Source organism: Elgaria multicarinata, chromosome 1, assembly GCF_023053635.1.
Source record: "Elgaria multicarinata webbii isolate HBS135686 ecotype San Diego chromosome 1, rElgMul1.1.pri, whole genome shotgun sequence".
In the NCBI taxonomy this organism is placed as follows: Eukaryota; Metazoa; Chordata; class Lepidosauria; order Squamata; family Anguidae; genus Elgaria; species Elgaria multicarinata.
The window spans coordinates 84,383,801-84,455,737 of record NC_086171.1 but is presented as its reverse complement, the minus strand read 5'-3'; the positions used below and the strand labels follow the sequence as shown (position 1 = coordinate 84,455,737).

Sequence of the window (71,937 nt, the reverse complement as noted above, 5' to 3'; positions counted from 1 at the left end):
AGATCCCCAAGGCTTACCAGGTCAGAATCTCAAGAGCTAATGGCCACCATAACAACCACTGAGCTACGTCAAAGAATTAATTACCTAGGGCACAATCCCATGCACATTTAGATAGAAAAGCATCCTATAACACCCAGCATTTCCCAACCAGAATAGGTTTGCACCCTTCATCACTTTCTGGCAACACCTGCAGCTCACACGAGCCTGTCAATGGTGAGGACGGGAGAACGTTGCTATTCCTCTGCCTAGATTCAGGGGCACTTGGTGGAGTTGGCACCCCATTTTACAACCTGTTGCATCCTCCCAGTCAACTTGCACATAACATCCGCGTTTGTGACTCCCGCCCTGTGTGAACCGCTGAGAAAACAGAAACCTGATATACTGTTATCAGTGATTTCAGCAAAGACTAATAGAGAGAAGGGGACAAAATCAAGAGGGTTTTTCTTTTTTTAAGAGACTGAAGCAGCATGGGGGCACATGACCCGACATCACTGGGCTTTTTCTGGGATACCAGGCAGAAAAATCTGTCCGGAGATCATTTTTTTAAAAAGGTAATTGATTTCAATGGAAAGCACTAATCATGGCTGATCTTACCATCTCAGCCAGATGGCCATGGGAAACTCACAAGTAGGACGTGAGTGCCACAACACCCTCCTGCCTATGATCCCCAGCAACTGGTGTACACAGACGTACTATCACTGATACTGGGGTAGAATATAGATTAGGGGTGTGCTCTTCTCCGTTACGGATCCCCGGATCCGAAGCGGAGCGGGCCGATCCAGATCTCCTAAGCCCGGTTCCGGACTGGGGGAGGTCCGGATTGGCCCGAAGCGGTTTGGAACAGTAATGAAGCGATACAGACCGTTCCAAAGCTTCAGAGCCAGGTAAGTGGGGAGGGGAGCTTACCTGGCTCCCCCGTCCGCCACCGCCATGGTCCGTGCGGCGACGGCAGCAGAGCCAGGTAAGTGGGGAAGGAGGGAGGGGGGCTTACCTGGCTCCGTCGTCCACTGCGGTCCGTGCGGCAGCTTCAACTGCCGCCCAGGCTTAAGGCTGGAAATAGGCCGCAGCCTATTTCCCGCTTTAGGCATGGGCGGCAGTTGAAGCTGCCACACGGACCGTGGCAGACAACGGACAATGGAGCCAGGTAAGGGGGGAGGGGGCTTACCTGGCTCTGCCCCCACCGCATTCTGTGTGGCGACGGCAGCAAAGCCAGGTATGTGGGGAAGGGGTACAGATCGGGATCCGAAGCAGTTTGGGGAGGGTGTGCACAGCCCTAATATAGATGTCAGGATTAGTTGTCATTGACAGCCTCCTCCTCCAAGAATTTGTCCAATCCCCTTTTAAAGCCATCCTAATTTGTGGCCATTGCTACACCTTGTGGAAGTGAATTCCATAATTTAACTATGTGCTCTATGAAGTACTTACTTTTATTTGTTGAAAATCTCCCACCAATCAGCTTCATGGGATGACCCCGGGTTCTAGTATTTTGAGAGAAGGAGAAAAAATTCTCCTTATCCACATTCTCCACACCATGAATAATTTTGTACACCTCTATCATGTCTCCCCTTAGCCTCCTTTTTTCCAAGCTAAACAATCCCAGTTGATGTAACCTTCCCTCATAAGGGGAGATGCTCCATCCCCTTAGTCATTTTAGTTGCTCTTTTCTACACTTTTTCCAGCTCTATATTATCTTCTTTTAGGTGTGGTGGACAGAACTGTACACAGTACTCTAAGTGTGGTCGCACCATAGATTTGTATAAAGGCAGTATGATACTGGCAGTTTTATTCTCAATTCCTTTTCATATCATGGAGCTTGCCTTCTTTACAGCAGCTGCACACTGAATTGACATTTTCATCGATCTGTCCACCACAACTCCCAGATCTCTTTCTTGTTTGGTCACAACTAGCTCAGATCCCATCAGGTTATACTTGAAGTTGGGGTGGGGTGGGGTTGCCCCAACGTGCATCACCTTACACTTGCTTACATCGAACCGCATCTGCCATTTGGATGCCCACTCTCCCAGCTTGGAGAGATCCCTTTGGAGCTCTTCACAATCCCTTTGTGTTTTAACAACCTTACCTAATTTGAGGTCATGGGCAAACTTGGCCACTTCACTGCTCACTCCAAATTCCAAATCATTTATGAAGAAGTTGAAAAGAATTGGTTCCAATACCGATCCCTGTGGGACCCCACTATTTACTTCCCTCCATCGGGAGAATTGACGATTTATTCTTACTCTCTGCTTTCTGTTTTTAAACAGTTACTGATCCATAAGAGGACCTCTCCTCTTATTCCATGACTGCTAAATTTCTTCAGGAGTCTTTGGTGTTGGACTTTATCAAAAGCCTTTTGGAACTCCAAGTAAACAATGTCTACCGGATCTTCCCTGCCTACAAGTTTGTTGACAATCTCAAAGAATTCTAGAAGATTAGTGAAACTGGACTTGCCTTTGCGGAAGCTGTATTGATTCTTCTTCAGCAGGACATGTCCTTCCATATGCTTACTAATTTTCTTTAATCATGCTTTCACAACCAATATGCCTGGAATGGATGTCAAACTAACCGGCCTGTAATTTTCCGGATACCCCTGGATCCCCTTTTTAAGATTGGTGTTCCAGTCTTCCAGTCCTCTGGTACAGAGGATGAGCTTAGGGACATATTGCATATTTTTGTTAGAAGGTCCGAAATTTCATTTTTTAGTTCTTTGAGAACTCTAGGATGGATACCACCCAGGCCTTGTGATTTGTTTGTTTTCAATTTGTCAATAAGGCTGAGAACTTCATCTTCTGTCACCACTATTTGCCTCAGTTCCTCAAACTCCCTTCCTGAAAACTTCAGTTCAGTTACAGGCATCTGTCCTGTCTTCAGCAGTGAACGCTGATGCATAGAATTCATTCAGCTTCTCTGCAATCTCCCTGGCCTCCTTTAGTACTCCCTTAACTCCATTGTCATCCAATGGTCCAACATTTCCCTTGCTGGTTTCCTGCTTCTGAGATGTTTAAATAATTCTTTATTGTTGGCCTTGATATTATTAGCGATGTGCTCTTCAAAATGCTTTTTTGCATCTCTTATTGTTTGCTTGCATCGCTTTTGTGCAAGCTTGTGCTCCCTTTTATTTTCCTCACTTGGGCAAGACTTCCATTTTCGGAAGGAAGCCCTCTTTTCTACAATAGCTTCCTTAACACTGCCTGTTAACCATGCTGGTGACCTCTTGGACTAGGTGCTACCTTTCCTAACCTACAGAATACATTTTAGTTGAGCTTTTATTATTGTGCTTTTTGAGTAAGCGCCTTGCATTTTACAAGGATTTAACCCCCTTGATTCCTCCTTTCAACTCTCTTTTCACTAGTTCCCTCATTTTAGAGAAGTTTCCTCTTTTGAAGTCAAATGTGACTGTGTTGGACTTCCTGGGCAGTTTCCCACTTAAGTATATATTGAAAATGTTAGTGCTGTGGTCGCTGTTACCGATTGGTTCAACAATATTTACATCTTGTATTAAGTTATGGGCAACAATACTTAGGATTAAGTCCAGGGTCACCTTCCCTCTGGTTGGTCCCATGACTAACTGTTCTAGGGCAGTCATTTAGGACATCAAGAAATTTAACCTCTTTGTCATGACTGGAATACACATTTATCCAGTCAATGCGAGGATAATTGAAGTCTCCCATTATTACAACACTTCTTCATTTGGAGGCCTCCCTGATTTCGTTTTCCATCTCAAGGTCACCCTGAGATTTTGGTCCGGGGGACGATAACACGTTCCAAGCACTAAATTAGCTTTGGGGCCCTGTATTATCACCCACAGCACTTCTGTGGAAGAGTCTGCCCCAATTAGGTGCTCTCGTCTACCTGACACAATGCCCTCTTTGATATACAGAGCAACACCGCCCCCAGTATGCCCTTCCCTGTCCTTCCTGTAGAGTTTATATCCAGGGATGACCGTATCCAACCTTGTAAGGTAGTTTCATAATAGTACCTCTGCCAGAATGATATAAATACAGCAAAAACAAACAAAAGCAATATGGTTGCCCCACTTTTTAAAAGCGAGAGAGAGAAAGTTTCAACAAGAACAGGTCTTTAAACCTAGCAAGCAAGCTGAGAAGGTTGAACCCGCCACCCTTCTCTAGTCCCTCCCTCACATACACCAAGGAGTCTTTAGACCAGCCAGGTGCTTTAAAATAGGGTGACCATATGACTGGATTTGCCCGGATTTGTCCGGGGTTTTGATGGCAAATCTGGGAGGGGGAGGGGAAATCTGGATGTTTTTTCAAAGAGCAGCTCTAATGGGAATTAACAAAAATGCTTATAACTCCATCATTTTTTAAGATAAAGACATGAAACTTGGCACAATGGTAGCTCTTAGGAAGGGCTTTAGTCGTACCAAGTTTGAAACAGATCCATTCATCCATTGATTTTTTTAGGAATTTTTTTAAAAAATGAGGTTTTAAAATTGTTATTTTTAAAATCATCATTTTTAAAGTTAAAGAGATGAAACTTTGTACCATGATAGGATTTAGGTAGAGCTTTAGCCACACCAAATTTGAAACAGATCCATTCATCCATTGATTTTTTAGGATTTTTTTAAAAAATGAGGTTTTAAAATTGTTATTTTTCAAACTGTCATTTTTAAAGATAAAGAGCTGAAAGTTGGCACCATGATAGCTTTTAGGTAGAGCTTTAGCCATACCAAATTTGAAACAGATCTGGGGCCAGTAGCAAACCCTGTTAACAACAACAACAGCTTGCAATTAGTGAAGATACAGTCAGAAAAGATATTTGAGGGAAGGGGAGAATGTAACACACAGAGTATAGCAAAAGCTTCAAAGTACAGCAAAACCTACAAAAGTAGGAGTGAGTGAAGTTAATTTCAGATACATTGAATCTCTCACTTGTTCTTTATTTCAGTGATTTTAACATTAAGATGTTATGTAGAACAGATTTGTCTTAAATGTGTGCTGTAAAATCAGACATGTGAGCAAGGCTATGTTCGGGTGGGCACGCCCCCTTGGTGCTGGACACGCCCCCTTGGGGGCCGGCCATGTTGTCCTCCTTTTTGGTTTCCAAAATATGGTCACCCTATTTAAAAAAAAAAGGTTAAGGGTGCAATCCTACGCATTTTTAGACAGAAATAAGTCCTACAACTCCCAGTAGGTTGGCTGGGTAATGCTGGGAGTTGTAGGATTTATTTTTGTTTGAACATGCATAGGACCACACACCCTAAAGGCCTTTTAAAAAAAAAGCATGTCCCAGGCCTTGCTCAACTGTTTTAACACACTTTGCAATCCATTTCAATTTACCGTATTTCTTTGATTGTAAGACGCCATCGATTGTAAGACGCACACTAATTTCAGTACCACCAACAGAAAAAAAAACCTAAGACACACCCGCGATTCTAAGACGCACCCCGTTTTTAGAGATGTTTATATGGGGAAAAAAGTGCGTCTTAAAATCGAAGAAATAGGGTAACCAAAAATACTCCATTCTTACCCATGTATTTTTAAAACATTTTCAAACCCAATATTCCAATTCAACGCAGGGGTTGTGGGCTGGGGCAAGAGAAGAGCAACACGAGTAAATAGCCAGTAACGTAACACACCCCAGTAGATACAAACAAGTACAGCACTCACTGTTGACTGGCTCTTGAGCAGCAAGGCTTAGCAACCAGCAGCCATCAGGAAGCAAGCAAAGGAGGTCATTGAGAAGCAGCAGACTGGATTCACACAACCTCTGTTCGGCACAGAAACGTAGCAGCCAGGACGGGCAGCCAGAGCAAGTGCACCAGTACTTCCCCTTTCTCTTTCGGCTTGCTCTAAGACTGTTCTGAGGGCATGCACCATTTCTTAAAGTTTGAGATGGAAAACCTGCAATGTCAGATCAGGCGCAGTTTGGGGTTGAGTAAATAAATCAGCACTGAATCATGGAGGAATACGTGATTGTTTGGCGTGACGCCAAGAAACATACAGCTTTGCGATGAAAGCCTGAGCTTTGAACTTTTTTTTGAAGTTTCAAAATTTGAAAATGTTTTAAAACAATAAAAATTAAAGTAAAAAACAACTCAAGTTTCTTCCAGTCAATTAATTTCATCGCTTCATGTCAACTTTTCTTCTTTCTGATGTCTCGTCTACCTGTTTTTGTCTCTTGTTTCTCTCTCTTCTCTGTCTGGTGTCCTTTCGAGTCTTTCTCTTCAGCTTCTCTTCCTCCTCTTCTAACACCAACTGATTTTCTCCAGTCCCTTTCCCAACACTCTGTGTCTGTTTTTCCATTGGCCCATCATTCTAAGAGCTCATAGGAGTAAGCATTATGACACGTGCAGACACACACTGAGTCACATGTTACATTACATGCACAGTGTGGGGCAACTTTTCCTAGTGGGGGATCTACACTACTGCTTTAAAGCACTTTATAACAGTTTTGACAACTGTTGGGGCCCAGGGCACACTGCTTATATAGTTTTCAAAACGTTTTCAAAGTGCTTTAAAGCGCTTTAGATCCCCCCCTGGTAGTCTGCAAGTGCGAAGGATTGATCCTTTGATCATGCTAAACTGTGCATTTCCAACTTTATAAAACAGAGATTTATAAAGAGATTGAGATTGAGGGGAGACATGATAGCACTCTTCAAATACTTAAAAGGTTGTCACACAGAGGAGGGCCAGGATCTCTTCCCGATCCTCCCAGAGTGCAGGACACGGAATAACGGGCTCAAGTTAAAGGAAGCCAAATTCCAGCTGGACATCAGGAAAAACTTCCTGACTCTTAGAGCAGTACGACAATGGAATCAGTTACCTAGGGAAGTTGTGGGCGACCCCACACTAGAGGCCTTCAAGAGGCAGCTGGACAACCCTCTGACAGGGATGCTTTAGGGTGGATTCCTGCATTGAGCAGGGGGTTGGACTCGATGGCCTTGTAGGCCCCTTCCAACTCTGCTATTCTATGATTCTATGATCTGCTGTTCCCTTACTCAAAAATAAATCCCATTGATTCCAACTGCATTTACATCCAATTCATACTAAATTCCCATGCATGCTTACCTTTGAGTAAATCCCATTTTAGTAAGTCTGTCTCTGTTAAATGGGGTTTACTCAAAGGTAAGCCTGCAAGGGATTTTAGTATGAATTGGATGTAAATGCAGTTGAAATCAATGGGATTTACACAACCCTGCAATCCTCTCCAGTTCATGCTCCAAAGCCGCCAGGCATGGTAAGGGGAACGGGCATAACCTAGACATTAGGGAATAACCACAAAAGTAGGTAGGAGAGAGTTTTCCCGAAGTGAGTTCAGTAACAAGAGAAGCTATTTCCTAGGAAAAAGCAGTGCAAGACCAGCCGTGCTCCATGTCGATTACTAGGGAGGGCGAGGTGTCTTGAGGGAACAACAGTGATAGCTGGTGCGCAGGAGAGGTGTAAAGATGAACAAAATGTAAAAGCGCAAAGGTGTAAGTGCTCAGACTTTCATACACTATGGAAACAAAGGCGGATAATTAGAGGGCCAACCAGGGCAAATGTGTAGGTGTGATGGAGAGTCTTGCACCATTTGCACTCTAGTCAGTGCTCAGGCTGGGAACAATGTTTTAATTGCTTGAAATGCTTTCTTGTCTGCACTTATCATGAATTTTCAACCCTAATCTGCCTTGAATTCTGTATCGTGAGTTCCATGAAATAACCCCCCCAAATCACAATCCAATCACAAAGCCCAACGACCTTCACAGATCCTCAGGGATCCTCATGAATATGAGACAAATACACTGAAATACTATCACACCACAGATCATATCTACTTCCATGGACTGAACCACAAAAATCATGGATCCACCATTCATGGGTGTGACTACAACACAAAAACATGGATCTGAATCTTATATTAGATCCACATGAAGACATAATAAAATCACAGATCACACTGTTCAGTGTCAACCAAATTACTGATCCCATTCCACTGCAGTACAAAACCATTGATTTGAGGGACATATCCTCAGAGCTGAACCTTAAAAAGCTGAACATGTAGTAACTTTTTTTAAAAAACACACACACCTGAGTCAGCATGCTACTGCACACTGCCTAATCTCTCCTGCTCTGATTGAGAGCAGCTAAATAATCCAGACATGTTTTGTCCTTGTGGTGTTTGTCCTGATATGCAGACAAGGAAATCTGTTTTGATCAGAAGCAGGGTCCTCTTGATTCTTTGCTCACAAGACCCAGCATGCAGTCTCCCATAATACTAGAACCCAGGGTTGTCCCATGAAGCTGATGGGTGGGAGATTCAGAACAGATAAAAGGAAGTACTTCTTCACACAGTGCATAGTTGTGTGAGTTCCAACTATGGAACTCACATAGGCCACAGCTAGACCTAAGGTTTTTCCTGGGATCATCCAAGGTTCGCCCCTGCCTGAGCACTGGATCCCCTGTGTGTCACTTAGAAGAACAGGTTTGACCCCTGGACGATCCAGGGATAAACCTTAGGTCTAGCTATGGCCATGGTCCCTTGTCGAAAGCTGATTGGCCACTGTGTAAACAGTGCTTGTCTAAATCGACCCTTGGCCTGATCCAGCAGGGCTGTTCTTATGATGTGCCCTGTGATGTAACAGTGCATTTGTGGGTAGGGTGACCATATGAAAAAGAGGACAGGGCTCCTGTATCTTTAACAGTTGCATAGAAAAAGGAATTTCAGCAGGTGTCATTTGTATATATGGAAAACCTGGTGAAATCCCCTCTTCATCACAACAGTTAAAGGTGCAGGAGCTATACTAGAGTGACCAGATACAAAAGAGGGCAGGGCACCTGCAGCTTTAACTGTTGTGATGAAGAGGAATTTCCCCAGGTTCTCCATATATACAAATGACACCTGCTGAAATTCCTTTTTCAATACAACTGTTAAAGATACAGGTGCCCTGTCCTCCTTTTCATATGGTCACCCTATTTGTGGGGACACTATCCAGTGAACCTATAAAGAACTGCATCTTCAATCCTTCCCCCCACCCCCATCCTGACTTTGAAAAGAATAGGATCCATGCTACTGACATGGATGTGCTTATATGATTCAGCTTTGATTTTGGATGCACTACATGTAAAATCCAGATGATCCATAAGCATCCATGCCTTGCATAAATGGATCACACTATTTGAGTTGAAGAAGCAGATATGGGATTCTTAATGTGCATAGTTGGACAAAGATGAGTTCTGTGCTTTGATGGGGTTTTATACTACGACCCAATGCAAAAATTCTCAGGATCCACACTGAATTGTGCCTCACATCCATGATTTTATACTACGACAGTGCCATAAAGCTGCAAATCTTTTTTTTTCTCTTTTTCTTTTTCGTACTTCATTCCTTGGGCATGGATGTGTTCTGTGATTGGATTGTGGTTTGGTGTGCTTTCCATGAAAAAAAGTCATGAGGCTCCCTATCTGTTAGCAATGTTTTTGCACTGTGGCCATGCCCACGAGTAGTGGATCCCTGATTTCTGTGGTTCATTCTGCGGCGGCAGATGTGCTCTGTGATTGAATTGTGGTTTGGGGTATTTTCAGTGTAAAAGTCATGAGGATCCCTGCCTCAGTTCCATGTTTTTGCACCCTGCCCGTGAATGTGGAATCCTGATTTTCTGTTTAAGTCTGTGGAAGTAGATGAGCTCTGCGATTAGATTGTGGTTTGGAGCATTCTCCATGTAGAAATCATGGGGATCCCTGTCTGTTATCCATGTTTTTGTGCCATGGCTCCATCCACAAGTGGTGGATCCCTTATTTTTCTGGTTAGTCTGTAGAGGCAGATGTGCTCTGTGATTGGATGTCCTCTTTGTGGGTGTCCTCTTTAAGAATCATATGAAATCATGAGAAACATACATTCTATAAGAAAAGGCATTAGATAATTATAATTTTTAGCATTTGAATTATATAATACAAATTTGAAGAAATATTAATCTACTCCAAGCCCATTAGAGGTAAGATGGTTGCAGGTGACTAACGCAGAGTGATTTGGGCAAGATTTATTAATTTCTTGGTGATCTTTATAACTAAATTGAGGACTTACATGGATACTTGTTTTACCCAGACCCTGAAATAGACTCACTAGTATCCATTAAACTACAGTAGTGAAGAGATTGGTTCAAAACAGCAAAGACCAGATGTTTCGGGGGGCGGGGCAGCGGACAGCCAGCATGGCACAGGGGTAGGGAGGAGAGCTCCAAACCCAATCAGACACTCTGAGGGACTCAAACTTTGCTGAGAGGGAGGAGATAACCCGAAGTAGAGAATCCCTGGTCGTATCCAATTATTTATTTATTTATTATTTATTTAGAATATTTATATACCGCTCCCCATTGAAAAATTTCGGAGCGGTGTACAAGATAAAATGAAAATAAAAAAACAGAATAAAACGCTTAAAACAAATTTTAAAAGAAGCAAATACAGAGACTCAAGGCTGCATATTAATTTATATTATGGTTTTATACTGTTGTTTTATACTTTGAATGTTTTTAATTTTTGTGAACCGCCCAGAGAGCTCCGGCTATTGGGCAGTATAGAAATGTAATAAATAAATAAATAAATAAATAAATAAAATTAAGGAAAGGCTTCCTGGAATAAAGATGTTTTCAGGAGGCGCCGAAAGGAGTACAAGGTTGGCGCCAGCCTGACCTCCAGAGGCAGGGAATTCCACAGGAGGGGGGCCACCACGCTGAAGGCTCTTCCCCTGGTGGACTCCAATCGGAGGATGGATCTAGGTGGGACCACCAGGAGCAGGCCCTCGGATGACCTCAGTGACCGAGTGGGTTGGTAGGGGAGAAGGCGCTCTCTCAGGTATCCTGGTCCCAAGTTGTTTAGGGCTTTTTACACAAGCACCAGAACCTTCAACCTGGCCTGGTAGCGAATAGGCAGCCAGTGCAGTTCCCTCAGCAGAGGAGTTACATGCTGGAAAGGGGCAGCTCCAGACAACAGCCGAGCTGCAGTATTCTGCAATAGCTCCAGCTTCCAGAGCTGCTTCAAGGGCAGCTCCACATAGAGCTCATTGCAGTAATCTAATCTTGAGGTTACCAATGCCTGTACCACCACGGCCAAGCTCAGGGCCGGTGCTACCATAGAGGCCACTCAGGCGGCCGCCTAGAGCGCCAAGCTAAGAGGGGCGCCGGGCACGGCGCAGCACTCACATGCGTTGGCTATGAGCCGGCCCAGCCCGAGGATTCAGCTGGGCCTGGGCAGGCGAGATGGCGCCCCGCACCTGCCCAGCCAAAGCGAAGCCAGGGATGCTGGGGTGGGGGTGGGGCAGCTCCACGTTCGGACTTCCGGAACCCGCCCGGAAGAGAGAGAGAGAGAATGTATAGGTGAATAGGGTCTTTGAGTGAATGCATGTGTTCATGCGTGTGTTTGTTTGGAGTGAGTGATGCTGAGTGTGTGTGTGTGTGTGCGCGTGCGCGTGTGAGTTGGGGAGGCGGATGATTTGGAGGTGATATTCCTATTAAACAATGCATTTTAGACCCATAGACTTTCCTTTCCAATTTGTTTGCTATAATTGGCATGATGTATTTCTTGCACTTTAAAATAAATTTAGCAGTTTCAAGTTTTGTGCTTATTTTTTCCAGGAAACATATGTTCTTAAAAATCAAAGTTGGCATTTTTTTAGGTGTGTCTGTGTGAAAGTAGTAGTATTTTTGCCTAAGGCACAAAATAGTCGGCAGCAGTTGGCGAACCAACCGAAGCCGGTAAAAGGCACTCTGAGTTGCCGTGGCCACTTGAGCCTCCGGCGACAGAAATGGATCTAAGAGTACCCCCAAATTATGAACCTGTTCTTTCAGAGGCAGTGCAACTCCATCCAGAATGGGCAATGAGCCTGTCTCCCGGACTCACGAACCACTCACCCATGCGGCTTCCATCTTGCCAGGATTCAGCTTCAGTTTATTGGCCCTCATCCAGCCCATTACTGAGCCTAGGCACTGGTCCAGGACCTGCACAGCCTCACCTGATTCAGTTGTCACAGGGAGACAGAGCTGTGTGTCATCAGCGTATAGGGTGACCATATGAAAAGGAGGACAGGGCTCCTGTCTCTTTAACAGTTGTATTGAAAGGGGAATTTCAGCAGGTGTCATTTGTATATGTGGAGAACCTGGTGAAATGCCCTCTTCATCACAACAGTTAAAGCTGCAGGTGCCCTGCCCTCTTTTAAATCTGGTCACAGTATAGCTGCAGTATAGCTCCTGCAGCTTTAATTGTTGAGATGAAGAGGAAATTTCACCAGGTGCGACATGCATACAAACGACACCTGCTGAAATTCCCTTTTCTATGCAACGGTTAAAGATACAGGAGCCCTGTCCTCCTTTTCATAGGGTCACCCTATATTATAGCTCCTTAGCTCACTCAATAGGACTTGATACCATAAAAATTCAACACGTGCCTAGAACGTTTCAAATCTGAGCGGGGTGGGGGGGGGAGAAGAAGCTCTGCTGTACCACACCGCCACCTACAGGCCGGGAGGGTCTGAAGCGGGCGATTGGGCGGCCTTTTCTCTCCGTCTGACTCAAACCGCCCCGCCCTGCTTGGTGACATCACTGGAGGGGGCGTGACCCTGCGGCTGTTGTGGTGGCGATGCCGCCACGGCCGCCGCCATTTTGTCTGGTGTGCGTTTGCGCGGGCGGCCTGCTGCTGGCTCAGCGAGGTGGAGAAGAAGAAGAAGCCGGCCGTGGGGGGAACGAGGAACGCCATGTCGGCTTTCTCCGAGTCGGCGCTGGAGCGGAAGCTGTCGGAGCTGAGCAATTCTCAGCAGAGCGTCCAGACGCTGAGCCTGTGGCTCATCCACCACCGAAAGCACTCGCCGCTCATCGTCACCGTCTGGGAGCGCGAACTGCGCAAAGGTGAGGGAGGAGGGAGGGTCAGGTAGGCGGGCAGGCAGGCAGGTAGGCCAGCCGACCCAGGTTGTCTACCTCAGGGGTGCCGCTGCCGGGCCTCAGGGGGAACGAAAGCACGAAGCGCTGCCGGTGTGGTGAATGGGTCTCCTCGAGTGTAGCCCGTCGCGGCCTAGGAGGCAACGCAGAGCGCGCGCCTCACGTGGGAGCTGAGGAGGAGGAGGTGGATGGATGGATGGATGGATGGATCGACACCAACCCGCCTGCACCCTTCGGCCTCCCGAGATCCCAGGGTGTGGGGCAGGGAACACGCGGCTGCGAGGAGAGCGAGGAGGGAACGTGGGCACGGCTGCTTCGGAACATGGGGCGGGAGCGTCTTTTTAACAGCCCGGTTGCTTAACGGGCTTACGCTTCCCTCCCCTCCGGTGCCACAGCCCTGATGGAGAAGCCCATGTGAGTGTGTTGCAGCAGAGCAATAGAGAGAGCATCGTGTGGCACTTTATAGACGCTGCCCGGGGTGATGGCAGCTCTAGTCCCAACAGGGCACCAGGCTGGGCTAGAATCTACTTCATCAGCCCAGTGGACTCAGGTGTAGGGTGACCCTATGAAAAGGAGGACAGGGCTCCTGTGTCTTTAACAGTTCTATTGAAAAGGGAATTTCAGCAGGTGTCATTTGTATATATGGAGAACCTGGTGAAATTCCTTCTTCATCACAACAGTTAAAGCTGCAGGAGCCCTGCCCTCTTTTAAATCTGGTCACAGTATAGCTCCTGCAGTTTTAACTGTTGTGATGAAGAGGGGATTTCCCCAGGTTCCCCATATATACAAATGACCCCTGCTGAAATTCCCTTTTCTATGCAACTGTTAAAGATACAGGAGCCCTGTCCTCCTTTTCATATGGCCACCCTACTCAGGTGAACTTGAGCAAACATCGTCTAGGATCTGGCAGTACATGCTGCTTCGGAACAAACACATCTAGGATTTGGGTGGAGAAGTCTGCCCTATTATTATTGTTGTTGTTGTTGTTTATTTATATACTGTATTTCTTTGATTGTAAGACGCCATCAATTGTAAGACGCACACTAATTTCAGTACCACCAATAGAAGAAAAAAAATCCCTAAGACATACCCGCGATTCTAAGACGCACCCCATTTTTAGAGATGTTTATATGGGGGGAAAAGTGCATCTTAGAATCAAAGAAATAGGGTAGCACCATCAGTGTACATGGTGCTGTACAGAGTAAAACAATAAAATAGCGAAAATATTCATCAGGAAATAATGCGTGACTGATTTTAATAGGACTTACTGTGAAGTAACTGTGTATAGGATTGCAGCTTTAATGCCCAGAAGTAGACTTGGAGGCTTCACCCGAGGGAAGGGGCTGTGGGATTGTGATGGGAGGATTGCCTAGCAACTGTTGATGGAAGATGTAAATAGCTTCAGTCAAAGGTGGTTGTGTGTTTTTTGCTGGAGTGGGGGGTGGGTAATTTGTTGGTAGGTCCTGGATAAAATTGAATCCATTGATGTTAGTCTTAACTGACATATCTGAGTTAAGAACATAAGTGCCATGCTGGATCAGGCCAAGGGTCCATCTAGTCCAACACTCTGTTCGCACAGTGGCCAACCAGCCATTGGCCAAGGATGAACAAGCAGGACATGGTGCAACAGCACCCTCCCTCCCATGTTCCCCAGCAACTGGTGCACACAGGCTTACTTCCTCGAATACTGGAGATAGCACACAACCATCAGGGCTAGTAGCCAGGAATGTATCCAAACCTTTTTTTAAGCCATCCAAATTTTTGCCATCACTACATCTTGTGGTAGTGAATTCCATAACTTAACTATGCGCTGTGTGAAGAAGTACTTCCTTTTATTTGTCCTGAATCTCCCACCAATCAGTTTCATGGGATGACCCCGGGTTCTAGTATTTTGAGAGAGGGAGAAAAATGTCATACCGGGTATCTTCCTCTGTCATTTTAATCCCATTTTAACATGGGAAGAATGTAGTGCGATTCAATAGAATTGCGGTGTAGGAAGTTGAAATACTGAAGTGATGACTTCTTTTACTATGTAATTTGGGTCCCTTGATTCAACTGTGGTGCTACACGTATTCTGAGGAAAATCAACAGGACTAAGACTTAAGTTGTACCTTCTGTAAGTACTCAAAGTAATTTACTTCATGCTACCTCAAGCATTATTATGACAATCTTATAAGGCAGGGGTGGGCAACTTGTGACCTTCAGATGTTTGGCTACAACCCCCATCAGCCCTAGTCAGCATACCCAATGGCAAAGAATAATGGGAGTTGTAGGTCAAAACATCTGGAGAGCCCCAAGTTGCCCACCACTGTTACAAGGCAAAGCAGTATTATCTTCATTTTACAGGTGGAGATGCTGAGATTGAGAATAATAGCTTGCCAAAAGAAACCCAATGAAATGAGTCCACAAATTTTGGGTAGCCCTGATAACCAAGACAACATTTTCCAGAACCCTGCCCACTCCTGTTCACCTCAGTCCTAGGGTTTTCTCAGAAGTAAGTTCTACTGCATTTAATGCAGTTTGCTCCCAGATAAGTATGCATAGGTTTGCAGCCTTAGTCGCTGACCTTATGCTGCACCTCTGGGAGGTCAGGAATAGTTCTATGCTTCTTCGTCTTCACATTTTGGGAGCTAGGGGAGCGAGGCTGATTTAGGCAGAGGGCAGCTACTGAGCTCTGAACACTTTGGCCATTTGAATGGCCAGTCCAGTGCTCCCCTTTGGAACTTGAGAGAAGCTGAGCTCATTTGGGTAGCAGGCTGCTGAAGTGTTCCAATTGCTTTGGCTATATAAACAGCCAGCTCCAATTTTTCTCTCTAGCTTGCAGGTGGGGATGTTTCCAGTCACTGCACTGAGTCCTTTGATGCTCAGAGCAATTGGGGTGATAATCCCCACCCCAGCTCAAAGCTTGAGAGGAATGTTGGGGTTCGTTTGTTGTGGTGAGTAGAAATATGAACCTTTTTCCAGTGGTTTCCTGGGTGAGGTGACATTTGAGCTAGGCATTCCTGGCTCATGGGCTGCAGTCTGCAAAAGCTTATGTCATAATCTATTTGTTAGTCTTTTAAGATGCCACAAGATTCTCTCTTGTTTGTACCATAATATGTGACACAACCACATCTGCTTATTATACTTGTTTCCCAAGTGGCTGATAAACCAAACTACCCAGCTAGTTCATGGATAGTGAAAGTACTAGGAATCCCTGAAGAGTTTCTGTTGCCGCTGGTTCATTGTGATGCTCAGAATTAGAAGTATTACTGGACCTTCAGGCCATATATGATGGATTTAATTCAAGCCATCCATTTGTGAAATATGCTTTCTATAGTTGTACAAACTTCATTGTCTGCATAGCTAACCAGCAGTGAAGTGTATTTTTACATTGTTGCAATTTTGCTTCCCCACCCCAGTCACAATGGAAAATGTGAGCTATTAAGGCAAGGTTTTGTTCTGATAGAAGAAACGTAATATATCTGTGCTGAAATTCCTTCAAAAATCTATTGATCTTTAAAAAAAAAAAGATCATGGCTTTAAACATGTTTATTATATGATGTAGGATCAGAACTATCGAACTGTTCATGTGTAATGGAGTTGATAATGAGTTATGTACTAAAGGTAGTAGCATCAAGCACCAGCCCTACAGAGTTTCTTACGTATACAACTAATTAGATAGCTATAACTGACTTTTGCCTAGGTGTTTGTTTTTTGTTTGTTTTTTGGCATTTTCCCATTGTCTCAGTGGGTGCTCCTACTCCCCTGGGAGACTATGGCTAACATAAGTTAGTACAAACAAAATGGTAAGGAAAGGGTGGGGCAGTTTGAAGTTCTTGTGGAAAAACATACAGTCTTATCATTAGAAAGGGATGGGAATTTCTCCGCTGACCTTGGATTTTCTCTCCTTAGCAGAAACTGTTAATGCATATTTCTTTAAAGCCATCAAGAGCAGTAGGCATAATATAAAAGAAAGCCAACATTTTAAATTAATTTTGCATTAAAATTATTAAGCCTAAGTGTTGTCAAAACACCATGGTAAGCAAACAATTCTGAGATCGATAAAATATTTAAATTAAAATTTATCATTATACTTCTGCTGGTTATGGGTAAGCAGGGTGCTAGAAATTATGTTTAGCACTATCATCATCATCCCTTTTCCACTCCCTCTAAATTACATTAATTGAAGAATAACTGTTAAGCTTGCCCTGGTATACTTTAAGGTAGAGTAGCCTTCCCTAACCTGGTGGCTTTCATGCTTTGAACTACAACTCCCTGAATTCTTGACAATTGGCCATGCTGCCTTGGACTAATAGATGTTGTAGTTTAGAGCAACTGGAGGACACCAGGTTGTGTACCCTAGCTTCAGGGGCTAAAAGGTAGATATATTCCTATGTCAAATAACTGAGATATCCAGGATGCTGAATTCAGTACCCCTCTGGTATTGAAAATGTACTTCAATGAGGGGAGAGGAGGAGGATCATATATGTTGCCTTGGGCTCTTAGGGGGAAAGACTGTACATATATGTAACAAATAAACTGCTTGTAGTTTGTCACTATCTAAAACACTACACAAAAAGTTATACCTGTCGTAGAATGGATGTCTGTTGTGCTCTTATCTTGCAAACAATATGCAGTGTAGTCCATATATTTACAACTTCAAAAGATTCAAAGATACAGTTTTTTGGGATATTACATTTGGCTTTCTTATACTCCCAAACCTGTAATTTGCCATAAACTATGGATGTAGGTGCCATAGTTGATGAGATAGGTGCTGCAGAACAATGGGTAGTTGCCATTTTGGAAAATGGCTTCCATAGAGTGATGCCTAACCAATTTGTTTTCATACAAAAATATGTCTTCAGTGTCATCCAATTGGAAATTTCTGTCAGTAATTGCTTTAATAGAGACATCTGTTACAGGGACACGACTACACAGCATTGGGAAATTAGCAAACTAGGATGGCCATGCAAATATATTCCTAAACGTTGTCTTTTTTCTTTGCTTGGTGCTATCTTGGCTCAGAATTTTGGTTTTCTTGCTACATAGCATATTTAACTTGATATATTAGGCAAAATTAATATGTAACTAGTTTTTTTAAAATAAAAATAACAGGAGCATGATTTTTTAAAATCTGCTTTAGTAGAGTTGTTTCTTTGACTTAGAATGAATTTAATTGTGGGAATTCTCTTAGTGGGGCGTAGTACAATTTCAGGGAGATACAAGCATGGAACCAGGATAAGTGGAAGACTGATGGGACTGGGAAAGAGATGCAGAAAACATCTATTGGTAATAAGGGAACCAGAGTAGTTCTAAATAAAATGTCTGCAATTAAATTGCCCCTGTAACTGAGGATTCCTGAAGCCTGAATTAGTTTTTGTACATTGTAACCAGTTTCTGATGTGCCTTAACAAAAATAATCTACACATCCAATCCTAAGGTAGGGAGACTCCAGAGCTTTTGATAATGAGTCTTTTTCTCACTGTAATGGGCCTGTTCAGACAATATGCTAAGCCATAGTTAGGCTGCTAACACTTTTGCAGCAAATGGTTAGCGAGTATGTTTAAATCATGTTTATGTAGCCACCATGGTTAGGAATGGTTCACACAACATGCTAAACCATAATGTTTAGCTCAGAATGCTTAACCACTGTGGCTTAGCGTATTGTTTAAACAGGGTCAGTGTGCATAGTATTGTACCCTTAACCACATGAAAAGCTTAGAATGAAAAGTTCTTAGCAGCATGCCTGAAGATTAAATAAGAGAAAACTAACTGCACCTCTCTTTTCCATTATGGCACCACAGTCTGGGTGCCATAATGGAAAAGGCCCTGTTTTGTGTCCCAGTCAACTCTACACCTCTGAAAGTAGGGCAAAGAGCAGGGCCTCTGATGTTGAACACAGTGGGAGGAGGTGGTCCTTCGGATATCGAGGTCCCCAAACTATTTAGTGCTTTGCAGGGGAGAATCATCACTTTGAATTTTGCCTGGAAATGAACTGGAAGCCAGTGCAAATCAAACACATTTGGAAGAATATCAATAAGGCAGCTTCCAGAAACCAATCTGCACCAGATGAAGTTTTTGAACTTCAGTTTCAGCCCAACATAGAGTGCATTACAATAGTCTAGTCTGGATGTGTTCCGTTACTGCAATCAGACATTGGCTTAAAAATGCACTGCTTCCTCAGCATCAGATGAACAGAAGGGATAGAGTTTGGTATCGCCTGCATACCAATGACATTCAACCCCACATGACCTTTTCCAGTGTATTCATGTAGATATTGAATAGGATAGGGGACATAATAAGACCATGAGGGACCTATAGGCCAAATGGTCAAATAGGAATTCTCCAGCATCACTTGCTGGGCTCTGTTGATCAGATGGGACCAGAACTTCTGCAACGCTGTGCCCTCAGTTTCCATCCTGGACCTATGCCCAAGCAGAATACCATGGTGGTTATTGAATGCTAATGAGGTCAGCAGAACCAATGTCAGGAGAATGCACTGCCCCAGTCAAGCTCCCAGCAAAAGAACCAAAGCAGTCTTGATCGCAAACCAGGACTGAATCCAGGTTAGAAAAGTTCCAACCAGTCATTCAAGAAAGCATGTGCTTCCTCATCTCAGATTGGGGAAGAGGGAACCTTCTGTGCATTAAACTGTTGTCAGAGGTGAGGTTGGCTGGGGTATGTGCGATTGCATTCTCTAGCATCATCCAGGCTGCAGAACTCCATGTCCTGAGACATCCACTTGGCTCCCTCTTCAATGGCATTTAGATACTGTCGGAAGACTGCTTTTCCAGCAGATCCTTGGCCTTGCTGGCTGACGATATATTTTTATTTTAGATACTTTTACATAGAGTTCTTTTGTTTTATAAGTCCTTTATACCCATGATTTACACTAACACGGGTGTTTTAGAAGTAAAGCAGAAAGCTGGGATATAAGTATCATAATAAAATAAACTTATATTACGAAATTACAGGCTTTTTGTGAGGCTAGCTTGTTTCAGACTGCAAACAGCTTGAGCAAATATTTTTTTAATGTACTGCCCATGTGTATATATGAGTTTGTTAAGGTGCTGCCTATATGTATGTAAGAGAACAAAATCTAGAAAGAGGAATGTCTGTGCTGTGTGATGCACCTGGCCAGCATATTGGATTTGGATTCATATTGGGGAATCTGGGCTTAGATAAGTTGTTTAAGTATAAAACTCACAAAGTTGCCTTGCAGAAATTGCTATCGCATAGGGTAATAGTAATTCAGATAAATAGTAATGTGGGGAGAACACAAATTGCCAATTGCTTTAGATTGTTTTAGATTGTTATAACACTTTTCCTTCTCCCCCCCCCCTCTTTTTTTTTTTTTTTTTTTTTTTTTTAGCAAAACCAAATAGGAAGCTGACATTTTTGTATCTGGCCAATGATGTTATTCAAAACAGCAAAAGAAAAGGACCAGAATTTACAAAAGACTTTGCACCTGTCATAGTAGAAGCATTTAAGCATGTTTCCAGGTACAGTAGATATTTTTTCAGTGTATTTTCAGAAGAGGTTGAATTGGAAAGTTTTTCACTGCCCTTTATTGATAGAAGTCTGAAATGAAAATATCTCATTTAGTTGTACATGTTGTATCAAATATTTGATTCTCTCCACCACCAGCCCTATAAATAAAAGTAGTTGAGTTGAAATATTTGATGGGGATGGCGTTGGTTAAAATAAACTTTGGTTTAAATGTTATATTCCACCCAATTGAAAGTTTTACTTGGCTATTACTTTTATTGGGATACTTGCAAATATTTTAAGACTGGAAGGCAATAAAAACTAACTGATTTAGTCTGTCTGAAATGCTACATGCATAAATATATGTGCTTTCTAGGGATAATAACCTGGAAAACAGTTAGTTAATTTTAGACTTCACTAGTATCATATCCACTTGTGTTGTATGAATCCATTATGCTACTAATTAATTTTATGACACAGTGCATATGATAGAAAACTTTACATTTTGTAAATGTTTTTATCTCACACCATGGATGTCTGCTCGCAATATCTTATTCGATTATTGAGGAAGGGATTTAGATTAAGGTATGTGGCTCACAAATGAGGCCTGGTAGGGTGATAGGAAGCAGGTAATTCAGGAATTTGCTCAGTACTGTATATAGTGCAGGTATGATGTTTTCAGTTTCTTGTGAAATATTGCTAAGTGGGGACGACGACTTTGAAGTGTCCTGAGAAGTGCCTCCCTCCCCCAAGAAACATTGGCCTGTTATGCTTTAAAACAGTCTTTCCCACTTGGTGCCCTCCAAATGTTTTGGACCAACTCCCATGAGCTCCAGCAAGCATGGCCAAAAACACCTCCTAGAACCAGTTTCACAAGTTTTAATAATGCAGTGAAGGTTTTCAGTGATTAAAGCAGGACTGTTGCTTCTGAGTTAACTGGGAGAAGTCATATCCTCCCCTGTTATCTAGCTGAAAATACAGGTGATAATCTATCGGTGCATGGGAAATAATTTCACACGTGTTTTTGGTTTTGAGTTATAAGTTCTGTTAACTCTGGTTTACTAGCTTTTGTATTAGTGGTGAACTTGTTTTTCTTCCCACCACAGTGAAACTGATGAGAGTTGTAAGAAGCACCTTGGCCGAGTGCTCTCTATTTGGGAAGAAAGGTCTGTTTACGAAAACGATGTATTGGAACAGCTTAGGCAGGCTTTATGTAAGTAGATTTCATCTCATGCAATTTTTATAATGCACAAACTTTCCCAACTGATTTTTAGATCCTTAATCTTCTCTTTAATGTTTAGATGGTGAGAAAAACCCAAGAAAACGCACATACGAGCAGATTAAGGTTGAAGATAACTGTTCAACACAAAGTTCTCCATGTGATCCTCCACAGGTAGAAATCGTTTGTAAAAGTACTTACTGAGCTGAAGTCTTGCCTCCAAATATTCGTTGATACTTAGTATTACACTGTCTATGCATTTTGAGTTCTTTTTCTAAAGGAACCACATGTATGCACAATATCCCGCGATAGTGAGAATCTGAGAGTACGTGGCCAGTAGTGATCTCTTTTCTCCTCCAATATTCTAGTTGTGATGCCTGGTAACGAATAACTGCCTTGCAGCTAGCCATGCTGAATATGTTGTGGTATTGCCCGTGTGGCTAATTTATGCTTTGTATGGAAATGAGTCTGGGCCATTGGAGCAGAAAGAACACTAGCTCATAATAGTTTCACCTCCGTGTATTGATGGGCACCAGTTCCTACCTTCATTCAATATAAAAATATTGAATATGTTATATTATTATTATTATTATTATTACTATTACTATTTATTAATTGCATTTATATACCACCCCATAACCAAAACCACTATATCAACTTTAGAAATGATGAGCCAAAAAAACCAGACTCAGGCTCATTACATATTGCTAAATGCCTAGGAGAAGTCTTGACTTGGCACTGAAAAGATGACAATGTCGGTGCCAGGCGGGCCACATCAGGGAGATTGTTCCACAGTTAGGGGGTCACCACAGAGAAGGCCCTCTCTCTTGTTTCCACCCTCCTAGCTTCCCTCCGAGTACGCACACGGAGGAGGAATTTAGATGTTGAATGTAGTGTTATAAATACACAGGAGGAATTGCTTTTTATCTGTAGGCAAAAAGGATGAGAAATATATAAAATCTTTGCAGTAGTTTAGATGGCAGCAATCCTGTGAATACATCCAGTTGCTGAAATAATTTGAACAGATGAAAAGTGTCATGTTGCTTTGGGCTGAAATTCTAATCACTCTTAAGGGGAGAAATGTTCTATTGAAAACCAGTGATATTTATTTTTCAAGTCATTGTTGATCATGATACTACTCAAACTATGGGGTACCTTCAGATGTGCTTTATTAATCATGATTACTACAGACTAGATCTAGTCTGTAGTATTCATAATTCTCATGGAACAGGAGCCATCGTAGTTGCAGGGAATTGGTTAATGCAATTAAATTTTATATTCTGGGGGCGATCATCATCATTATATATCCTATTTCTGAACATCAGGGAAGAGTGTCTGCCATTATATAGCTAAAACAGCAGCATGCACATACAAACGGGAGGCATCATCAGACTTGGGGAAGACCTGAGGGTTGCAGAAGTATGACAAAATACATGGGGAGGGAACCCTAACAAAATTAATACGTAAATCAGTGCCATGGAATGTTGAGAGACTAGGTGGAATAAACCTGCCAGTGGGAATGGAATAGGGTGGCTTGAATTGGAGGAGGGAGGGAGAGGTTCACAGATATAGAATGGTGGAAGAGACTACCAGTCACTTTCTGGTTCACACTAAGAAGCTATTTTTAAATAGGGATAGAAGAGTCAGGAGTCCATAAAAATCAGTGGTGAAATCCAAGATGTTTATGTAGCTAGGATTGGGCACCTGACTGTCCATTCACAGCAACAAAGAGAAGAAATCCTGCTGTTTCTAATAATCTGTTATTATTTAGCATTGATTTTTAAAACAGCAACATCAACCTGCTAATTCAAATTCCAAAGCAAATGTAGTTTATTCTCCATATTATGTAAGTTGGAGGGGGCTGTGGGTGGGAGAGAAGGGCTTGGGATAGAGCTGTAGTGTAATTGGCTTTAAATACTGCAGGTCAACTCTGCCATGTTGCTCAGAGGTATTAGACCCCTATTGTACGTTGTATCAAAGCTGAGAGTCCAACCACAACCTTGCAGTGTTGTGCATAGTTTTTATCTGCACATTGTAGGCTGAGCTGAGACCAGTGTACAATGTCCCTGCAGCTTGGTTCACTGTTATACCTTTATTGCTGGTTGGAGGACTCTTGTGAGAGAGCAGTTTACAGCAGCCATGCAATAAACTGTCAGGTTGCAGCAAAGATCAATCTAGTTAAATTGCCCCCTCAGACCTCCTTCAAGGCCAAATCAAGTACTCGGTTGTATTCAAAATCATCATGCTCTGTTGAGTTGCATGCAAGACTGGTTGCAGTTCTAAATGTTCCAAGAAAGTGCACATGAATTAAGACCCAAGTTAGAGCAGTGGTTCCTATCTTTGATGACGGTTTCTGATTTTTCAACCCCCTCAGCCACAGGCTCAGATAACATACACAGGCGCATGCGCACACACACACAGAGCAGGGATACATTGCAACATTTTCCTGTGGGTCCCCCACTTGTATATACTGATAGTAATAATAGTGATCTCAATTATGTCAGTGCCATTGCTTATGTAGCCAAAACCACTTCATTCACACATAAGCAGAGTTGTTGGCAGGCTTGGGAGAACCCAACGATTTGCATAAGTACTGAACATGCATGTATATTGCTTTTCATGAAATACTGACAGTCTTGGCAGGATGGTGGTGAGATGGAATAGAGTTTCTGGATTCCTGAACAGCTGCACTCCCAGACTGCAATATTTTGTTGCAGGTCCCAGTCAGAACCATCTAATGACACTGCTGTTCTTTGTTCTTGTACCTTTGTATCATATATTGATACCTGGTTGTTTTCTAAAGTAATGTACTTTTTTCAGACTGTGGATCTCATTAGAGCATTACAGGAATTAGAAAATGCTGCCTCCGGGGATGCAGCGGTTCATCAGAGGATAGCTTCATTACCTATAGAAGTCCAAGATGTATCCTTGCTTGACAGAATAACAGGTAAGGGAAGTTAACTTAAGTGGCAGAATATTAGGAATCGACAAGGCTATAACATGTGGAATTATGTATATTTTATTTTACTTTCCAGATAAAGACTCAGGCGAGCAGCTTTCCAAGATGGTAGATGATGCATGTATGTTGCTGGCGGATTACAATGGCAGGTTGGCAGCTGAAATAGATGACAGAAAACAGCTAACTCGAATGTTATCAGACTTCCTGCGATGCCAAAAAGAAGTCCTCACAGAGAAAGAGCAGACATTGGAAGTGCGTGACTTTGTCATGGTAGTCTTATTCTCTAGCTTTTCTTTTTGAACTATAAAATGTTTAACTGTGTTAAGATCTGCTTTCTCCCATCTTTTTTTCTCCCAACAGGGGAATAGAAAAGCCTCCCCCACTTTAAATATTATGCACCATCTAATGGTGAAGTATTTTATTTGCCCATATTATTATTGTATCCCAGTCTGTCTTAGGTGGGGGGCAGGGTTGGGTTCGTGGGGGTATTTTTCAGCATTTGATAATATCAGATGACTCCTTGGAAATAGTATAGCATTTGATATTAATAAGCATCTTCTAGGAATATGTATTTAGTATGCTTTGGGGGATGAAACACTTTCCACTTATACTCTCCTTGGAATTAAGTTTGCACAGGTAAGTTTTTGGTGAATTATCCCCTTAACCTAGCTGTATGTTTGTGAATTTAATAGGAAACCACAGTGCACTCCTTTACATATCTACTCAGATTTAAGTCTCATTGAGTTCAATGGGGCTTACTCTCAGGCAAGTCAGATAGGATTATAGACAAATTTCATAGTTCAGTAAAACAAGTTTAAACAAGTTAAACAAAAGAAATACTCCTGTTTCCTTTCCCCAGAAGTGGATAACTATTCTAATGAATATTCCAGCAGACCTGAGTGATAGTTTCAGTTGCTCCATTTATGGTTAAAATGCTTGGATACTGTTTTTTGGTGAATCCTATTTTCTGTAGAGTCTGTAATCTTGATCACTGGCTTGAAAAAATAGAATGGCATTCTCAGTTGTGCTAGAGTAAGGTCTGCTGGGAAAATGTCACGGTATGATAAAGTACCAAGAGTTCCCAGAAGTTGTGAATTTTGGCAATTACTTGTTTAAAGCGAGCACCATAAATATATGCTTGCTTACTTTTTTCTTCAATTAAAAGGAATATTAATGTTGATTCTAATGAAGAACCATTCATAAGAGCAATATCTAAATTGACAACTTCTATCTTACTTACTTTACAATTCTATATGCACTTACCTGAGTAAGCCCCACTGAATTCAGTAGAGCTCGGATGGGGAATCTCTGGCCTGTGGGCCTAATATGGCCTGAGGAGGTTCCCCATCCAGACTGCAGAGCCTCCTGGGATTCCTAAGCTGTGCTTCCTCTCCTCCCCGGAGCAATTCCTAGTGTTATTTCCAATATGTGATTGAAGATAACAGGGATTCCTCTGTGTGTGCTCCCCCCCCCCCCCACCATCACAGGGATGAGGGCACTTACAAAGCCAGGGACTTGACTGATGCTGGAAAGAATATCTCTATCCAGTGCTGGCTGAGTCATGCTTTGTGCACCTCTAGTGTGCACATGACTCAGCCAGCGCTGGGAGGAGAATAATCTTCTAGTGGTGCCTGAATTCCCTTTTCTGTGTTGAGAAGGCCACAAAATGTTCCGAACCACTGAGAGATTCTATTATATTTAGTGTTACATAAAAGTTACAAAATAAATAAAACTGTGCATCTCTCAGCAGTGAGATAGGCAAAATGGGTAGGACTGGGGTCATGACTTCAGTGGGCATGGCCACACCCACTGACACCCCTTTGTCCATGGAGGTTCCACAACCAGACTACAGAGTAGGTGGTTCCCCACCCATGCACTGGAGCTTATCTCTGAGTAGACATGCTTAGGATTGCATTGTTAATAGCTTAGCTTAGCATTAAACCCAAAGTACATGATGACTTTTCTTAAAACTTGTTGTGCCTTAAAATTACAGAACTAATTTTTTACATAGTAGCTGACAACAAAAGCCAACATTATTAATTAAGGTACCTCTAACCTCCATGTGGTAAGTAATGCCTTAAGACTTCTGTAGTAGGATATCTTTAACATCTATCTAGCTTTTGTTTCAGGTGAGGAACGTGGACCCTTTCTTCTAATGGTGGCACCTTCCATTAGAAACACATCCTGCTAAAAATAAAATTCCAAATCAAAATCCTGTTTTGTCTCCTGTTTTCGAAAGTTGAAGAAATATGCCTGCAGTGTGCTCCAGATAACTTTTGATCATACTTGCTGTATGTTGCGAACACCAGCTAAACAAAATGGAATATTGAAGCAAACCACATAACTGCCAATTTAGTATTAATTCACTGTGGTTTTTTCATGAAAATTTGAAACGGAATTTTTCATTTGTTGTTTCAATTTAAGCAAGTCAATCCTCAAGCATTCCTGATAGGCTGAACCTGTTTAGAATTAAAGTATGTGTCTTGCAATAATAGCCATTACTGAGAATCAGCTGACTTATTGCTAGCAATAGGGCCTATTTTATGTGACCTATTGAGTTGATAAGATTACCACGCAGTCAGCCTGCCCCTGTTTGAGAAGTACTGTGTCACATCAGATAGTGTTGCTCTTATAGCTGGGATATGGAGCTTCTTTTTTTATCCCTCAGGGACAATCTATCGGCCACCAGTGGGTGAGGCCACTCCCTTTTCTTTCTGCTTTCACATCTTCCCTGTCCTGTGGCCTGCCGGGGAAGGGATAGATCACCCTTGCCAGAAGTCTGACCTGATAGCTTACAGAAGGCTTTTGATTTAGCCTAAGAGCCACAGCTTGTCTACCCTGACATCATAAGGAAGCAAGGAGAGCCCTGACCATAGGTCCATCTAGTTCAGCTTTTATTAATAGTGGGTATATATGCTTCTGGAGAGCTCACAAGCAGGGCGTGAAGGCAACAACCCCTCTTTCGTTCGCTTATATTTAAAGGTACAGTGTCTCTGAGATTCAGCTATTCAGTGCTATAGAAATGTAATAATGAAATAGGCTCCATTTAGTTCTTATCTATATATATAAAAGCCCAGATTGCTCCTCCAAGCCCGTTATCATTTTTGCCCTCTGGCGCCATCTAGGGACGTTCCTCAGAGCTGCGGCCTTCTATGGAAGTTCCAAGTTCCGAGAAATAGTTCTTGCCCTCTGGCACCATCTAGGGACTTTTCTTGGAACTGCGGCCTTCTATGGAAGTTCCAAGAAAGGTAACTGCCAGGAGCTTCCGGCCTAGCAGAGGGGCCAAAACCCACTAACCTCCTCACCAGACTGCTCCTCTACACCTGTCGTATGACGGGCTTTTTTGCTAGTGTTTAATAACTACCGACAGACATATCCTCCATGAATATGTTTAATCCCCTTTAAAGGCCATTCCCATATCTTTGTGATAGTGAAGTCACAGATGATGCAGCCACTTTGCTGAAGCTAAGAGGTCTGGGTCTTGTCAGTGCCTGGATGGGAGACCACCTGGGAACTTCTATGTACACCATTTTGAGTTCCATAATAGAAGAAAGGCAAGACATACATTATGCATTGTATGAAGAAATAAAAGAGGTAGGGGGAATCCTTCCCTTGCTAGGATGTCACTTCGTGTCATGGAATTAAGCTATTTTGCAGCAGTTTTCATTATCTTAATGTATGGTGATATGAATTGGCTTTCAATTACATGTCACAAATCACCACTGATTTTTCCAAGTTTGGTGTAAATACTTGGGAGTGGTAAGAGTGATCTAATTGATTACAGTATCATTTGGCATAGTTGCAATTTATCATAGTCACAATTGACATGAAATTAATTGTGCATAAGTCCATTGAAATCAGTGAGCCTAACTGTTGAATTCTGCTTCAGATGAATAGCAAACATTTTCTTGCACAATTTAAACCTGTGAAAAAGGAATGTAATGCCTATTATGCAGGAGCATGAAGAGAGGGCTTACATAATGCAAGAGACATCAGGAGGAGAGGAAAAGTCCATCTTTATGTGCAGAAGCCTTTGTGGGATTACTGAATTGAGCAGGGGGTTGGACTCAATGGCCTTATAGGCCCCTGCTCTACCATTCTATGATTCTATGAAGGTTGGGCCACATTTTTCCACCGCAGTTGGACACTTTGGATGGGATCTAACTTGTCCCTGATGACTAGTCTGTTGGGTTTGTTTTTCATAGTCTTGCTGATTTTGACTTGTCTACTCAGTTCCAAAGAATTTGAAAAGGTGTCTCTCAAAGGTGTCTCTTTGCTCACCTTTGAGCAAAGAGATCACTGCTTCTGGTGATATGGGAGTCATTCCTTTGATGATCCTGGTCTCTTGGGTGTGGGTCAGGTTTTGTCTCCTTTCAATTTTGGTCCCAGATTGCAGCCTGGTAACCTGATTCTTATATACCATGATAGGATGAAGTCAGTTGAGAACTGAACCAATACCTATCTAGATATTTTCCATTTTCTTATTCCTGCCTGTGTTCAGTTTCTTGGTATGACAGAATTTACAGATATGGGGATAGGGATTTCTAATTTTCCTCAACTCTACTTCCCCCACCCTACCACTCACCAAGAAAAGAAGTTGGCCTAACTGGCCCTTGCATTGCTCCATCTGGTGTTAATTGTTTTGGTCACGTGAAGCTGGAAGCTTTTGTGTCCTTAGGCTGAAGCCTGTTTACTTTCTTGTATAGAACTCCATTGGAGCTCCTGTCAATATATTAAAAAATACTCTGGGTCCCATTTCTTAATCATGTTAGAGTGTCGCAGAAACCCGGTTTGAGCTCATGCAGTCCCTTCTTCTCCAGCATGGCTGTAAGGAGATTGTAACTTTTCAATTCCTTTTTCAATTAACCGCAGTTGAGTATTCCATTTGGACCCTAAACTGACTAATCTTAAGAATAGTTTATTGAAACAGCAACTTCATAAACTTCTACATTTAGAGGTGATGCACAGTTTGTCTGAGTTCAGACATGGTGCTAAATTGTACTTAGTTAAAATGAAAGTGAAATCTTCTGAACTCATGGCCATGCAGGTAGGACTAACAAACCTGATGCTCATTCACATGTGAGTGTAGCCAGAACGTTGGGAACTGGTTATTATATACATAAAGATACATGTAACAAATTGCATGTAATTCATAGAATCTGAATCTAATTCGCCAGGATTTATAGAGCACACAAATATTCATTTGATTCCCTATCTATGGGGTCAGAAAGGGTGTGGGCAGTTTGGATGGCAGTTCGCCTGTAAGGTGGTGCACTATGGGAAAACATGAAGGGTGAATGGATACTATTTAATTATAAAGTACGGGGTACACTCAGACAATGTTGGGATGGAGGCTAAATCTGCCTGATGGTATCAGTGATGCAAGCGGGTAAGGATTAGGTCCCCTTTCACTTTGTATCATAGTGCAGCTGTTTTCTTCGTTAGAATTCAGTGAGAATCATTGATAATTAAGCCAGCCGTTACTTGTTAGACTCCTTGTTAGGCTAACTTTCTTGGTGTGAAACCCAGAAAATTGGTGTCTGTTATATCTTTAGCCCTTAAGCATAAATTGATCATGACTGGAAGTGAAATGATTTCATGTTAATAAAACCCAACTTCTGTGCCTGGGATAGATTGTGTAACTATATAGCTCTTTAGGGTGTAATCCTATCTGGATGCCCATCAACCTCTGAATTTGGAGGCAGACAGGCATCCTAAACAGTGGGAGAAGCACGGAGGTGATTGTCACCTCCGTGCTTCTCCTGCTGTACATTTTTGCTAGATGAGCGTTTTTGTCCATCTAACTAGGGCTGTGTGAAGGGGGAGGGAAGGAAACTGGAGGAGGCCTGGGATACCCTGCTTCCCCGCTTCCCCTGTCCCTTCCCCACCCACAGAACCGCCCCCCTTTGCTTCCACTCTGACATGACTTTTGCAAGCTCAGAGAGGCACCCAGTGTAATTCTCTCTGAGCTTGCGGGGGAGAGAGAAGGCCACTCAGACTTCTGGATCTGAGATTGGAGCGCAGTCTCTGAGCTCGGATCCAGGAATCTGAACTATCCTATGCAAACCCCACCCCACCCACCCCGACACTGTCTTGGGACCAGAGGATTGCTCTCCACCGGCATAATCCCATGCATGTTTAAGTAGGAAGAAGTCATAAAAGTCTCGGCATCCCTCAGCCACTGGGCTTCCTGTTGTAATTGTATTGTTATGAGCTATATGAAGTGAAGTGGGGACATAGAAAAATTGCATTGATATATGTACTAGTGACAAAGGTTGTGGAATTTTTGAAATGGATAAAATAATTATTTAGGGCCTTGTACACCTTTTCCTCAATAATAGTTGTTAAACCTAAAATATTCCACCTTGGAGTGAATTTTGGTAGGACGAAGCTTTACCAAGCTCAATGTCCAGTGGCCCCAGAATTGCTATAGGTCGGTCATACATTTTTTTATGTTGTCAAGTGTCCTGAATATTGTTAGTGTCCTAATACTGAAAATAGCAAACTGCAGATAGCATTTTTCTTTGATAACGCTGAGAGAAGAATGTGGATTTGCTTGATAAGCTGTAGATCCAGAACATAACCCTCTGTTTCCGCTACTACTATTCTGCCTGCTTCTAGTGAATATGTCTTCATGGTCATAAAGTGTGCCTATTTCTCTTTGTGCATGTTTATATATTCACTCAGCCTTGGAACACATTACAACACTGAAGCCATCTTTAGAACTGAGTTGAGCAATTTCCTGTCTATAAAAATGTTTTTTATCCCTAACTGTGCTTTTTGTTTTTGTTTTAAATTCTGAATTCCATGCCAAAAAAAAACCTGGATTATGCAACCTGTATAAATTCTGCAAACTGAGAATTTTTCATAATATATTTGCAATTTTTCTTTTTTTGCAAAATTTATTCTGCTTTTCCTAGTTATGTAGAAGGGTAAGGTATTATGAATTCCTCCCAGAAAGCCCGTTGACTTTTTAAAATTCAATCACTTGTATGACACTTAAGTTTTCCTCTTCAGGAGGAAATAGGACAACTTTGGTTTGTTCCCCTTACCATCCTAACTTAAATGTTACTGGCAAATGGTGATTTAATCAAATGCAAGGTGTATTATGTTTAATCATGTAATAGTTTGTTTCCATTTGAAGCTGGTCCATCACTGAAGCAATATATTACCATTCATGTTTTTTCTTTATCAATAACAGGAGAATTCCTTTTTTGTGCGTGCATACTTTTAATTGTTGAGAGAGCAATTTTTTTATTTATTACAGTTTTATGCCACCCAACGACTAAAGCTCTCTGGGCAGTTCACAACAATTAAAAACATAACATAAGCAAGATAAAGCATAATATAAAACTTTTAAAATTGTAAAATTATAGTATAAAACAAAGGCAAAAACCGATAGCAGTGTAAAGTGTAAAATACAACAGCATTTTAAAACATCAAAAACCGAAGGACCAAAATACCTGGGAGAAAAAGGTGGTCTTCACCTGGCACTAAAAAGGCAGCAACTGGGCTGGCCACAACTGAAAAGGGTGATTCCTTAGTAGCACCCCTTTCCTGCCAACTTCATTCGGCAGGGGCCCCTGGAGTAGGGCCCATTCAACATTGTCACTAATGCTCTGGCAGGTGCAAATCTTTTGTCTATAACATAATTCAGTATGATTTATTTAATGTAAGTTAAAGAGTAGAAAATAGCGTGGATTCAACATTGTCTTTTGGAATGGAAACTGCTAGCGGAACAGGACTTCCTTGTCTTCTCCTTCCTCTGGCAGCCCCCGTCCCCGTGTGCCCCAAAATGCTCTGGATGGTTGGGGGGCTATCTTGGGCGGTTTTGGGGGACTGCAGGGAGGACAAAGAAGTTCTGTTCCATTGGTGGAATGGTACTGTTGGACCCAAGCCACTGTGTAGAAATTATTATTTACTGATGTTGGTGGATAGGATTTGGCATTCAATCTCACTTAATTGTGTTTTGGAATTAAAGTTACTCTCTGAAAAGCAGAAAGATACTACATTATAAGCCTTCCCAGTATTTCTGTATCACACACATGCCTGCATTGCCTGATACAGATCCATTTTTGTTCTGGCAACACATCTGACTTGTTACCTACAAAAGCAATGTTTTAGAAGAGCAAATCTTCACACTTGCCCTTTTCACCTTGCATTCCAGTCTCTGAACTAACTTCTGTTGCCTTTCCTCACATCTCAACCTGTGACAGACTCTTCACACTCCTTGTGGGTCATTAGTCAACATTCCATACTGGTTGTTGCAACTCCTCCCCAAAGTAGGCATTGTGCTGTGTTGAGTGGGAATCATCAGAGTTGTGTGCCTTCCAGGGATTGTATATTATCACATTCAAGCTTTCATGAAATCTTTTCAGGCATGGCTGCAAGAATTCAAGTGTTCAGCTGTGACCTGGAGTTTGGGTTCAGGCCAGAAGAGGTGTTGACAACTGGTTCAACATGCCTCCAGAACCATTTCAGGCCCAGTTCACATAGGAAAGAAATACAGTTCACATGACAAGTTAGTGTGAATCACTACAAGGTTGAATCAGGTTCTTTTGTGTTTATAATTCCTAAGCTCTATGAATCATGCATTAAATAGAAGTTAACTGAATGTTATTTTTAACATTTAAAATGTGTAGTACTTTACATCATTGAAACCAGCAAGTCTTTGTCCTGCCTCTTGCTTTGCTGCGTATTCAAAATAAGTATGGAAGTAAAGTCAAACCTAAAATATATAACGCCATCCTCCCTACAGAGATATTTTACTTATGAGTAAATTCATCTTTTTGAGTTGTAAACCCTTACTTTAAAGTAGTACCTCGAATTATCTTTAGGGTTCAGGTTCAACATCTTCAAATAATTTTCAGGTTTTGTTAGGTTCAGGGGAAATGGTTTTCTTTCTGTTCAGTTTGATTCCCTACATTCTTGGTATTGATAAGATTTTCATTTTTATAGCCTAGGGCAGGTGAAGTTGCATTTATGCCTACACTGTTTGAGGTAGATTATGCCTTACAACTAATTTCTGAGGTGTTGCTGACTCAGCCCCTGCTCTGCATTTGCTGCTCCTCAGGTTGGATATGGAAAGCTTTGACTTACAGGAAGTGGAGGCAGAGATCGATACTTGCACTGACTTTGTATCTCCCCAATTCACTGCCAGCTCACTACAAATACAGCAACTAATTCTCCATTGCCCCTTTCTTTGGGCCTACAAGCTCAAGCAGCTGCTGTTGCCAGTCTGTGATCCTATCATGCGCCACACAGGCTCTCTGTAACAGGAATGATAAGAAAGCAGAAGGCTGCGAGGGAAGACAACATGGTCTGCCATGCCTAAATGTTTTTAGACTAGTCTGCATTTTAAAACTACGGCCTACTAGAGATTGTACATGTGTCATCAAACCAGAAATTAGTTCATCTTTGTATCCTTAGTTCCTGATGCAGCTTTTGCCATGCACATAAAGGAATCTGTGTGTGACTAGCTTCACCTGAACATGGATGAAGACGCACATTTTGAACACACATCGATTGAATTGGTATGGTGTGGATGGACACCATCTGCACTTGTGTATTCGGATCAACATTCAGTTTGTACTTTTGGTTCTTCGGTGATAACATGGCAGAAGCTTGCTTGCATACATTGATCTCCTTAGTCAGGATCAGAATATTATATATAATAAATTAACATAGCTGTAGAGCGAGCATGCCAGGTGACTGTATTTCAGAGCCTAACTCCTAAATATTACTCATATCTTAAAATATTTAACTTCCAGCTGTTTTGCAAAATTTAGAACTCATCCGTTGAAGCCACTAAACTTCCTTACTTGATCCAAAACAGTGTTGATTATTCCATTATGTTGGCTTGAATTGCCTATTAATTTTGCCATTTCAGCCAAGAGTAGCCATGACTTTGGGAACAAATTTGTTGAAATAGGTTGAATTTAAGTTATCAAATTTAAGGCACTTGAATTGTCAAATATATTCTAAAGCAGGGGAAGGGAATATTATTGGGCAGTGATTTTATTTGACAATTTGTGAAACTGTTCCAGGCACCACTACAACAAGGCTGCCATGGGAGGCATGGCAAAGGACAAGTAACCTGCCCAATAGACTGAGTACCAGGCAAAGGTGGGGGTCTTGAGCCCCTTCTCACTAAAGAACCCTTTTAAACCCACAGTTTCCAGAACTAATAGCTATTTCACAGCAATTCCATCTGTTGATAAGAAAATCTGTTGTTTTTTTAAAAAAGTAAGGAGTAGAACACCTTGGTGGACACCAAGAAAGATTTCTGAGGGCATATTAGTGCTCACTGGTGCTAAGTTGCCTACCCCAATTCTAAAGGTTTGTACTTCTATATTTGTCTGAAATGCTTATGTAGCATCCCCACACAAAAACACATAGGGGCAGGAATGAGGTGACATCTACATTCCAAACGTCATTAACATCCATCTGCTATTTTTCCTAGAGGGTCATGGGAGGAGTCAGAGCAGAAACCTTCAGGTTGACCATTTAGCTCGGTTGGTCTACAACTGAGTTTAGTAACAAAAAGTTTTTGTAGGACAAAGTTTGAAGCTTTCAGGCTTTCAGCTGTACTGATTACCTGCAAGAATATGGATTTATTTAAAAGGTCCCCAGCCTTTTTTGGGCCCGTGGCATATTTGGTATTTTTAAAAATGTGGGAGCAATCATAAAAATGGCCCCTATGGGATGTGTGGCTAGTCACAAAATGGCTGCCATGAGGGTTTAGCCAGTCATGAAATGTTGGGAGTGCCTCATACTCCGCTATCTCTGTATTCTTTCTTGCACAGTGATAAAACACAGAGAAAACAAAGAAACACACACAACAAAAATACAGAGAAAAAATACGCACAAAACCAGTAAAATTGAAAGAAAAGAAAATGAAAGAAAACAGCATTTACAGGGGAGAGGGGAGAACAACTGCCAAAATGTGTCAGGATGGGTGGGAAGGCCTACGATGTGGCAAGGACCCTGTTGTCTCAAGGGTCTTTGGTGAGGGGAGGGCTTTGAGCCCCCTCACATGCAAGTCAAAAAAGGAATGGCTTCACTCAGTGGAGGGAAAGCAGGAGGCAGGTAAACCCTGGCGGACATCTCGGCATGGCTTGTGGGTGCTATATTTCAGCACTGTTATAATGCACCCTTGAAATATAAACAAATGGTTTTTTCCTGCTGCCTTGTGCTACTGTTCTTTTCATATTTATTTGGGAGTAAGTCTCATTGAATTCTAGATTTATTTCTGAGTAGGAGAGACCCTAAATTAAAGTGATTAAGACAGCAGGCAAGTGTCCACAGGAAAGAGCATTCCAAAATAATGTGTACATTATCAGCAACGAACTGTGAGCAACCAGTAATAATTGCTTCTGTGGACCCTCTGACATGTTTATTTTGCCATCCTTTGTGATAGATCAGGGGTGCATAACCCACGGCTTGCATGCAGACTTCAGCTGGGGTTTTTATGTGACCCTCGCATACTTTCCCCTGCAGCCCAGTTCATCAGGCCACAGAAGGGATGACTTCCAAGCTGAAGAAAGGCTTTTTTCAGCAGTAAGCAAGGAAATTGTTCTTATCTCCAATCAGAGATACCAGCCATTTAAAGATGTGTAAACTTTTAATACTCTTGCGTATTTAAACACCTAATCTAAATACCTTTGACAACTGAGCTGTACTTTGCATGCTTGAAAGCTGTTAAACTGGGGCTTAATTCTGAGTAGGCATGCATTGGGCTGTGTATGATTGGTGGGGAAAACTCCAAATGGGTAAGAATTACATTTATATCTCTGTGTGTGCACATGTGCGTACAGTCTCTGGGCCCCCCACTGTACACCAAATGTGTCGCTTGAGGCCAAAAAGGTTGTGTGAGCCTGTGGTAGATGATAAAAAAAAGAGAGATGTCTTTGGCTTTTGCTGACTGAACAAAAAGGAAGTCACCGGGTCTGTTTCTGTGTCTTTAGCAGTAGCTTGATCTGCAAAATCAGCAGGTGAAAATGTTCATGCCATGCTGATAAAAAATAATTGCTAAGGTCTGCAGGTCAAGCTCCTTGTAAAGTCACAGAAAAGGATAACACTGGTCTACTCTGTGTGGCAGCTCTAGGCCATGGAAACATTAATGGAATGCTGTGGGGAAAAGCCATGTAGAACTGTTGTCACTGGTGGTAACGTATAGATTGTGCTTCGCCATTTTACTGATCAGATCTGTTAAAGAATGGCTGGCATGTTGACAATTTTGAATTAGCCACTGAGGATGCAGTCCTATCCAGTGGCCCATCAGCCTCCGAACTCAGAGGCTGATGGGTGTCCTGTGCAGAACGGGAGGAGCACGGAGGCAATTGTTGCCTCCACGTTTCACCCACTCTGCATTTAGCTAGATGGGTGTTTTTGGCTCAGCGAGTGGGAGGGAAGGAGGCTGGGGTGGCCAGAGGATTGTTTGTAAGCCAGCTGCCCTGGTTGCCCCCCACCCCTGCTGACAGAACCTCCCTCTTTTCTGAGCTGTCGCAATTCTCTCCATGCTGGCTGTGAGGGAGAGGGGAGCTTGGATTCCTGGGTCCGAGTTCAAACTTCAGATCCACGAAACCCCGCAGAAGCTGCCTAGGGGCTATAGGATTGCTCTCTTGAATCATACAGTAACAAATACAATTGTGTACTGCTAAACAGCAACAACAACAACAACTGAAATATGGTTTCTCATATATATACACTCGAGGTATGCACTGACCACCAGATTCAACTCACAACTGTATTCTGCTTTTCAGTAAACGACCCAATTCTGCTCGTGCTGATTTGAAGCCATCCACTTTGACTCAGATACTGCACCTGAGTCAAAATTCCAAAATTGAGGCACCATTTTCTATTGACTATCATGGGAAATTTTATCAATGGCTAGAATGTTTTTCTTTGTCAGAATTGCAGGCTTAGTTGCCCCTCAGGAGGGAATTATGCATGCCAATTAAAAAAAGTAGATGCGGGTGGGTTTTTTTGTGGGTTTTTTTGTTTTGTTTTTTTGAACTATGTCCTTTTTCTTCTTTTTTTAAAGGAAGATGCTGATAACTTCATTTCTTGGCAGAATTGCACTAAATGTGCAGAGTTAATTGTCCCTTCTGAGAAGATTGGCTCTGCCTATTCATATGGATGGGTGTAAGGGTTTTCATGTATGAGCGGTCTTGACATTTTGAAGGTATCCAGAAGAGAACACACTTATCTTACTGTGTTCCTTCTAGACTGTTGTTTTCTGGAATGATAGATTAGAGTTGTCCCTAAGTTTCAGAAGGACAGGAGCAACAGTTCTTGTGGAAGGGGAGTCCTCAAATATTTTGGGGGAAATTGCTTCCCCTCCCCCCCCCTTGATTTTTGGGCAATTTGTATGAAAATGGCACACTTCATAGAGGTGTCCCTAGGCAAGAAACTTTCAGAGTTTTAGAAGGATAGGTGCAGGGGTTAGGGAGTTAATTTGATAACCAGGTTAAGACCTTTGTTCATAGTGAAGAGTGGTGTTCTTGAAGAATGGCCATGTTACAATTCCATCGTTGCCCTCTCCCATAGCACAGTGATTATAGCCCCTGGTGAAATGTGCCCCAGGATTAGAAGGTGGAGATTTCAGTCACTCAGCTGTCCTCCCTCTCCCTGCATACTCATTAGTAAGTTTCCCTCCAAAAATACCAGAAACATTGCTCCTTGCTGATGATACAATGTTTGTGCATCTCTGAACAAGATTAGGCAATGAAGTCTCCTTCTGGCCTAACTTTGGTGCTGGTATTTTTGGAGGTAAACCTGCACCTCAGGAAACACTGGAAACAGTCTCAAGGGATCAGATTCTGTTTGGGCTTCAGGGTTTCTCCAAATTTCATGCACATGCCTAATATACATATTTATTAAATAGCCTTCCATCTCCTTCCTTGCATTGTTAGCAGGTTGGGTTGAATTTCTGTCGAGCAACTCCTGTGAGAAGAGAGGAGTGTTGTTGTTTTTAAAATTGACATACCATTTTTTATTTCTTGCAGGAATTATCCTCTATTGAGGCCCTGTTCATCTTCTTTAACATCCTCATGTGTACGTGATATAGCTTGTAGAATAGACTAGGTCAAAGCAAAAGTCATACAAGTGGCAGAGAGAAAGATCGAGGGAACCTGGTTTTGCATACAACATGAATTTGTTTAGGGTGCAATCCATAGGACCTCGGGGACTTTCGAGTATCCAATTTAAAGAAGATGGAGGGGATCCTCTCCTTCCACCTTGCAGTTTTTGCTATCATTCGATTTTGAGTGTCTACCTTCCTATGCCCCTCCCACTTCTGAGTGGGAGGGGCATAGGAAGCTATCTAAATCAGCTTCCACGGTCTCCTCCCCCTTCACCCCTGGGAACATCCCCTTTTCGTGCTGTCCGCACATGGTTTTATGAGCACGGAGAGGTAGCCACTGCAGTCACTCAGTGCTGGCTAGTTTCTTGGCTCTTAGTGCCCAGCTCTCTGAGCTCAGAGCCAGAAAACTGAAAAATCCTGCGTCTCATACACTGTCTGGGGGGTCATAGAATTGCTCCCTTAAGCATTTTCACCGTGCTTTTTAACCACAAAGGCTCTCAGCGCAGCTTACATGTGTTTAATAAATACAAGATAGCCCCTGTTTGTTTGAAGGTGATATAGTTTTTGTGAACCGTCCAGGGAGCTTCGGCTATTGGGCAGTATAAAAATGCAAATAATAATAATAATATTCTAAAAAATACAGCACAAAATGAAAAAAGGAATGGGAGGGAAGAGGAAAAACTTGGACAGCAATTTTTCAAAGTTAAATAGTTCCTATAATGATTGTCCGCCTGTTTTAAAGGTGACGAATGTGTGTGTGTATATCTATATCTATATATCTTCCATGGTCTAGATTGGCGGGGGGGGGGTTGTTATTATTTTTTGTCATGGGGGCAGGGTGATGTACTCCCCCTAAAGCAAATTTACCACTGCTCATGGAGGCTTAGGTGGCAGAGGTGACCAGAAGTCACCTTTTATTGCATAGGTTGTTTCACCAGCTTTTGCCTTTCCTTGTCAGTCCTGCCCTGGGCACAATCATGTATGCTTTGGTAGCGTCCAGGTTGGATTACTGCAACACATTGTACATGAGCCTGCCATTGAACAGTGTAGAAAACTCTTCAAAGACTCTTCAACTGGTAGAAAATGTAGATATGCAAGTTTTTCTTGGAACCCATCACAGGGAGCATATAAAATCACCATTGTCAACTTTAGTGGCTTCCTATTTGGTTCTGAGGACAATGCAAAGTGCTAATATTAGATTTCAAAGTTCTAGATGTCCTGGGGGAAAACACTACCTCCATCCATACACTCCTGCCTGCTGCATTCCCCCACTCTGCATTCCCCCACTCATGGTCTTTGGAGATTAAGCAGTGCTTACATAGAACTGGGCCTTTTCTGTTATGCCAAGTTTTGGAACTTCCCCTAGGATGTCAATTTGGCCTCCTTCAGTCCTGATTTTCCATAATGCTGTAAAAACATTTTTGCTCTAGACCACCTTTGGGGTTGGTTTTATCTTATATATGTTCCTTCTGGTTTACTTCATAACTTTTCCCTGTTATCGTAGATTCTGTTAAGGTTATTATAACTTTTAAATGGATTGTATACTGGTCTAAAATGAGACTCATGCATAAGACATAGTGTTGTTGGAGTATGATCTAACAATCTTAATATTTCCAGTACTCAATATTTGTAATATTTCAGATTTGGAAATGTATCAACTTTATTTTGAACTATGCATTTTATTGTCATATTGACCCATAACATTAACTAGACTGTCCATATTAATAAGGATTTTATCTAAATGAAAGTTTTATTTATTGTAAATTACCATGCACTTTTAAAACTTTATTTCATTGACTAAGTAGTTCCAGATTAAATATTGACAAACAAACACACCTGTTACAATGCTCCAATTTGGAACCTCCGAGTATTCTATACGTGCTATTAATATAATTTTGGATTATCTTTTTCAAAAGTTGTGAAATGTTCTGTGGTGTAAAATTAGAGCAGAAGCCCCAGTTAACTTGGTTAGGTGCTTACTTGGGAGCAAGGCTCAGTGGATTAATTTCTGAGTAAACATGTAGAGATGGTACAATAATCTTGCCACCTAGTGCAATTCTATTGGGCATTAACTTGCACTGAGAGAAATGTTATATCTTAAGACACAAAGAAAAAGATTTTCCTGACAGACTCAGAGAGATGGTGAGATGTTTACTCTGTACAAGTTAAGAGAAGACTGGATTTCTATGCTTCATCCACAAAACGAAAAGGCAGGAAAAACGTCTTCCTGAGGAGAGGTGGAGGGCACTTGATGCTTCTGAGAGAAACTCTGGAAGCTTCTGTGGATAGCCATGACAATTCCCTCTGGGTCTGCAAAGGCCATGAAGAAGTATTTCTTCTTTTCCAGATCCCCACCTCTCTCTTAACCCACTATCTTTAGGAAACAAAACTGTTTCTGAGAACTCTTTAGTAACAAGTAGTGAATAAAACAGATGTGGAAGGTATTCCGTAAAGTTCTTCATGTCTTGCAGGAATACAAGCGCAAATTGACCAGAGTCTCGCAGGTACGGAAAGAACTCAAGTCACGCATCCAGAGCCTCCCTGACCTGTCAAGACTCCCCAATGTCACAGGAAGTCAGGTGCATCTTCCATTTGCAGGGGATGTTTATAGTGACAATTGACATTCAGATGTTCCACTGGAATGAAGAATTGGTCGGGTTGATTGATATTATTTTTGTATATTTGTTGAGAGTAGCACTGAAGCGTTCTAATTTATATGAAATGTTAAATGTTGCTTTGTTTACTATTTTACTGACAAGTGAAGCAGGTACTATGAAAGAGGCAGCATCTGTGTATTATGTTAAAGAAAGTGATAACTGCAATTAACTTTTGTACTCAATTTGATTAGATCCCACCCCCAGTAGAAAATTGTTTCTATTTTTTGTTTTGTTTTTCTTATATGCTCTTTATTGGCTATAGTTTTATTAATTTAAACTAATCATACATGAATCTGCACTTAAGTAGCAGAAATTGATATTTTGATTACAAAAGATGACTTGTACAACTTGTTTGAAACTTGACAGTAATCGTTTACCACCTCCAAAAATAAATATATTTGTCAGTTATTATGTCATTTAAAAACTTTGAATACGTCATATTAAAAACAGATGTTGAATGACCAAAAATGACTAAGTAAATTAAAATACTGATTATTTAACATTTTAATCTAATAGTAGTCTTTTATCTTCTGAGGGTTTTTTTTAAAAAAAAAATATTTAAGGACTATCGCTTGCACAAACCTCATCCAGACTGGAAGCAATGGGCTGGTTATAATCTATACTTACTTTTAATTAACCCTGGTTAGGTTTTTTTTTAAAAAAAAATGTTCCATAATGCAATCTTATGCATGTCTACTCAGAGGTAAGTCCCTCTGCATTCAGTAGGGCTTACTCCCAGGTAGGTATGCATAGGATTGTACCCATTACAAGGATAAATTAGCTGAAAAACTAGCTACTCATTTCTTCAACGGTCACTTGAAAACTAGTGCCACTACCATACACATTTGCACATAAAAATATTGTTACATTGTGTTCACACATAATGCTAAATCAGTTCAGCATTACCCATATGAACCTTGGGCTCACACACTCTCCCCTCCTTCTTGAAATAAGTCAATTTGAAACTATTGTTAAAGATCCTGGCAAACTTCAATAAACCATGATTAACACTAAGCCACTGTTCTCAGTTCAGACATTGGGGGTTGGTGTGTCGGGTGAACCTAGCCAATGGGTTAGTTAATTGAAAACGTCTTTGGCATGTGCCTATAGCACTAAATTTTGCTTTAGTGAGCCTTTCCTAGGCGCTGCCCTCCAGATGTTTTGGATTACAACTCCCAGCATTCCTGACCATTGGCCATGCTGGCTGGGACTGATGGGAATTGAAGTCTAAACCACCTGGTTGGGGAAGGTTAGTTTAGTGTTATGCACAAAACAGGTCATTTAGTGCTATAGAAAAGCCATCGTTGTACAACTTAGTTTTCCAGTTCTGAATACATTTCTTGAAAATACTATCACCATTTTTGCATCAAACTAAAAAATTAAAACTGTTTGAAAAGAAAAGGTTACATGCTGATCCAGAGCCTAAACTTGGAAAGTAGCTCTGGGATAAGTGACCTGCTGCACTCGTACTGAAACTCCTTTTTCCAGCCTGCCTTTGTTTTAGCATTTTTTTAGGTCCAGGTTTCAGAACTACTTCAAAAACATGACTTGTTGAAAATGCTCCCCCCACGCTGCTCAATTTCACTGGAAAGCAAAAAGGTGGATGATAATTAGGGAAAAAAATAGTCCAGCCAAAGGCAAGCCATTTTTATGTTACATTAGTTTCATTGGGATTTTAAAGTGTTCAACTTTGAGAGGATCATGCCCAGTATTCTCTACCAACAGCAACGAAGGTTTAGTTTGAACATTACATGGCTACCCTCTTTATAATAGTTCATTTGGGTTGTTTTTTAGTATGACACTTCCAACTTATTAAAATATGAACATTAGCAAACACAGCCATTTATATTTTGAGAAAAATTGGACTCAGTTGTAAATATATTTTACCTGTTACTACAAGTAAAGATGGAGTGTTAGTGACATAATTTAGAATATTCAAATATAAGCCTGATTATACAAAATCCTTAAATGGGAAATGAGGCTTATGTAGCAAGGTGCATTTTGTATCAGTAAAACAAAGGTTAAGGTCCTTTACTTGGAATTATCACCCACTGAATTCAAAAGTCAGTTATTTCCAAATAATGCAGTTAGGATTGCAGCATAAAAATTCGTTTCTCTGTAGAAAGTATTACCCAGATGCAGGATTAATCATCCAATCTTGAGTACACAAGGATGAGCAGCAGCAGAGAAGACACAGTATACCCAATTGTCCTACTCTAAAATGTTATACATACAGATAATATTCCGGGGGGGAAAAAATCACTTGCATTATCAATGCAATCAAGAAGTAACACCAAGGTGAAATCAACCAATTGTTACAATAGCAGAAAGGATGTCACATCACAACCACCTGCCTCCTCCCCCAATCTGCTCCAGAAGGTTGGAGACCTTTCAGAGGAGATGGGCGGGGAAGTCACGTCATGCAAGCAGACTTCCACTCATACGACAATTGAATCCAACTGTATGTGCGCAGTGGAGTTGCCCCTGCAATGAGAAATTGCTAGATCATTCCATCAGAAGATGGATGCTCACGTTAGAAACAAATAAGTTATGTTTGCAAAACCTTAGTAATATGTTCAGCATGATCTATTTACAATGAGTAGAATCAACAATAAATTTACGAGTTTCTACTTGTAAACACTGGCCAACATAGTCAATTTATTAATCTCACCTACAATAAAACCGGTTGAAACAAAAATTTCCACCCCTTTGGAAATTAGTAACTATGCTCATCTCTTTTCAGTATGCTTTAGATTTTTTAAAAAAGATTTTTGCTCCAACTCAGTCCACACAATATGCTATGGAATATTTTGCGCTTTTCAATTCCTAAAGTTAGGATGCATTAGTACAGTCCTGTGAATTAAATCCACTGTTTGTAGCAAGCCAGGATAAATCATGAGTAAAAGGTTGCATCCTACCATCACTGTGTCCCAATGGAGGAAAGAATTTACACGCTGAATATTATCTTGAAGTTTGTAACACAAATGTTTTTGACATCGGCCTATCTAGACAACTCTGCAAGTCTATCTGGCAAGTATACGTGTAATAATGCTTAATGATCCACTATTAAATATTCAAGGTTGTTTAAATCAGGAGGGTCCAAAAGGTAGATTGGGATGTACTAGTACAGCCTTCCTCAACCTGACTGCATCTCCCAGAATGCCCCAGCCAGCTGGCTAGGGCATTCTGGGAGATGCAGTCCAACACATCTGGAGCACCCCAGGTTGAGGAAGGCTGTACTGGTAGATCAGCAATACCTCAGCAAAAGAAAATAGATTGTACAAGCCTCAATTCCAGCCACTCGATTTAAATCATCTCAGTCTTCTGTTTAGATCTTGTCTAGGATCCAAAGAGCTATTTAAATTCACGGAATACGTTTGTAGAACCCTAGTGAATTTGACTTTTTTTCCCTTTGATGATCTGTGTGCCATAAAAATAAAACTGCGTCTAAAACTTCTGCTTCAAAAGCAGTTTGCGGTGTGGGGTGGGGGAGTTGCTTTTTAAGGAAGACAAGTCTCAAGACCCCCTAGGCTCATTAAACAATACAATTCTTTGAATCTTGGCCCATTTTCATCATTTGTTCATTACAACCATTCTGGTACTGTGTTTATGTGAATACTAAAAACTATTAGCACTTTAACTTCTGTGCAAATGTTCTGCTGTTTTATGTAAGCGTTAACTCATTATTGAATGTTGTTTGCTGAATTTGTAATTTCCATCCATTAAGAGCACATGTTTTCATACGAAAAAGAATAAAGTCCAAACAAATTTGTGCTGCTTTATTGCCAAGCTAAAATCTGTAATTACAACCCGTTCCCTTAAGGAGGACCAGCAAGAGCTCCCCCTACCCCCCCTTCCTCCTTGGCCTCTACCGTGAACCAAGTCCTCCGCAAGAGAGGACTTGGTTCACTTGGTTCAATTCTGTGGGGACTTGGTTTGCAATCTACTTCTTTACTCACAAAAAGTAAGAAAAGGGGCAGCAGGAAGAGAGAAGAAATCAAGAGCCGGTCCTCGACAGAGACTGTGAGGGAATCTACACGTCGTACTGAAGGCGCACGCAAGCGCCTTCAGTGCGACCCGAAAGCGCGCGTGTAGATCCTGCTGGAAGAGGCGGAGGAGGAGGAGGCGGCTGGGATATCCGGCTGCGTCCTTGCTGCCGCTGCCCACCACCTCCCCGCCGGCCTCCTGCTGCCGGCACCCATCCCGGCTTCTTCCCTCCTCACCGTGAGTAGCCGGGGTCAGCAGAGGCTCTTTCGCCGGCAGCAGGAGGCCGGTGGGGAGGTGGCGGCAAGGACGCGGCCGGATTCCCCAGCCACCTCCTCCTGCGCCTCTTCCAGGGCAGGATCTACACACGGGCTTTGGGGTCGCACTGAAGGCGCTTGCGTGCGCCTTCAGTGCGACGTGTAGATCCTCTCACAGTAGATACATATTTTACCCAGCGTTCTTTCCATTCGAAGATACTATTTTTTTTAAATGAACAAACAAGTGGTGCATTCCTTTATTCCATTGCAATTCTAGTATACCAATTTTAAAAGGCTGCTAGAGTGACAACAAGAAGTTTTTCAGGTCCCCTTTATCATTCTTTTTGTTTTCTTCAAGTACAAGCAGTCTTTTCAACTGAGTGAAGTGGGATTTGGCATTTTTGGGAGTCCTGGAAGAAGAACTAGGTGTTGATGTTCCAGATGTGGAAGTTCTGAAATGGAAGATTACATAAATTAAGATTACAGATACGTGCTATAACATTTATAAACCCCATTATCTGCAGAAGCAATCCAGATTTTTTTTTAAAAAAAAAAACTGCGTATTTTAAAGAAAACACCTTCCTGAATACTCTCATACTTTGCATAATCATTCTCTTCAGCAGCCTTTCACAACCTGGTGCCCTCAGATGGGGCTGATGGGAGCTGAAGACCAACACGTCTGAAGGGCACCAAGTTGGAGAAGGCTGCAATTTACTCTGAAAGATTACAGCACTGCTCCTAAATCCCATTGTGTTTGTGAAGGGATCACCTCAGCGCTATGTTGGTGGGAGGAAAATGCCGGTGTAGTGAAACCTGTGTGGAAGCTGGTGCAACACACCAGCAGGGCTCTTCCATAGCGATGGGGAAATTGGGAAGTGCGCATGAGAGAGATAAAGGTGCAGAAATTAGTCTTAAGCTGTCTCTTATGATGGGTGGAAGATGAAAAATCACCTCACCTTCAACTATTCCTCACCTCAGATGTCTCCATGATGAGGCAAAGAAATTAGGGGGAGATGGCAATGGATTATTCACCACTACACCAAAATGGGGCGGAGGACTCTGACCTTTCAAATTACTGCCAGTGACTAGTCAGAGGAAAATACCTCACACAGAGCGAGAGGTGAGAGAATTGGGAAAGAGGCAAAGAAGGAGAACTAAGAGGTGGCTGCATTTGACTTGAGACCCTTGTGGCAACTCCAACACCGCACCCCAAATTCCCTGTTTGTTCATCTCACCATTGTAGCCACGAGTCAGCAATTCATAGAGGGTGCAGCTCCTGCAAGACACCTAGCTCACACACTGCGAGACTCAACCGCCATTTCCCCCAGAGTGAAACTCTACCTGGCAACATGGATCTATCTGGGCAAATAAGACAGAAAAGTGGTTCCAGTTGAAGGGAGAAAAGAATTCTGGTCCTGGAAATGCCTAGGCATCAGGGTAGAGTGGAGAGTCTGCTAGGAAATGGATCACATGGAATGAGAGCCAGAAGAACCCTGGATTGATTTTGGAGCTGTGCGACAGTGAATCTCTCCATACCAATTCCCAAAGCACAGGAAAGAGCATTGGGTGCCTGAAATCAAGGGCTGTAATTGACTTTAAAATAAAGAGTACAAACAGGTCAGAGACTTTGGGGCTGGACTCAGGATCAAAGGAATACAAAGTTTGACTCTAGGAGATGAAGGAGGTTCCTGCCTACTTGATTGAGTTAAAGCTAACTAACTGAGCATTAGTAAAGCCATTGATCTGAGAGTTAGGTGGCAGTATACAGAACAAAAGATGTCATAACAAGCAGATCTAAATTAGGTTGGGGATGTTTCAAGATTGCGCCATGTTTCCTACCAAGGGTCTGAACTTGGCATATTTGAATGGTGACCTGCAGGTTAGGCAGGCATTCACATGGGAGCAACTCATTTTAACCAGTGGGCACACAAGACAAATACTGGCTACATCTCATTGCCTCCTCACGCCTGATAGCCTTCCAGCCTCTTGCTGCCTCTCAGAACGAAATGGATTCTCTAGCTAAGCTGCCAACCAAAAATACACAACACGCATTACACGTGCCCAGAAAGCAGTTATGGCGGAGCTCTGCAACAATGGGCTGACTGATGCCTTTCATGCATGGGTGAATTCCAGTCTTATCCCCTTATTGTTCAACTATATTGTTTCTATAGAGGGAAATAAAAATACCTGGAACCTGATGATGGTTTCGCAGAATGACTGTGGCTGACAGGTGGTGTTTGGTTTGAAAATGTTTTCAAGGTTGGTGTTTTCATACCCAAATCCTCTCTACTTTTCCCATTGTGCCTTGCTGTTTTTCTGCACATATTGCAGGTAATTAACTAGGGAGATAAAGAAAGGACAACTGTTCTCAAGCCTGCTACTTCTTTGAAATGTACATATACTCACAGTATCAAGGTGGAAAGTCTTAAAAAATCTGAAATCCACAGGAAACTTATATAGGCTGCAATCCACAAACGTACACCAGAATGCTCCCACTCATGTTAATAAGACTGCACTAGAGCAGCTGTAGAGCGAACTGTGGTCATAAGCTATTGAAGTGTGCAGCAGCATGGTTACAAACCATGTGAAGTAATAGCATGTTGTAGTCAAACAGAAAAAGCTTCTTTTTAATGCCTCAAACTTGATGTATGCTCACATACAGAGAGATATCAGTCTCCCCTGTACCAGGACATTACGAGGAATGGACTGCATCTGCACACTTCATATACCTACACCCAGCCCTCCTCTTCGTCAAGGAATGCAACTAACAGCCTGGTGCAATGCCTATATGAGCACTAAGGCAGGGAGGGGAGAAGAAGGCTCTGTTACATCGTACATGGAGCCTGCACACTGTGGAAAAGAGTGAACCCATTGTCTTTGCCATTATTAAAGGAAGAATAGGTTCTGAGTAACTGTTTTCCATTTCATACATCTTGCCCTAAACTCTGAAGAATATTTCTAGCACAACACCAGGAGCACTGTATAGAAGCCCATAGGGTTCCTGCAATCCTCAGCCATATTCCTGGCAACACCAGGGCATGGTCTGAGGACACATTAGGCAGCCTCCATGTTGAAGCTAAGCAAATCTGGGTCTCAACATTGTCTGGATGGGAGCTCTCCTGAGAGCCCAAGATATACTGCCTCGTTCCACAATGGAAGATAAGTGGAATATAAATGTACTAAACACCCACCCACAATGCTGTGGTTGGGTGAAGATGTTCCAGCATCTCCACAAAAGAAACTGCAGGTCTGCAATGCTGTATTCTGTATCTAGGGACGGTTGCATAGCCATCTGGTCAGGATCAGGGAAGAGTCTCCTTGATCCATGTCAATATTTCAGTGGCTAGTCTCCAGGTTGCAGATATGTCCAGGGCTTGCTGAAGATTGGAAACATGCAAGGCCAGGGGGAGTGAAAGCACCAGCTTAATAAACATAAATTAAAAGGAATGTAGGCATAACATAAACATTGGTGACACTGTAGTAGCAAATTTTCCATTCAAGTATTTCTGTTCATTTCTTTTTTGTTCTTTTAATGGCTTATTTTCTCCAATTATTATGGTCCTGTGAGCCATAGTGAAGAGATAATGCAAGAGTGTAGGTTTTTATTTGGTTTCTAAAGAAGTTTCTAAACTGCCTATCACTACCTATTAATCTGAAGGCATTGCAGTAAGGCTGTCTGTACAGCACCATTTGGGGCACTATTCTAATTAGCAATGAAGTTGTAAGTCTACATTTTTTATTTGCTTAGATGCTTTACCTTTTTTAGAGTTTTAGTTAATAACCTTTGGTATTCTGATGAGGCAGGATAATTAAAGCAACCAAGACTTGCATCTGAAAACAAAAATCAGCATTTGTTTCAATTTTTGAAAGCAAAGTGAACACACACATTACAGTTTAATCTTACCAGTGCATTCCTGGATTCCTTGTACTTTTTCAAAAGTTTTGTTTGTTTTAAATTGAGTTTGTAGTTTTTCTTTTCCCGATTAAGTAATTTCTCTATCTGTGGAGTCACTTTCATTTTAGGCATTAGACGCACCCTATAGTTACCAGGTTGAAGAAACTGGAAACAGTAACAGCACACCTGGTCTACATTACCTCGTTTTTTGCCTGTAAATAAAAATAACAATACAGTTCTGACAATATGTTTTATTGGTGAATGTGAAGTAATATGCTGTCTTACTAACTGATTGAAATTCCAATGTTCTACAGGAGTTGCAAGCACCGTCTAAGAAGACTGGTCAGCATATATGGGTGGGTGGGTGTGGTAGTGCAGTCCTATGAAGTAAGTCTCATTGTGTTTAATAGAACCTATGCTCAGGAAAGTGTGAATAGGATTGCAGCCTTGATGACTGCTAGAAAAAGGGTACTGATTGAATAAAGATACTGATACTACAACCAAAATCTTAATATGAAGCCGTCTCAATGAACTCCCACTTTAGTTCCAGGTATTTTCCAGATTAAATGGTCTGCAAGATTCAGACTTATTTAATTGTTTATTTTTATATATTTTAAGAATGTATATCCTACCATATTTCCACAAAGCTATTCTAGTTTTCATTTAAAAACTTAAACTCTATAAACCCCTTAAGGAATGAATTAATGATAAATCAATAAAAGCTTAATGAAAATGTGTAACTTCTCAGCAAATTATTAAAATCTGCACCAGCTTTTTCAGCTAATGCAGAAAAGGTAACACATACATAAAGCCACATTTTAACCAATAACCTTTTCTTTGATGCTTTGTGAACTCCCCACCCCACCCCCTTCCCACCTTAAAATCACATTGCCAGGTTACAAGGAAACCAGTCCCTTTCAGGTCATGCCTTTTGTGCACTTGGTTCTGTATCAACAGAGGATATGATGCACAGCTGCATATTACACTGAAAAAAAGCAGTGGAGCGGAGTGAACATTTCTCCTAGAGTAAAATTTTATGCATACCCACTCACTCTGGACTAGACAATCCAGACTGCCCCTTATTTGTAGACAGCGAATGGGAGACAACTCAACACTGCATCTTTTGGCTCATAATTTTTTCTACCCTTTTTTAGCGTGCAATGGTGAAGAGAAGATTGGAAATGAAAAAGACATCTACAATGTAAAATGTTCCCAGACTACTTGTACCACCTCTTCCAAGACTGCTAGTCATCTGTCTGCTGGGAAACCTCTAATTATACAACTGTTGGTGACATACAGGAAGTTTAGAGTTTTGCATCTCTAAAAAAAATAATCATTTACATATCCCATTATTCTGAAGAGACGTTTTTGAGAGATTGTACAGTCCTGAAAAACAAGTAACCGTCTCAAAGCCTTAAATGTGTGACTTTTCTGGTACTTGGGTGTGCCCTGCAGCCCACCCCCACCTCGCCTATGCTGCTGTTCTCTGCCCTGGCCTATAGCAGTTACCTTCTGTATTGTTGAGCGTCCATCTGTGGGAAACACAAAAACAAAAATAAGAGGATTATTTATATACTCTTGCCAATTAAACTAAGCCCATGCACAGATCAAAACACTTAGCATTTACACAGTACTTTTTGAGAAATCAAAGCAATTCATATAAATGTTCTCACGACTTCTTATGCCATACTGCAGATCACAGTAGCTGAGGCTAAAAGGAGGAATGTCACCTTTTAAGTTAACGAATATGGGCAGTCTAGCCATTTACTGTTTTGGGGGTGGGGGGTAGCATGACACTAAAAGTGCATCAAAGTAAAACTGTACATCTTTTTTTTTTTAATTTTTTTATTTTATTATTGAAACAACAAACACAAATCAAAATCACTTAATACAAGATATTATCATACCTTACTATCATATATTCAATATTAACCTATTAAACATAATATAATAAACATAACAGTGCTCCCCCCACCTCGGGATCTCATTCTTGTTTCCAAAAACTCATAGTTTCATCTGTTGGTGGAACCCCCCTTCCTTTAGAAAATACAAACTCCAGGAACTTTTTCCATATACTCTCAAAATCATTCGTTTTTACTATGCCTCTTTGCATTTTTATATTACATGTCAATTTATCGTTTATAGCAATGTCCCACACTTCTTTATACCATTCTTCAATACAATAATCTCCTGTAATTTTCCAATTCCTAGTTACTATCAACCTCGCAGCTGTCAGTAGGTTCGTTATCAATTCTTTCATTTCTTTATTACATTTAAGATCATCATGCAGTGAGAGTAATGCAATCCTTGGTGTAACTTCTACTTTAAATCCCACAATCTGTTCAATCTCATAAAACACCATCTTCCATAACTTTTGCACATGTATACAATCCCACCACATATGTAAATACGTTCCCTTTTCTCCACAACCCCTCCAACAATCTGCTGAAAGCTGTTTATTAATCTTATTTAATCTAACCGGAGTTAAGTACCACCTCCATACAAGTTTATAGTAATTCTCCTTTATTCTTACTGACATATTTCTCAACACTCTCTGTCTCCATAGTCCATCCCACCTCTGTTGTCCTATTTGTATCTTCAAATCAGTCTCCCAAACCATTTTCCCAGCACTATCCAGCCCTCCTTTCTCAACTAATATATTATATATTTGACTCACTAACCCCTTTATCCCTATGTTTTGTCCCTTATCTATTTCTTTTTGTTCAATTAATTCCTCAAATTTCGTCCTCTCTTTACATTCTCCATTTTCTCTTACCCAATTTTTAGTCCATTGTTCTAATTGAAAATAATTTAACCACGTTAATTCCAAATCTCTCAAAACTTCTTCCAACCTCTCTCTTGTATTCTCTTGTACATCTCTTGTACATCTCTCTCTCTTGTACATCTTTAATATATTTGGGGCGGGGGGGGGGGGAAGGCCACCAAAGCCTACACACCCATTTTGAACACCAGGCAGGCAGCAAAAAAAAAGGTATGTGGCTGACGGACATACAGCTTGGCAGATCACATTGTATAGGTCTCTTATGGACCCACTATCCTACACAGCAATTTAAATATTTATTTAATTTATTTATTACATTTATATACCGCCCCATAGCCGAAGCTCTCTGGGCGGTTTACAAAAGTTAAAACAGTAAACATTTAAAAAGTATACAAAATTTAAGAATCATCAGAAACATAAAAACAACAGTATAAAAACAACAGTATCCATTTAAAACAACAGTTCTGGGGTCTGTTAGAAAACAAACTTAGCATTGTTAAATGCTGTTAAATGCCTGGGAGAAGAGAAAAGTCTTAACCTGGTGGCTGAAAGATAACAGTGTTAACATTCAGAGCAGAGATTACAAAACACCATGTTTTATAGTTCTAGAAGTATTTTAGAAGTACGGTATACTAGGTTTTGCTGCCCCTGCCTTTTACCAGTAAATATAAAGTTTGTTTGAAAACACAGTGAGCACGATACAGCTGAAGTTATGTACTTTTATGCATAATAATAGAAGGGTTAAGCATGAGATTTATTGCAATAAATAAGAATTCACTATGGCTAGATTGTGCTCAATCTTTTCTTCACAGAAAACATAGACAAATGCTAACCTACAATAAATATCCTGTACAGAGTGGCAACTAAATAGTAGATTATATTAGTAACAGGCAGAAGGTACATGGTCGACTCAGGAGCCACCTAATGCCTGCTGGGAGGTATGCAGAGAATGTTGGACTAGGTTGTTCTTAAACTGATCCAACAAAGCAATTTTTCAGCAAGAGTACATACAAAATTGCTGAAACTATAATGGCTGTTGGCAAAAACTAGTAGATGTGGACCGGGTTCAGACAACACAATAACCAACGGTGCTTTAAATAGTCGACAGTTGGTTATTTAACCCACCGTGGATTATTGTGTTGCATGGAGGAAGTTTTTTAACCAATAGTTGGTTATTTGGCCAAAATAACCAACGCAAATAACCAATGCTGTGCATAGTTGGCTAATCACCGCTGGTTATCATGTTGCATGAAGGGCACCGCTGGCTACTTCCTTGGCCAATGTTGGTTATTTTGTCAGCCACAGAGTCATGAGGCAAGAGCTGTCAAAGCAGCAGCTGTCGCTCTAGTCCAGTTGGCAGGGTAGATTTTCGGCAGTAATGACTGATGGGATACTAGAGGGAGGACTGGGGTGGGGGAGAAAGTCAACTCAGTGTGGACAAATAGTCAACTCAATGCTCATCCTAATCCTCACCACCACTGATTATCATGTTGTGTGCGGAGTACCCCATGGATAAACAACTGTCAAGTTGATTATTACCCCACCGATGACTATCATTTTGTCCGAACACAGTCATACTGTGATTATTTAACAAATCCTATTTTAATCTACAGGGTGGTGTTTTACTTGTACTTTTTATGCCCCGGCATTACATAAACTTATTGTATCCATAACAACACACACTGGGGGATCACACAGATTCTAGTGGAGAAAGGCAAGAGAAGAGCAGGCAAGCCAGAAGCATCCCTCTGTGATTCACTTACATGCTAGGTATTATTACACGAGCTGGGGAAGAGCAAAGGTGGTCAGAAAAAACAACGGAACTTGGCGTTCAAGATGTAGTTGTCTGCACACGTGGCCATATTCAACCCACAAATGCCATGCCACGCGCACTCTTAGTATCAAGTGCGGTGGCCACTTCTGGCAACTTAGGGCCTTGCTAGACCTACCAGACAATCTGGTGGGGAGTCGGGGTGAGGCTGCGCTGAAGCTAGCACGGTTGCCCCTAGCTAGACGTAACATGCGACGGGGTAAGGGAAAGCCCGGTCGCATCAGCCATTTTTTTTTTACCTTTAAGGGGCCATGTGCGCAGGACCGCACCAACGGAAAAGTCTTTTTAAAATAAAATAAAATAAAGGGTTTCTCGCTCCCGCTGCCCCCAATTTCCCCCCCACATTGTCTGATGCCCCCTCGCCTGTCCTCCCCCCCGCTTGCCATGTCCACTCCCTCTCGCTTGCCTGTCACCGATCTCCTTGCCCTGGCCCTGTTCTTCTCCCCCCCGCCATGTCTGATGCCCCTTCTGCCCGCTTGCCATGCCCGCCCGATCACCTGCCTGCCACATCCGATGCCCCTCCATGCTCTCCCCCCCTCCATCTCTCCTGCTGGGTCCACTCTTCCCCCCCGCCCCCATCTCCCCCCCCCGCCCGATGGGCACAGCGCTCGGCTTCTCCTGGCTACTCGCGAGTAAGCGAGCAGCCAGGAAAAGCCACAAAAGTAGCTGGATCCCGGGCCACAAGCGGATCCGGTTATCCCGGGTCAAGGGAGGGTTTAGCCCGGCCTGACCCCGGGATCCCCTGTGCCTCGACTGCACGCACAGCAAGGAGCCCGGGCCTCGCACCGGTGTAAGTCCTCGTCTAGCAACGGCCTAAGACAAGGGCAGGTATGAGCGGTACAGAAGTATTTTAATAAAGAGGCAAACGGAAAAGGTGAGCAGAAGGAACAAGGAAAGGAAGCAAACATTCAACCCTTACAGCAAAAACCGTGCTTGGGCCGGACAGGGGCCTGCCAGCTCCCGCGCTGCACCTTCCAAAAAACGCCTCCTGCCCATCTTCTTGGACGGCAAGAGGCCGAATTCTTTTTCTTCCGAACGGGCACCGGGTGGCGTCGAGAAGCGGAGCCAGCGGCTGAAACCCAGACAACGCCGCGGTGACGGGAGGAGGAGGAGCTGCTGCCTCTCCCGCCGCCCACCCCCGTCCCCCTCCCGGGGCTTCTCCTCCCTTCCTCTCCCCAAAACGTTCGCCGCGGACGGAAACGCTTCCAAACCACCCGCGACAAAACCGGAAAGCGCGCCAGGAACCTTCCGGTGGGGAACAGCAACCTCCGCGCCATCGTTCCGGGTAGGAGAGTGACGAAGAAACGCCGGCCCCGCTCCCGAGAGAAGCCGAATGGGAAGGAGAGAGAGAGACCCGTGAGAGGGCTTCTCTCTTTCCACGCGGCTCAGTCCTCTCTGCGAGCCGGGAGGGGCTCTCGACTGACATTCAAAGATGCAGGCGCTTATGTATAATACAAGCAATATCTTTATGTATAATACAAGCAATATCTTTATTTTCACATCAGCCCACACTACTACACACGGCAGGAGGCTCTTCTTTATGTGCCACGCTCTGAAGGTTTACTCTGAAGTAGCCAGTCCTGCATGGCTTCCTAAGGGGTGTGTTTTGAAACAGACATGAGCTTAATAAAATAAACAAATAATGTGTAATACAGGTTATTTTTTTTATTTGGCTGTTCTTTTAATACAACAGCTGCAATTCAAATACTTTCAGTAACATTTCCTATCTGGATAGACAGTTATGGGGATGGGAGAGAAGTGGTGGCGCACTGGCATTTTGCGTCTGCAGTGGGGTGTGTTATTAAACAGACATTATTATTATTATTATTATTTATTTATATAGCACCATCAATGTACATGGTGCTGTACAGAGTAAAACAGTAAATAGCAAGACTCTGCCGCATAGGCTTACAATCTAGTGTGACCATATGAAAAGGAGGACAGGGCTCCTGTATCTTTAACAGTTGTACTGAAAAGGGACTTTCAGCAGGTGTCATTTGTATATATGGAGAACCTGGTGAAATTCCTTCTTCATCACAACAGTTAAAGTGCAGGAGCTATACTAGAGTGACCAGATTTAAAAGAGGGCAGGGCACCTGCAGCTTTAACTGTTGTGATGAAGAGGAAATTTCACCAGGTTTTCCATATATCCAAATGACACCTGCTGAAATTCCCTTTTCAATATAACTGTTAAAGATACAGGAGCCCTGTCCTCCTTTTCATATGGTCACCCTAGTTACAAACTAATAAAATCATAGTAAAACAATAAGGAGGGGAAGAGAATGCAAACAGGCACAGGGTAGGGTAAAACTAACAGTATAAAGTCCACACAACATCAAGTTTTAAAAGCTTTAGGAAAAAGAAAAGTTTTTAGTTGAGCTTTAAAAGCTGTGGTTGAACTTGTAGTTCTCAAATGTTCTGGAAGAGCATTCCAGGCGTAAGGGGCAGCAGACAAAAATGGACGAAGCCGAGCAAGGGAAGTAGAGGCCCTTGGGCTGCCGAGAAACATGGCATCAGAGGAGCGAAGACATGAACTTAATAAAATAAATAATGTGTAATATAGGTGTTTTTTTAATTGGCTGTTCTTTTAATACAACAGCTGCAATTCAAATACTTTCAGTAACATTTCCTATCTGGATAGACAGTTATGGGGATGGGAGAGAAGTGGTGGCGCACTGGCATTTTGCGTCTGCAGTGGGATGTGTTATTAAACAGACATGAACTTAATAAAATAAATAAATAATGTGTAATATAGGTGTTTTTTTAATTGGCTGTTCTTTTAATGCAACAGCTGCAATTCAAATACTTTCAATAACATTTCCTATCTGGATAGACAGTTATGGGGATAGGAGAGAAATGGTGCACTGGCATTTTGTGTCTCTGTGTGTATTTACATGCAGTGGGGTGTGTTATTAAACAGACATGAGCTTAATAAAATAAATAAATAATGTTTAATAGGTTCTCTTCCAGTGCATTTTCGGACCACGACGCCAATTTCTGTCTTTAAGTCTCACTTGAAAACATTTCTTTTCTCGAAAGCTTTTTAACTGTAGCGTCATACTACCGTACTTCTTCGATTGTAAGACACCATCGATTGTAAGACGCACACTAATTTCAGTACCACCAACAGAAAAAACACACACCCTAAGACACACCCGCTATTCTAAGACGCACCCAATTTTTAGAGATGTTTATATGGGGGGAAAAGTGTGTCTTAGAATCGAAGAAATAGGGTAGTTTATATTTAGTTTTAATGTCCCCTACCCCTATTGGTTTTTCCCCTCCCTCCCTTTTCTGTTACGGTGATTTTAGATTGTAAGCCATATGGCAGATGGTCTTGTTTTGTTTTATTCTGTACAGTGCCATGAAAATTGATGGCGCTTTATAAATAAATATTAATAATAATAGGTTATTTTTTATTTCTTTGGCTGTTCTTTTAATACAACAGCTGCAATTCAAATACTTTCAATAACATTTCCTATCTGGATAGACAGTTATGGGGATGGGAGAGAAGTGGTGGCACACTCGCATTTTGTGTCTGTGTGTATTTACATGCACTAGATTGGGTCTGGGTATTTCGTCACAGTTAAGATGATAATTGTAAGATTTTGCCAGTCTTAATTTAGGAAACTGGGCAGGATCTACACTATTGCTTTATAACAGTTTATAATGGTTTTGACAACTGTTCAGGCCCAGGACACATTCCATATACCGTTTTCAAAGTGTTATATCCTTCTTGGTGTAGATCTGGCCCTGGTGGCCTTGCTTGATCTGCAGTCAGGTCTGCCTTTGTACCGTTTTCTCTTCCCTCCCCCCTTCCCCACCCCCAGTGGAAGTCTAATAAGGATGCAGTCTAATAATGCACAAAGACCTCCTCTGAACTGGCTTCTTAGTAAACGCGTAGGATCGGGCTGCATGTCTTACAGAGTTCACTCTGGGTTATTTCTTACGCCCCAATAATTGCTCATGTTTTGGGGGGGACTTGTCTGTAGTAAATTACGCCCTCTCTTTTATCCCTATTTTGCCTTTTGAGGAAGCGTTAGGGGAGACTTAAAAGAAAAATAAAACCCGTAAGTCTGCAGTCATGCTCCCTTATCTTGGAGTAAAGCACAATGAACGCAGTTTGTTTCTAAGGAGACATGTAAAGAATTGCATTCTTAGTTTTGTCTAAACTTGCACTAGGATTGCGGTTTTGGGGGTTGTAACTCTTGCTAGAAAAAAATACATCTCTAAGGGCACAATCCTGTGCACGTTTAAACAGGAAAAAAAGTCTGCTGGGAATTGTAGGTCTTTTTCCTGCCTGAACATGCTTGGGTTGTGCCATCAGGGAAGTGGGGGTTGCTATATGTTGAATCTAGCGCATGTAAATACACACACGAGCACAAAATGCCAGTGCACTACTTCTCTCCCATCCCCATAACTGTCTATCCAGATAGGAAATCTAACTGAAAGTATTTGAATTGGAGCTGTTCTAGGGGGTTGGAGAAGGCTATCAATAGCTACTAATCATGATGGCGAAGTGCTACGTCCAGTATACAATAAGCCTGTATACACTAGTTGCTGGATAACAAGTGGGAGGATGCTGTCACACCGTGTCCTGCTGGATTAAATGGACCCCTTGGTCTGATCCAGCCGGGGTTTTATTATGTCCTTATGATGTGCCCTGTGACGTAACAGTGCATTTGTTGGGATACTATATTAAAATTCAGTGGACCTGTTGTCCCTTAACAACAGGGATTTAAAGGCCCGCTTCCCCGGCGCGTTAATAGCCAATCAAACACATGAGGCTGGAGAATACACTTAATCCATTTACTTCCGATACTGCAGTATGGGGGTGCTCTCCGTTCCACAAGATGGAGATTCCAGAACAAAGGAATCTCACTGTACGACTACAAGAGGGTGTTAGTCTCTTTCTAACCCTTCTATTGGTCAGTTCTGGATTAGCAAGTTAAGTTACATTCAATTTTCAAGTTAAGGTGCACCATCTCAATGAGTCATAGGCTACATTCGATGCTCTATTGGTTGAAAGTTTTTCCCTTTGTCGGATGTCCACCATTAAGGAACGCAAATCTGGCATACAGCCACATGTAGCCACCCTTTGGCAGAGAAGCCATCTTTAACCCTTGGCACGTTACATTCATTAGAGAGATGAAATCTCTCCCTGGGGGCATCAACTCATAAGGAACTGCATCTTGAATCCCCCCCCCCCCCCGCCCCAATCCTGGCGGTACAGGATCCATGCTACTGACATGGATGTGCTATACCATTCAGCTTTGATTTTCCATGCACTACATATAAAATCCAGATGATCCATAAGCATCCATGCCTTGCATAAATGGATCACACTATTTGAGTTGAAGAAGCACATATGGGATTCTTAGTGGGCATAGCTGGACAAAGATGAGTTCTGTGCTTTGATGGAGTTTTGAGGGCAGGGAACCAAATGCCCAGGATCCACACAGAATTGTGCCTCATATCCATGATATTATACTATGATGGTGCCGTAAAACCTCAGGTCTATTATTTTTTGTAGCTCATTCCCTCTGCATGGATGCGTTCTGTGATTGGATTGTGATTTGGAGGTTTTTTCCGTGTAAAAAAGTAATAAGGATCCCTAAGGATCCCTGCCTCAGATCCATGTTTTTTCCACTGTGACTGCGCCTATGAGTAGTAGATCCCTGATTTTTGTGGTTCAGTCTGTGGAGGCTGATGGGCTCTGTGATTGGGTTGTAGCTTGTGGGTGATGGTTGCTCTGTAAAAGTCATATGAAATCATGAGGATCCCTTTTTGATTTCATGGATCCTTGTTTTACCCAGACCCAATCTACTGCATGTAAATACACACACAGACACAAAATGCCAGTGCGCCACCACTTCTCTCCCATCCCCATAACTGTCTATCCAGATAGGAAATGTTATTGAAAGTATTTGAATTGCAGCTGTTGCATTAAAAGAACAGCCAATTAAAAAAACACCTATATTACACATTATTTATTTATTTTATTAAGCTCATGTCTGTTTAATAACACCCCCACTTAAGAAGCTATGCAGGACAGGCTATATCAGAGTAAATATTCAGAGTGTAGCAGATAAAGAAGAGCCTTCTGCAGTGTGTAGTAGCGTGGGTTGATGTGAAAATAAAGATATTACTTGTTTACATAAGCGTCTGCATCTTTGAATGTCAGAAAGGGTGTTACCCTCTGGTACCCTGTTTAGGATAGCAGCCTCACAGCCCAATCTTAGCCATGTTTTATTTATGTATTTATGTATTTATTTATTACATTTCTATACCGCCCAATAGCCGGAGCTCTCTGGGCGGTTCACAAAAATTAAAAACATTCAAAGTACAAAACAACAGTATAAAACCATTATAAAATGCAATATAAAAGCTCAACCAGATAAAAACAGCAGCAATGCAAAATTACAAATTTAAAACACCAAGTTAAAATTTATTGATAAACTGTTAAAATGCTGGAAGAATAAAAAGGTCTTCACTTGGCATCTAAAGGCATATAATGTAGGTGCCAAGCGAACCTCCTTAGGGAGCTCATTCCACAGCCGGAGTGCCACAGCAGAGAAGGCCCTCCTCCTCGTAGCCACCTGCCTCACTTCCTTTGGTAGGGGCTCGCGGAGAAGGACTCCTGAGGATGACCTTAGGGTCCGGGCAGGTACATATGTTCACTCACATGACTTTAATCATGTCTTTGAAAAAGAGGGTGCTTAATGCAGCTGCTTTCTTTTTGAAGGAAAAGCAGCAGACTGCAGGTTACTGAGGAGAGGTGATCAGGCCCCACCCCGCAATGAAGGATGAAGGGCAAAGTCAGAGGAAACCCTGGTGGACCTCCATGGTGGTCCTGATGTGAAAATCCTGGCTTTGGAAGTATATTATTCAAAAAATCTGGAACAGTACAACCACTAGGGCCAAAAACAAAGCAACTTAATTTTCCACACTAGCAAAATACAGGAGCACAAGATCAGCAAAGAAATAGACACCAAATATCATGCAAGACCATGCAGGAAAACACTCTGAAGGTCAACCAGGCCTCTAGACAACATACAAGACACAGTCCTGCAGTCAGAAGCTGTACTGCCCCAAACCACGGCCCCTCATATCAAACCCCCACCCGCCACCACAATGCCAAAATCCCTGCCTGCAGGTTCACAATCTAAAAAGACAACACCTAAGGTAGGGTGTCCATATGGAAAAGAGGATAGGGCTCCTGTATCTTTAACAGTTTTATAGAAAAGGGAATTTCAGCAGGTGACCTTTGTATGCATGCAGCACCTGGTGAAATTCTCTCTCCATCACAACAGTTAAAACTGAAGGAGCCCTTTTGTATGTGGTCACTCTAGTATAGCTCCTGCAGGGAGGGATGAGGGGGAAATTACATTGCACCCTAAATCTTTCAGTAGGGCTGATAGAAGGGTCCCGCTTTCCCCTCTCATCTTCCTCAGTACAGCCTGCTAGAACCTTTGAGCCCCTGCCAAAGGAAGTGAGGCAGGTGGCTACTAGCAGGAGGGCTTTCTCTGCTGTGGCACCCTGGCTGTGGAATGAGCTCCCCAGAGAGGTCCGCCTGGCGCCTACACTGTACTCCTTTCGTCGCCAGCTGAAGGCCTTTTTATTCTCTCAGTATTTTAACACTTAATTTTAACTTAAATTTAAATCTTACTGTTCTAACTCTGTATTTTAATCTTATATCAATTTCTGCTGTGTGGTTTTATTCTGGTTGTGCTTTTTATACTGTATTTTGTATTTGTGTTTTTAGACTGTTGTTTGTTTTGTTATGGTTTTAATTTTTGTGAACAGCCCAGAGAGCTTCGGCTATTGGGCGGTATAAAAATGTAAGAAAGAAAGAAAGAAAGAAAGAAAGAAAGAAAGTGGCGTTTTTGAAAAATAAAAATGTCCTCCTGATAGTCTGGGAACAGCTGACTGGGCATATACATCGTTACAAATGCTCATTTTTTATTTTTAAAATATTTATTTTTAATGGTTTATTTACTTACTTTAGGGAACAATCCTATGTCCCCTAGACAGTGAGCCATTGCAATTGCCTTTCTGTGCATGTAAAACCAAGTGCAGAGAAGCAAAAGGCGGGTTTTCCCAGTGGTGGGGAGGGAAGGAGACCATGGGAGCTGCTTTGAACAGTTTCCTGTGCAAAACGCTCAAAATCAAGCATCTAGCAACTGCAGGGCAGATGGAGCACAGAGGAGAGGATCCCCTCTGTCCTCCGTCTGCCCTATATCGGATACTCATAAATCCCCAAGTTTGGGAGCTTATGAGTAACTCATAGGGATACACCCTTACAATATTTTTTATCCTGCTCTTCAGCCACAAAGACTCCTGGAGCAGCTTACGAATGATCAAAAAAAGAAGACAGTCCTATAACTTATATCTTCTTTTGTTGTAGCTGTAGGACTTATTTCTGTCTTAAAGTGATTAGGATTGCTCCCTTAATCCCCCCTTATTCCTCCTTTTTCTTTGAATGCTTCATAGGCATGTGCAGCACATTTCATTAGGGTGTGCCCCAGGGAATTTTATTTATTTATTTTTAATATGCCTGGGAAAAGGGTACAAACTGAACAGCTGGAAAAGTATCAGAAAACAAAGCACAGTTATTTTTCATAGAATCATAGAATAGTAGAATTTGAAGGGGTCTATAAGGCCATCAAGTCCAACCCCCTGATCAATGCAGGAATCCACCTTAAAGCATCCCTGACAGATAGCTGTCCATCTGCCTCTTGAATGCCTCTAGTGTGGGAGAGCCCACTGCCTCCCTTGTCGTATTGCTCTAATAGTCAGGAAGTTTTTCCTGATGTCCAGCCAGAATCTGGCTTCCTGTAACTTGAGCCCGTTATTCCGTGTCCTGCACTCTGGGAGGATCGAGAAGAGATCCTGGCCCTCCTCTGTGTGACAACCTTTTAAGTATTTGAAGAGTGCTATCATGTCTCCCCTCAATCTTCTCTTCTCCAGGCTAAACATACCCAGTTCTTTCAGTCTCTCTTCATAGGGCTTCGTTTCCAGACCCCTGATCATCCTGGTTGCCCTCCTCACCCTCTAGCTTATCTGCATCCTTCTTGGTGTGGAGCCCAGAATGGGACACAATACTCAAGATGAGGCCTAACCGGTACTGAATAGAGGGGAACCAGTACCTCGTGCAATTTGGAAGCCATACTTCTATTAATGCAGCCCAAAATAGCATTAGCTTTTTTTGCAGCTGCATCACACTGTTGGCTCATATTCAGCTTGTGATCTACAACAACTCCAAGATCCTTCTCGTTTGTAGTATTGCTGAGCCAAATATCCCCCATCTTGTAACTGAAGGTCAATATGGGCACAATTTAAAAGCTCCTACTTAAAAATTAGTGATTTGCATCCTCGCTGTCCTACAGGCTACCAAACGGAAGCCCTAGCAGGCAGGCAGAAAGCCAGCTGTTGTGTCCACAGACCTGGGACCCTTGAAGTTTGTTTTCACGCAAGACTTAGGAGAGAGTCACTTATTTTAGTGTTCTTTCCTTGCAGGCAGCCACAGGAAGACTGGCTTTTGTCTTGCCATTCCAGTACAAATCCTGGGATAGAATATCTGTGCTTAATCCAGGTCTCTGGCTCAAGGAATGAACTTATCCCAAACACCACACTGGCCTCACCACCCCGTCCAGGTCTACATTCTACCATTTGCATTGCAGCTACTCTCAACTGAGCTCAATGGAATGCTTAAGGTGCTTTAATGGTTTTCATATGACTCTATATTGCACATCATTTTGTTTATTGAACACATATTGTATAAATAGCTTCTAGGCAAAACTATTTTGTTTTCCCTCCTGGAAGAATGTATTCAATTAGCAGGCTTGTTTTACCATCTGCTGTGGTGCAGAGCGGTAAAGCTGCAGTTTCTGCAGCTGAAACTCTCCCCACGGCCTGAGTTCGATCCCAGCAGAAGATGGTTTCAGGCAGCCAGCTCGGGTCGACTCAGCCTTCCATCCTCCCGAGGTCAGTAAAATGAGTACCCTGTTAGCTGGGGGAAAGGTAATAACGGCCGGGGAAGGCAACGGCAAACCACCCCACTATAAGGCCTGCCAGGAAAACGTCAGCGAAAGCAGGCGTCCCTCTAGGAGTCAGCAATGACTCAAGTGCTTTGTACGAGAGGTTCCTTTCCTTCCCTTCCATTAATTGCTTACTGCGGTTAGGTAGGAAGCTGTAAATACAAACCAATGTCTCTTAATTCAGGGTGGGGAAAAGAAAAAAGGGGAAAGGTTTGTGTTTGCGTTTGGTCTCTATGTATCTTATTGATTTTAACCAGGACCACCGGAATATAGCTGCTATCAACATCTGTTGCATAGGTATGTTAGCTTAATGGCCTGTAGAGGGCAATGGAGGTGTACCATTTGAGATGCATCTTAAGAATTTTGCAGTGCTCGTATGTTTACCGGGAGGGGGAAAATGAAAAAGAGGAGTAGGGAGGATAGCTTGTTCAGTTACAAGTGGGGACTTGTCTGTGATGGACCACCAAGAAAAGAAAACAACCAGGAGGAAAAGGACTCTCATCTCAGATTAAAAAAATAAATAAATCTTAACTTGAATTTACAGAGAATGGAGTGAAGAAGGGATTGAGAGATGCAGGGATGCACTGATGGGGATAGAACAAAGCAAAGAGGATTTCATTTCAAAGAGGCTTCAGATGACAGAGGTGAGAAGATAAATGTATTTGCTTTTACAGGAAATCAAAGAGGGGGTTAAACTGGGATGGTTGAAAAGATATATAAAGTTTGGTCTGTAGGCAGCTCAGACTGTGGTGGTGGGATGCCCTGACAGTGTTACTTATTTTAGAGTGGCCAGCTGTTTAGACAGTCTTCATTTACTGTCGTCAGTAAGAAATTTATCAATGCAATGAATAGTTTAACGTTAGCTGGACAGATGCATAGGTGGTAGAGCTCTTTGAAAGATGTTGATAGGCTGAGATTTGTGAGTGTGCTCACATGTGTGTCTTTACGAGAAAACCAGATTACAGTTGCTATGTTTTTGAGGGGGCTTTTTCCTCTTTCTTTTATAAACTTTGGAATAAACATATCCCTGAAGATAGGAAAAAAATCTTCTCCACTTTAGAAGTGTTGATCGCAGAAGGTTAACCCTTTGGCGTGAGGAACCGTTGACAAATAAAGATAAGAAAAAGGAAGAAAGAAAAACTAAGAATGGAGGAAGGGTTAAGACACAGAAACCAAAGGTCTCTTTTAAAATGGAAGAGTTGGGGAGAAGTTTAGAAAAGAAGCACAACAAGCTCAGTGTCAGTAAGCGAGGTTAGCTTTGAAAAGATGTTCTTGGGGAATCTTGGGATTAATCTGATTGACAAAAATTATCAAGATTAAAACTTCTAGATTACCTGTTACCCATTTCAGAACTCGATAATCGTCTGGGACATGAAAGGTAATAGCAATCTAGGTTAAAAGTGCTTAAGTTCTATTGATTTTAATTGAAGAGAGTGGATACTCATGAGCGTTTGCCAAGTGGTATTGTACTACAGTGTATATGGGATTACTTGGTAAACCAGTTCTCTGTATTATCTTACAAGTGGTAGAAGGTACCTTGCACTTAATCTGAAGTCCAAGAAACGGGGGAATAGTAAACTTAAATCTCTGTAGTCACCTAGTTAAGTGCATGCTTAAGGCTGCAATCCTATACTCATTTACCTACATCTGAATAGGCATGCATTTAATCGAGCTGCAACTCTCTCATTGAAATCACTGACCCTATGTACGTTTACCTGGAACTAAGTACCCCTATATTTTCAGGGCTTCCCTGTAGCTTTAACTAGCTTCAAAAGCGTTTTTTTTGTTTATTTGTTCAGTCGTTTCCGACTCTGGGCTATAACATAGCCACAGTAACAAGAATATATACAAGTCAAATAGACTGATAAACAACAATGGTTGGGAAACCTTTAAAACAAATCTCAGACTTAAAGTCTAGGGGCCTTGCTAGACCTGCCGGCTTACGCCGGCAGGGAGACGTGGCCAAGGCGCGCTACCGTTAGCACGCCTCCCCCAGGCTTCCACACGTCGGACGCGCAGGGACGTCGCGTCCCTGCAGCGTCCGCCATTTATTTTTATTTTTTTGCTTAAAGGGGCCGGGTGCGGCCCGAAGACTCCGGAGATGGTGAGTGTTTTTTTTGGGGGGGGGGGGATTGTACGGGGAGGAGGTGAAGGATGGCAGGGTGGGTGGCAAGGGGGCAGGGCGGGTGCGATCGCGCCGCACGCCGCCCGAGCAAGCAGCCGAGCGGCGCTTGCCCGGGCAATGCCTGGGCGGCATTGCCCGGGCGGCATTGCCCGGGCAAGCGCCGCTCGGATTCTTGCTCGGGCGGCGCGCGGCGCGATCGCACCCGCCCTGCCCCCTTGCCACCCACCCTGCCATCCTTCGCCCTCCTTTCTCTTCCCCCCCCCGGGCCGATGGGCACAGCGCTCGTATGAGCGCTGTGCCAGGCGGGTCCGCGGCTTTTCGCAGCTCCTCGCAAGTAAGCGAGGAGCCGCAAAAAGCCGCGGAAGTCCCTAGACGTTCCCCAGCTCCGGCCTTAGGCCGGAGCTGGGGAAAAGGCGTGCCATAAGTGCATTCGCTTATGGCGCGTTGGAGGAGGCCTCAGCGTGGCCTGCCGCCGGATTCCCCTGTGCGTCATCTGGACGCACAGCAGGGAAACCGGGTCAGAAGGTGCGCTAAGGCCTCGTCTAGGAAGGCCCTAGGTTTACTCGAGCTACTTATCATAGAATCGTGGACTTGAAGGGACCACAAGGATCATTTAGTTCAACCATCTGCAATGTGCAGGAAAAACAATTAAGCCACCCATGGGAGCTGGCTGTCCAGACTCTTCTTCTTAAAAACCTCCAGAGATGGAACACCCACAACCTCTGTAGGTAGACCGTTCCACTATTGTACAGATCTTACTGTCAGGATGTTTTTCCTTATATTTAATTGAAATCTAGGTAGCTGAAAGTTATACCCATTATTTCAGGCCCTAATTTCTGTGGCAGTGGAAAATAGTTCTTGACCATCTTCCCTGTGTCACCCTTTTCTGTGCCTGAACACTGCTAACATGTCTCCCCTCAGTCTTCTTTTCTCCAGACTGAACATCCCATGTTCCTGCAGCCTGATCTCATAGGGCATGTCCGTAAGTCCCTGTATCATCTTTGTTGCCCTCCTCTGAACCTGTTTTAACCTGTCAATATCTTTCTGAAAATGTGGTGCCCAGAATTGTACACAATCCTCACTAGTGGTCTCACTAGTTCTGAGTAGAGAGGAATAAGGACTGCGCCGTGTTTGATACAATGCTTCTTCTCATGCAGCCCAGAACTGCGCTATATTTTCTAGTGGCTATTTTGCGCTCAGGGCTGGTGCTACCATAGAGGCCACTCAGGCGGCCGCCTAGAGTGCCAAGCTAAGAGGGGCGCCGGGCGCAGCGCAGCACTCACATGCGTTGGCTGTGAGCCGGCCCGGCCTGATGATTCAGCTGGGCCTGGGCGGGCGAAATGGCACCCTGCGCCCGCTCAGCCGAAGCGAAGCCAGGGACGCTGGGGTGGGGATGGGGCGGCTCCACATTCAGACTTCCGGAACATGTCCAGAAGAGAGAGAGAGAGAATGTATGGGTGAATGGGGTGCATGGGGTCTTTGAGAGAATGCATGTGTTCATGCGTGTGTTTGTTTGGAGTGAGTGGTGCTGAGTGTGTGTGTGCACGCGTGTGTGAGTTGGGGGGATGATTTGGAGGTGATATTCCTATTAAATAATGCATTTTAGACCCATAGACATTCCTTTCCAATTTGTTTGCTATAATTGGCATGACGTATTTCTTGCACTTTAAAATAAATTTAGCAGTTTCAAGTGTTTTGCTTCTTATTTTTTCCAGGGAACATATGTTCTTAAAAATCAAAGTTGGCATTTTTTTAGGTGTGTGTGTGTGAAAGTAGCTCACCTTGCCTAGGGTGCAAAACAGTCTGGCACCGGCCCTGTTCGTGCTGCTTTTTCATGTTCATCTTGCTGTCAACGACCACACCCAAGTCCTTCTCCAGTGTAGTGCTTCCAAGCCATGAATCCTCCATCTTGTATGTGTACCCTAGATTTTTCTCCTTAAGTACAATACCATACATTTTCTATAGTTCATCTAAGATAGGGCTGGGCAACTTTGGGGAGTCCGGGGCCTACTTTTGACCTCAAGCCCGCCCCGCAGGCTGCACTTCAGCCTCTGCTACGTGACTGAATTCTTTGGCGGTGGCATAATTGGGTTATAAAAAAACAAAATCAGCACTAAATTGCTACAGAGGGGTAAAAAAGACTAATTTAGCTTCTTTTCAAGCTAAATTTGTCCTTTTTACCTTTTTGTGGAGGTAACTGCTGTTCTGAATATTTCAGTTGCGGTGTTATGCAGCCCATAGCAGGGGCCTATGGGCTGCATAATGCCCATCATGATCTAACCCCCCTATTATTTCTGAATTATAATAAATGATTGTTTCCTCACTGTTAGGAACTTCATTGCTCTGTGTGGCCTGTTTCATGGAGATGACTAGTAGCATTTTCATTTTCAGTGATTGAGGAATGTCTGCAGACAACTTATACGAGAATTTGAATGTAATCTCAAGTTACTAGCTTCAGTACAAACCCTCAATTTCTTCTTTTTTTGTTCTGGTGTAAGATCTTTTGTTCCTCTTGATATTGAATTGAAGCATATATCTCCACCCCACCCCAGATATGAATACTCCTCAACTTCAAGGTCATTCAGATTCATATAAATTCAAGCTCTGTAAACCTGGAACCATCAGGAGGACAATTTACTCAGAATCTCTAAAATTCAAAGATTGACAAAGTCTGACTCAAGAGCTAATCATTGCTCATATTGCTATAGGCCAGAGGTGGACGCAAGGAAGGTAGACCTCCAGATGTTTGGAACTTGAATGTCAAGAAGCCCTGCCAACATGGCCAGAGGTCAGGAATGTAGGCAGTTGAGGCCCAAAACATCTGGAGATCTACTTTCTGCTCTTCCCTGCATTAGGCAATGTCTCCCCCCCCCCTTATAGCGGATTCCATATAAATCTGGACATAGATCAACAACTATATTCATAATGCATAGTAGAGTTGTTTAGCTCTTAAACTTAAGCATGAACAGATCTTGGAATTGTTGTAGATCAAAAGCTGAATATGAGCCAACAGTGTGATATGGCTGCAAGAAAGGCAAATGCTATTTTGTGCTGCATTAATAGAAGTATAGCTTCCAAATCAAGGGAGGTACTGGTTCCTCTCTATTTGGCCCTGGTTAGGCTTCATCTAGAGTATTGTGTCGAGTTCTGGCCTCCACAATTCAAGAAGGATGCAGACAAGCTGGAGCGTGTTCAGAGGAGGGCAACCAGGATGATCAGGGATCTGAAAACAAAGCCCTATGAAGAGAGACTGAAAGAAATGGGCATGTTTAGCCTGGAGAAGAGAAGATTGAGGGGAGACATGATAGCACTCTTCAAATACTTAAAAGGTTGTCACACAGATGAAGGCCAGGATCTCTTCTTGGTCCTCCCAGAGTGCAGGACATGGAATAACGGGCTCAAGTTACAGGAAGCTAGATTCTGGCTGGACATCAGGAAAAACTTCCTGACTGTTAGAGCAGCATGAGGTTGTGGGCTCTCCCACACTAGAGGCCTTCAAGAGGCAGCTGGACAACCATCTGTCAGGGATGCTTTAAGGTGGATTCCTGCATTGCGCAAGGGTTTGGACTCGATGGCCTTGTAGGCCCCTTCCAACTCTGCTATTCTATGATTCTATGTTATGAATTTCCTGCATGGTTAATAATAATAATGAGCATTTCTATGTTACTTTGAGTGTTGAAAGTGCTCCGCGTACAGGTTTTACCATTTGGCAGTCTTTGTCCATTTCTTTACTGTGTGCGAAAGCACTGCTAGTCACCTATGCCAAGAATGGAAAATTGTTTTGTCCCCAAGGGAGCCATATGTAGGGGGTTGGGGATGGAATCCTGGTGGGCATTGTTGGGAGTGACGTCTCCCTTGCCCCCACCGCACTAGCATGTACTCACTCATGGGAAGGTCTGGTGCACTGAGAGGGAAGGGTTAATCTTACCTATGAACCCTTCTCCCCGTTCTGACTCTGCCCAAGAGCCCTTCTCCCTACGCAAATCACTTTGCCCAAAGGCCAAGCAATTTGGTAGTGATGAGAATCTTTAATTCTGTGCAGACTGCACGGAAGGCACCTGGGGGCTGTGAATTGCCCACATGTGTCCTGTGTTATCCTAGTGGGAAGAAGCATTTGGGCGGTTGTCTCCCAGGTAAAAAGCCCTCTCAGCTTTCAGGTGATGCATCTTCTGCTTCAGGGGTTTCAAATCACTTTCAGCCTCAGGGCTGAATTCCATTTCAGAGAAGCTCTCAGGGGCCCCACTGCAGTTGTGGGTGGGGCTGAAGGCCAAAGGGGCAGGGCCAAAATACCCAAACAATTGTTCTGTTTTCGCTTACTGCCAGTAACGAAGCCTAAGGAGAGGCGTTTCAGCCTTTCATAATGGGGGTGAGGGGATACTTCACAAAAGCCAGAAAACTACCAATCAGTGATCAGAGGAAAGGGGAATTGGGCATGGCATTCTGGGAAATCATGGAAGGCCAAGTTGGGACCCCAGGATGGCTGGATTTGGCCCTTGGGTCGGAGGTTCTTCAACCCTGTTCTGCAGGGTTCTTTGTCTTACTAGCCAGCCATTATTTGTGGTTATCCCCTTCTGCAACCTTCTGGCATGGGCTTCTTTCATTCATGCAGGTATAGAGAAGGTAAGAAACAGCAGGAGTTTCTGCTGCTGCCTGGAAAGGACACCCATCCTTTCTTACTAACTCACTAGAAATACGGCCTCTGAGACAGAGATCTGTGTGATACCTGGTGTTTTAGAGCCTTTTTACACAAGGTTGTTATGGTGCACTTGTGATTGCTCACTAACGGTAGTTTGCAGGTTCTTTACCCGACATCATCATCCTCCAGAGCCTCTCCCATGCTTTGTGACTATTATCACAGATTTTTTTCCTTAACCAGGAAAGTCTGGTATTTTTCTCAATGGCTTTATAGAAGCTTTGCACATTTGCGCAATTCTGCTATACCACAGCACCATCTAATGATTGTGTCATGGAACATATAGAAAAACAGAAAAGGAAACCCCTCTCCTGAAAAAACAACAACACCCACATGTATAGGAGCAGGTTTTAATCCCGCAAAGAATCCAGAAGCAGAAGTCTCGATAAAGGTGCAGGTTAAAAGCCTCATGTAAAAGTGCCCCTACTTGCTAGAAGGCTGAGGGTACTTGCTCTTGGTGAATGAATTTGTCAATGCCTGTCCTTCCACTCACACCAGCAAAACGCTATAGTAGGAGATGAACAGATTGTGGAACACTATTATATACAATTTTACAATAGCTTTACTAGACAGGTAACAATTATTATCGCACTACTGCAGATGAAGGACTGAAGCTGAGAAAGAGCAGGCGTTCCTAAAACCAGTCAAGTGAGTCTGTAGCTGAAATGAGGTTTGAGCTGGGAACTTGCTAGCTCATATTCTTGGCCCCGTAGAAAAAAAATATGCAAGTCACCTGTACATCTGTTCTGCTGTGCACATACTTTCTGGATCGGTGAGTAAAAGTTTCATTGGAATGATATACACATGTGGTGAGGGGAAGTGTTACTGAGGCATTCTTCCTGGCTGTGGTCCAAGGATCACTACTGGTCCCTGAGAACACTGGAGAAAGAACTTTGAGGTTTCTGTCATAGGCTGAAGAGGCAATGTCCATTTTAAACAAAAGTAAACTTTAATCTGGAAAGGCGAAATGCAGATATGTTTTACTGTGCTTTGATAAATTTTTTAAAATTGATGTTTTATTGTGGTTACTCTTGATTTGTTCGGCATTTTGGAAAATGTTTTATTTTGAAAGGAAGC

The 71,937-nt window shown here is 42.4% G+C and overlaps 2 protein-coding genes across 5 annotated transcripts; one reads left to right on the top strand and one right to left on the bottom strand.

Moving 5' to 3' along the window:
- The first annotated feature begins 12,570 nt into the window (after positions 1-12,570).
- Positions 12,571-41,761, top strand: RPRD1A (regulation of nuclear pre-mRNA domain containing 1A). Of its 4 annotated transcripts, none has more exons than XM_063131311.1 (7): positions 12,571-12,832; positions 20,217-20,346; positions 21,439-21,545; positions 21,634-21,725; positions 24,372-24,498; positions 24,587-24,762; positions 41,068-41,761. In XM_063131311.1, the coding sequence occupies exons 1-7, from the start codon at positions 12,682-12,684 to the stop codon at positions 41,215-41,217; spliced, it is 933 nt and encodes a 310-aa protein (XP_062987381.1). In that variant the 5' UTR covers positions 12,571-12,681; the 3' UTR covers positions 41,218-41,761. The 4 variants fall into 4 exon arrangements, with proteins under 4 accessions (XP_062987381.1, XP_062987376.1, XP_062987396.1 ...); XM_063131306.1 differs by having other exon boundaries at positions 24,587-24,780; XM_063131326.1 differs by lacking the exon at positions 41,068-41,761 and adding an exon at positions 26,640-26,722.
- A 3,859-nt stretch (positions 41,762-45,620) lies between these two features.
- Positions 45,621-55,137, bottom strand: C1H18orf21 (chromosome 1 C18orf21 homolog). The gene is made up of 5 exons (XM_063131298.1): positions 54,922-55,137; positions 50,899-50,921; positions 49,399-49,601; positions 47,682-47,833; positions 45,621-45,946 (listed from the first exon to the last, which is right to left on the bottom strand). The coding sequence occupies exons 1-5, from the start codon at positions 54,996-54,998 to the stop codon at positions 45,793-45,795; spliced, it is 609 nt and encodes a 202-aa protein (XP_062987368.1). The 5' UTR covers positions 54,999-55,137; the 3' UTR covers positions 45,621-45,792.
- Between the last annotated feature and the right edge of the window lie 16,800 nt (positions 55,138-71,937).

Excerpts from the sequence above, each read along its gene's own strand:
- RPRD1A (XM_063131306.1), top strand. The coding sequence starts at position 12,682 with ATGTCGGCTTTCTCCGAGTCGGCGCTGGAGCGGAAGCTGTCGGAGCTG. Across the intron at positions 24,499-24,586 it reads CTTGCTTGACAGAATAACAG|ATAAAGACTCAGGCGAGCAG; the intron begins GTAAGGGAAGTT and ends TTTACTTTCCAG. Across the intron at positions 24,781-41,067 it reads AAGTGCGTGACTTTGTCATG|GAATACAAGCGCAAATTGAC; the intron begins GTAGTCTTATTC and ends CATGTCTTGCAG.
- C1H18orf21 (XM_063131298.1), bottom strand. The coding sequence starts at position 54,998 with ATGGGCAGGAGGCGTTTTTTGGAAGGTGCAGCGCGGGAGCTGGCAGGC. Across the intron at positions 49,602-50,898 it reads GACGCTCAACAATACAGAAG|GCAAAAAACGAGGTAATGTA; the intron begins GTAACTGCTATA and ends TTTTATTTACAG. Across the intron at positions 45,947-47,681 it reads AAACCATCATCAGGTTCCAG|AACTTCCACATCTGGAACAT; the intron begins GTATTTTTATTT and ends CTTCCATTTCAG.